At 36.3% G+C, this 72,089-nt stretch overlaps 1 pseudogene; it reads left to right on the top strand.

Moving 5' to 3' along the window:
- The first annotated feature begins 35,836 nt into the window (after positions 1 to 35,836).
- Positions 35,837 to 44,262, top strand: LOC140532285 (neo-calmodulin pseudogene; annotated as a pseudogene).
- The last annotated feature ends 27,827 nt before the right edge of the window (positions 44,263 to 72,089 follow it).

The following is a 72,089-nucleotide window of genomic DNA, read 5'->3' as shown; positions in this document are numbered from 1 at the left end:
CCTCTCTTACTTGATTTTCAAAATCTCTTTTGAGCTTTTCCATGAACTAAGACCATTGCAAAATTATTTTGGAAGTTTTGGATCAAGAAACATTGCCTTTGATGTCTTCCTCTAATGTTATTCTTTGTTATTCCTCATCTGAAAGGATGTAGGAAAATACCTGTTCACCAAAAAAGTAACCTTCAATAGTCTTATATTTTTCCCCTCTTTTGGGCATTTTCCCAGCCAGTTACTTGACTTTTGAGTCCTTTATCAAGGGAGGGTATACTCTAGGGACCTGTAAAGTCTCAGTTCTTTCAAGGTGGCACAATCATAGGAAAGAAGTTTACTCCTCTCCTTGTCTGCCCTCTGATCTGGGAGTGACCACAAGCTTTTCTGCCCAGGATCTGTGAGTAGGGTTCCCTCTCCACAACTGTCTCCAGCTCCACCATGCCAGTGCACCTCCTCACTTCAAGGCTGCCACTCAGGCCTGATATTCAGATCAGCACCTTGATTTCCCCATGGTCTTTAGGCTGAGGGCTCCAAAAATTGACATTACAGCCACCTGAGTCCAGAGATAGGGCAGGATCCTGCTCCCTTCTCACCCAGGTGAAAGAGCTTTCTTACTGACCTTTGAAACTGTCTCTGGCATTTGTAGGTTGAGGAACCTGGGAACTGCAGCTACTACTGTAGATTCCACACCCTTAAGCCTGCTCCAGTCCTTTCCCTGCCACACTGTATGGTCAAGGCTGGGCTGCTGTCTGCTCTGAGCCTAATTCAATAGACCTTTCCTATCAGCCTTCCAGGATGCCTTGGTCTGAAAATCTCTTTCACTCTGTCATTTTGTAGTTTCTGTTGCTCTATAATTTGTTTAGAGTCATTTTTACCGGGATTTTATGGTCTTTGGGGGGAGATCTATAGCAGGCCTATCCTTCTACTCAGCCATCTTGGCTCTACCACCCCTAATAGATGATTAATAAATGTTTATTTACTGTCTAAGTCATCCCTATAAGCAATCTTCTCCACTGTTTCTCTATTGTTTCCAGGATCAAATATAAAATTCTGTTTGACTTATAATGTTTTTTATAACCTGTTTTCTTTCTCCTTTCCAGTCATCTTAAAGTTTATATCTTCCCACATAATCTGAGTTTCCGTGATACTGGACTCTTTGCTTTGCCCAGAACAATTTTTCTGGCTCTTTGTTTTCACTGATTGTCCTCTATGCCTGGAACACTCTTCTTCATCTCTACTTTGTGGCTACCCTATCTCCTTTAATTCTCAGTTAAAATCTTATTGCCCAAGGAAACATTTCTTTATCTCCCTTGATGCTAGTACCTTTCACCTGTTAATTATCTCCATATTAAATTATGTCCCCCCACACATACACACACACACACACACAAAGTTGTTGGCATGTTGACTCTATCTATCCATTAAACTGTGAGGTCTTTGAGATCAGGGTCTGTTATTTAACCTTTATGAACATAGTGCACATTTCAAAGGAAAAAAAAACAGATTTTTGCAGTAATAACTGATATTAAAACTGCCTTAGTTTTTCTTTTCTTCAGTTGGAAGGATTGCAATAAATTTAACAGTTTCAATTAATGAGGCAGAATGAAGACTTCAGAATTTACTAGGACCTGTTTTGAAATGGAAATTCTTGAGACCTGAATGAGTCAGTGCTCATAAAACATTAAGGGAACTTCACAAAGGGAGTAGATCTAATGCTGACATTGTGTGAAGTCATCAGTTCCAGTTGCTGGTTCAAGCAGTTAATTTAGTCAGTCATCAAATTATCAACGAATTATTTCAATGACACTGATTAACCACATGCTAAAAAGATTAGATGTATAAAACATGCAGTTAATATTCAACTTTCCTACAACCTTTAGTCTTCCCTTTCCCCCTTGAAAAAGAAAGCATATCTCAGTATTATCAGGATTTGAATACAGTACAGATATAGTGCCAATAGTTGAGTTTTGCCTCTCATGCTTTATGTTGCTGAAGAAAATGCTTCTCATAGTATAAGAAGATTGAGGCACATTCTAATCTCTGATATGTAATACATTACTGACTTTCTGAACAATCCTGCCACTGAAATTGTGCATACATGTTTAATAACATATTGAGGAAGATATGAGACAAAAAATGTTTATTGATCTTTTGATTAAAATCTAGGGCTACCTCTTCTATCCAAGATTAGTCAGACTTATGTGACAAAACAGCTTTTTGTTGGATAAGAGGGATCAATCATATCTACATCTTTGGTTAATAGTACATAAAGTTAGTCAAGAAAAATGAAAATGAAATTCAGTGGCCTGTTTTAAGGAAAGGAAAATTTGAAGACTCCAAACTGAAATCAGAATTGCCATCAATCATTGAGCGTCTACTATTGATGACCATAATGATAATAATGGTGATGATAGCACTTATACTGAACTAAATGGGTTTCAAAGTTCTTTAAATATATTGCCATTTGATACATATAGTAAACTTGTAGGATACATGCTAATTTGAAGCCCCTTTAAAGTTGAAGAAACTATGGTTAGAGAGATTAAGAGACCTAGCATCACACAGTTATTAAATGACTGAGGAAGGATTCAAACTCAGTTATTCCTGACTCAGAGTCAATCACTGTATCCATTGTATACCTCACTGTCTTTAAGATCAGAGCTCGTAAGACCACAGATTTAGAATTTTGAGACCCTGTAGTCCAATCCACTCATTTTATATGTGAGGGAACAGATGCTCAGAGCTTTGTGACATGGAGAATTGTTCTTGTTATTTGTTATTTAAATATTTGCTGTTGTTTAGTTGTTTTAGTTTTGCCCAGTTTAACTCTTCATGACCCCATTCGGGGGTTTCTTGGCAAAGATACAGTAAGGTTTGCCATTTCCTTTTTCAGCTATTTTTACAGATGAGAAAACTAAGGCAAATAAGCTTCAGTGATTTGCCCAGATTCACACAGTTTCAGAGGATAGATTTGAATTCATGAAGATGAAGAATATACAGGTTAAAAGTTAGTGTGCACGATATTCAAATCCAGGTCTTCCTCTATCCTATTGAATATTCTTTCCACATCACAAGCTCCGCTATTATTCAACATTTATGAAACAAACTTTGTTAAGTCTTTACTATTTGAAAGGTTCTGGGCTCAGTATGGTACAAAAAAAATATTAAAGATATAGATGTGTCAGACAAACTTCTTATTCTCAAGGAGTTTCAAGTCTACTTATCTGGCAGGAGGTAGAGAAGTGAAACAAATGGAAAACCATCAAAGATACTGTTTCATAAATGCTTAAGTGTCAAATCATGTCCTTATATGTATTTACATAGCAACAATGTGATAATTTACCAAGCTTTGATTGAGGAAGAGTTGGCCTTAAATCTCCCTACAGATGCTTGTTACACAAGTGACCGTAGGCTGATCACTTGACCTCTGTTCCCTTCAGAAGGCTCCTTCAGATGGAGTTGTTATATGTAATGGGATCTACTTCAGTGGAGAAAGATACTAGGGTTGATGAAAGCAGATATCCTCTCATTAGTATTTTTGTGAATGCTTATGCATATTTTCCATGGAGAAAGTATTTTTAGCTATAAATGGACTTGAATATTGTACACTGAATAGAACCCTGACCTTCTCTTAGAAGATCTGGACTCTTGCCTCTCTCCTACTTAGTAGTCGTGAGGAAATCTCTTAAAGTCAATCACAGAATAGGGAAAAAGAATTATTTAAAGGAGATTTGCATTGTCATATAGGATAAACTTCACCAGTCCCAAATTATTTCTAGGTCTCATCTTTTGACTGGCTTGTATATGCTGTAGGAAGATAATTCCAAACTACATTTTAGAATAAAACAAGCTTCTGGTGAAAATTCCCAAATATTACACACATCCTAATTTCTCCTCAGGTCCTTTTCCTCTCTACCACACATACTCTGGCTATTGGGATCAAACCTCATCTTTAGAAAGAGTTAAATTGTTTTGGAGGTAAATAGGTTCTTTCCAAATTGTTTACTAGAAAAATCGAATTGAATGCACTCTTAGAGAACAAAATCCAAGCTTTTAATTGTAACTTAACTGACCATCTCCTATTAATTAGTTTTTTTCACAGGCTGTCTTACATGCTTGCAACACATTCTCTTCTCCCCTTCCCCCTTTAGAATGAGCAATTTCCTTCAAATCTTAGCTCAAGTGCACATTTGTTTATTTCCCTAGTTGTTATCATGCTCTCTACACTCTGAAATTACAAAGTTAAGCATTTACTTACTGTTATGCATAGTTATTCCTGCAGATGGAATATAAGTCCTTCCAGGACATGGGCTGTCAGAGGGTCTAGCCATGTGTGTTGCTCCTAATAGACCATTAATAAATGTTTATTGAATTTCAATGAATTCAATTGACTATTAGAAAATAAAATCCAGGTGTTTAGTGGAAAATAAACAAGACGCCAAGTATTTGCCTCAGGCAGTAGAAGAAATTTCTGATGTGGAGTCCCAAAACTTGAGTTTGAATCATAGCCCTCTGCTTTAAACCCCTGTAACCTTGAACTAGTCCCTTCCCTTCAGGATCCTCATGTGTAAATAAAAAGAGGAAGGGATATAGTCAGTCTTTCACAACATGACTTTTATGGAAGTGTTTTGCATAATTACTCATGTATAGCATATATTGAATTGCTTACCTTCTCAATGAGGGTGGATGGGGAAGGAAGAAAGGAGAGAATTTGGAACTCAGATCTTAAAAACAAGTGTTAAAAATCGTTTTTACGTTCAGCTGAGAAATAAGATGTATGAAAATGGGGTATTGAAAGCTATCTAGCCCTATTAGAAAGTGAGAAGGAGGGGAACAGGAGGGGGTGACAGAAGGGGAGACTAAGGGAAGGAATAATCAGAATGCAAGTCATCTTGAGATGGGGGGATGGGAGAGATGGGGAAAATTTGGACCTCAAAATCTTGGGGAAATGGATGCTGACTAAAATAAATAAATACAAATAAAAATAAATAAAAATAAAAAGCTGACCACAAAAAAAAAAAAAAAGAAAAAGAAAAGATGAAGTTTATCTAAGAGGGCCTCTGAGGTCCTTCCCACCTATTGGTTTATTATGTTATAAATATGAGCTTTGTAACCTTTAAGGCATAGGAAGAAGACTTATAATTTCACTGGTAAAAGAAACTCCCAAAATAAGGAAACTCCCCATACCAATGCAGGCCATCAATTTTTCTGTAACTTAGAGCTTCAGAGAATTGCATAAGACAATGTGAGATTAACCAACTTGCCCGAGATCTATCCATTCAGAAAGTGTCAGGTGTGGGACTTGAAGGCAGGTCTTCCTGGTTCCCATTTCATTTTTCTATCTAATTCACTGTATTATTTTTCTACTAAACCTTCTTCCTTTGATTGGCAACAGAGTAGAGAGAAGTCATAAAACTGATTAAGAAGGCAACCGGTCAACATCCAGGTCTAAACAATAGCAAAGTAATGAGACTCACATAGTATAAACCACTCCAGTCAAAAAATTAATCACTTCCTTAAAAAGCCTTATGAAACTTGGGCCTATAATTTCAAATGGAGTTCACTACAAGCAGCCAAAATGCTGCCATAAAACTGTTTAATATTCAAATTAAACTTGAAGTATTCTGTTGCTCACTGAAACAAGTGTAATTAAAAGAAAGTTGGGGGGGGGTGCGGGGAGGAGAGACCTGTACTAATAAGATTCGAATGCTGATTTATACTCTACTAAATAACTTCAAAATGTCCAGGTATTAATTTAGGCTACAAAGAAAATTACACACTTGCACATTGGTTCCCTAGAGCCCATGCAGTGAAATGCTTCTCGTCATTATTTTTAATGTACTTGGTGCAGATGTGGTTGCTGGGAACTGCAGTTTAAAGTTTTATTTAGTAAAACGACTAAACTCATCCCAGTAACACTGTTTGAAATATCAGGGAAATCAGACAGGGTTGTTTATTGATTGAGCTCATTTATAAGTCAATTATATGAACAATCTAACAGAAATTAATACTAATACAACCTTAGCTAGCAAAGAGAGTTCTTAGAAAATATTTACTCCTTCTAGTTTACTAGCAAACCAGATTCCCATTTACAATTCAGAGATAGCATGACGCATTCATTATGATTATATGGGTGCCAGCCACTTTAATAAATACCAGAATATGGCTTCTCTACTAAGACTTGAACTTTGAAAAAAGAATTCAGTCACCATTAAATATTGAAACATAGGAAGGGGGAGGCAGAGGGATACAAAGGTCATCTCGGCATGAGATCTTTCCTAGAACTTTGTAAATGGTAGTGAAATCTTTAGCAGGAAAGCAATTGTGTTAATGATTTCGCTAGTTGTTACCGGGGTCTCTACTCTCAGAACTTGCACTGTCAAGCATTTCCTTACTGGTGTGCATTGTGTTTCCCCAGGTAGAATAAGTCTTTCCAGGACAAAGGCTTTCAGAGAGCATAACATAATGGCTTGCCCCTAATAGACTAGTAATGAACGCTTATTGGATTTCAATTACCCCACACCCTCATTGGATCAAATTTATCATTCCGGAGACTTCATTTGTATTGAGAATTCTAAAAAGCAGAATAATACAGTGAACAAAGGTCACATTCAGGTCAAGAAGACTACAACATCCCAGTCTCTTCTGGGACACACATTGGCTATTTGATAAGTTATCTACAGTCTAAATACACCCTGGCCCTTTAAGGCTATAAATTGCACAAAAGTTTTAGATCTACATTATTATGGAGATTAGATTCCTAATAAAGAGAAATTCTGGGTCTGTGTAAAAAAAAAAAAGTGTACCTAGATAATACTAGAATAATTCATTTTTTTAGTCTATCTAATGAGATATTTAAAGATAAAACTGGAAGGAGGAAAACAAATACATTTAAAGTGGAAAAGATCTGCTAAGCTTTTTACAGGCCTTTTATTGTTAACGAAAAGGAAGTGTGCAATCTTAATGCTGATTTTAAGGAAATTCTTCAGCACATTGGATGGGCAGACTCTTCTGAATGTACTTATGGGAAGGCATGGACAAGCTCACACATAATGGATAGACATGCCTGGGCTGCTATCTGCATTGCTTGGTAAGACCAAGTTGTGGCAGAAGCTAGCTATCAAACCCTAAGAAATATCTGTGGTCAGAATGAAAGAAGGAATCCCTGTAAGAAGTGATAAAGCAGTTTCTTGAGAGAATAAATAGACTTTCCCTATCATTATTAGTACCTCAAGGATATAAAAGGAAAAAGGGAGTCACTTGCTCACGATAAAGAACAAAAAGTGCTGTCAAAAAATACAGCCTGTGGGGATAGCTTGGATATCAAGCAAGTCTGAGAAGAGTTTCAGAGCCACTTCAACCATAAATTGTAGTCACTCAGTCTATATGATTTGTATCCATGTTGACAGCAAACAAAGGCTCACAAAGATGACTTTCATTACTCTAATGGTGATATATGTGACTGAAAGCTTTGATAACTGTTTTTCTTGGAAAAGTCTGTGTCTGGACATAATGAGCTGAATAGAATCACATTGCATTCAGGTGTTATTGATTGGCATCAACAACTACCAGTTACATTTGCAAGTGTACATGTTGAATACTCAGTAAATATTTTTGCCAGTTTATTTATATAACTCAACTTCTACCCCAAGTCGTCTAAGGTTAAAGGTAACAATTGTTCCTTCAGTATCATTTTTATGTATTTTTAAATATTCTATGAAGATATGTCTTTTTTGATTAATTTTAGTCAATTCATGGACTTAAGTTTCCTCTTTCTTGTTCTATTCATGGAAGTTATAACGGCATCCCAATATGCCCAAAGCAAAACCATGCAAAATAAAACCCATTCAGCTATTTAAAAACATCAGATCTGCTCTCATGTGAAATCACAAATTGGCCTTCATTATGATTCAGTCCATTTTCATGTATAAAAACATATCTAGTACAAAATGAGCTGAATTTTATAAACAGGTTTAACTATAGAGAAAAATTGAAAATTTGATGCAGCCATTAAAGGATATTTAAGCAAAATGTTTGATTTTGTATTTCCATTATTTCTTTTATTTTAAAAGTACCAAAAGTTCTACTTTTTTGTATCATCAAGGTATAGGAGTGACTATCTTCTCAAATATTATATCAGAAGATTGAAGCTCCAGAAGGTTTTAGTGAGTTAGAAAGACTTTGAACAAAGTCTTTCCAGCTTGCAAAAGACTATTTTTACTCTCTGAGGACTAGCTTGACCACAAACTGAGAATTTCAACATCAGTAGTCTATTCACTATATTATTTGGCTTTTGACCATGACAACCCATTCAGTTCATAACTTTCAAAAATACCAATCACTGAGTCAGTAACACTTATTAAGCACCTATTCTATTGTGTCAGGCTCTGTGGAAAGCATGAGGATACCAAAAAAAAAAGTTAAAAAAATTTTTTTTCAAGGAATTCACAGTCCAGCAAGGGAGACAACACACAAACAAGCTATTGTGGGATAAATTGGAGATAATCAATACAGAGCAGGCACTGTAATTAAGGGAAATATTGGGGAAAACAAGATTCTATATGAGACTTGAAGGAAGCCTGATAGCCAGGATGTGGCAATGAGGAAGGAGAGAATTTTGGGAATGGGAGAGAGGCAGTAAAATTGTCCCTAGTCAGGAGATAGATGGAGTGGTTTTACCCCCTCTTTCCCCCAAAAAGACAGCAAAGAAACCAGTGTCATTGGATTGCCAGAAGCAGTACATTGTGAGGAGGGGGGAAATTTAAAATGACTGGAAGAGTGAGTAGTGATAAGTTATGCAGTGCCTTGAATGACAAAGAATTTTATATTTGAATCTGGAGGTAATAGAGAGCCAACGAAGTTTATTAAATAGGCTTGGGGTGGAGAGGTGACATGGTCAGACCAGTTCTAGGAAGATGACTTTAATAATAGAATGGAAGATTGAAAACAGTGAGGAGAGATCTAAGTCAAGAAGACTAATCAAGGAAGTATCTATTATTCATCTGTTTTTCAGTCTATCCGTCATGGGAAAACATACTATACAAATACACACACACACATATATATATACATATATACATATATATATATATATATATGTTTTGCTTGAACCTCGTTCTATGTGTCTAGAAATTGTTTGAAAACTCAAATTCACAATAAAGGTAAGGCTCATCTTGGAGATCCTTTAAGGAATCAAGCCACTTAGATCCTACTTAAGTCTTGGATTGAATGCACCCAAAGATTGTGTTTTGCCTTCCCCAAATTATAATGAATGTTTGTACTTACCTGATAATCTACATCTCAGATAAGCATATCTGGGAACTGTACTTTTCTTGAAATTGCCTAAATACCATTTGTGGGTGAGTAATCTTGTCTGAACTCTATATAAAATAAACCTCACATAGGCTTGAGAAGTGTCTTTGTCTTACTCTTTCTTCTGTCAAATAACCTAATACACACACACATATACATAAAAATGTATGTATGTATATTTCTAAAACTTATTTTCAGGTTCTGGAGTATGTTCTCAAGAGATTCTATCTATCTATCTATCTATCTATCTATCTATCTATCTATCTATCTATCTATCTATCTATCTGTATCTATGCATCTTTTTCTATCACTATCTGTTCAGAAGAAAAAAAACATACAAAATGCTTGTGGCAAGAATGCATAGCAAAGGGATACAAATTGCCACGCTGATTACGTCCAAAAAAATCATGCTACATACGTCCAAAATTTCTCTTAAGAGGTGGAGAGAATGCTTCACCAGCAGTCTTCTGGAATCATGGTTTATGGTTGTATTGATCAGAGTTCATTGATCCATCAAAGAAGTTTGTAGTTACAGTATCGTTGTTATAAATGATTCTCCTGATTGTGTTCATTTCACTCTAAATTATTTTATGTATTCCTGTATTTGAATTTACTCCTCTTTTATTTTCAAGTCTTACAAATCAGTAGCATTCCATCCCATTCCTCAAGCATAATGGTTCAGCTACTTCCCAATTTGTTCTACACTGTTGTATTTTCTAGTTCTTTGATGCCGCAAAAAATAAACAAACAAACAAAAAAAACCTGTTATAAATTGTTCTGCACTTATACCATTGCTCTCATTTTTAAATAAGGAAACTGAGACCCAGGGTGGTAATATGGTTTATCTAAGGTCATGATGAAAATTCATATGATACTGTATCATTTGATTTTAAATATCAATCTATAATATTCCCTTTTCTGTTCACATCTTCTATCCCTTAGTCTAGCTCAAAAGAGACCTCTCCTATTACAACTGAGGGATGTAGTGCACTCTTAACCCCCCAAAGCTTCTATCTGGGCAGGGACCCACACTTTTGCTTACTGTATAAAGAGAAAACAGCTGAAGCTAGCTCCCCAAGGGACATGTCCCTTTGCCCTTGCTGTTCCCTTCATCAAGATTTGGAGTGACCTGGTTTAAAAAAGGGGAGACCAAGACATTAAAAAAAAAAGTGTTTAAATGGCCTAATTTTTTTTTTTTTCTGGACAAGTTTGCCAGAAGCAAGCTGGGTTTCTTAAACCAGCTAACATCCCATTCCTTAAGTGCCAAAGAGGAGTTAGTCAGCCACATTTGAAAGACATTTTCTTTAGCTGTAGATTGATCTGCCCACCTGAGAGTTAGTCCTCTTCTTCCAAATGATGAAGAAATGTAGAGAAAGTGGTCTTGGTCCACCTCCTGTCTAGCAATCAGGATTGCCAGGGCAGGTCTGAATAATGTACTTTCAGACCAATCAGAAGAAAGACTGAGTATAAAAGACACTGTTGGCCCTAGCTTGGAGTCTTTGAAGTACATGGAGGTCTGCCATTAGACTCTTTGTTACGAAGTCACATGCCCCTGCTATTAAAGAATATCTTACTAGAACTGCCCCACTCTGTCCTTTGTTAAATTCTGGCTACTATAGTCACAAATGTTGTAACTATTAAGAGACTGAATTAGAAGCCAGATTCTCTGATGCCAAAAACAGCACTCTGTACTCTACCATATGATTTAGTAAATGGCTACTCAAAGAAGGGCATACATTAGTCAAGCATCAAGAGGGAATAATCTGATGAATGTATTATACTGTACTGCTTCCCAATCAAGGTTAAAAGTCTAGATTGAGTCCTATAAGGTGAATCCAATAAGGAGATTTGGGAAAGGACCAGGATATAAATCATATGGGGTGAGTAAGCTGTTATGGGTTACCAAATACATAATTAGAGGGAGTAACAAGTATGAATGAGGTAATAAATTAATTGAATAATTAGAATTTCAAATTGATGATTTATTTCACAAGTGGGATATGTGACTAATGAAAATTCTAATTTCAAGAATTATGTGATTTTATAAATATATCTGGCAGTGGTTTCAGGTACAATTTTAAGTGATGCTAAAAATTTACAGATTAAAAATAATCAGGAAGCTTCTATTATTGAGGTATAGGGGAGTTGGGAACCCTTGAAATTCAAGGGAAAACAGTGTGGGTATTGCTTCAAGTGAATTTGACCTGTGCCTTCTTTTGTTAAGGGACAAGGTTTATTAGAATACCAGTTGGGGTGGGTGAGGTTTTAAGAAACCACACTTTTGGCCAAACTAAGGAATCTGAGCTATTATGATACTTGCATTGACAAGAGGACCAGATTCTTAAGGAATAGGAGCACTTTAATGGAGGCAAGATGGACCTTTTATAGAAAAGACTGCAGGGAAGATTTTGGAGAGGTCAAGTAGTTTGGGAACAGAATGGAAGTGTAGGTTGGGGTCAGGTGCAGACAATTAGGGCCACAATGAAAAGGCAGTTAAAAGGATTAAACTGAGATGAACTACAAGTGAACACCAGGGCCATGTGGCAGACTATAGAGTAAGTTGGGGGCAGGAAAGGTTTTCAGAACTATACCCCCATCACTACTAGTAAACTTCCCTTTTACCAAAAAAAAAAAAAAAAAAAAAAAAATTCTTCAAATAAAAGAAAGTACAATATCAGCAGGAAGCTTTCTTTTTTATGGCAGTTTTCCTTTACTAATATGTACGATTGATCAAAGTCTTTCATAATCTGGGCAGTGTTTAATGGACTGACATCACTCTCAGATTTTTAATGCTTTGTAATTAAGTTGTTAACACTTATCTTGATTATACAAAGATAGTTTTAGTAAAATTGGCTCATTTAAAGTGGAGCTGTATTTCATTCCAATTTTTTTTTCATATATTAAAAAGGGAAGGAGGATTTAGGAGTTGCTTCTTCAGAATATCTTTTTTTGCTCCACTTGATCCAATAGTTTGCAAATGTACGGAATGGTGCCAGAAAGCTAGGTAGTTGTGTCTCCAAAGTAATTGAAAGACAGAATAAGAGAGTGTATGAATGGTAAAGGAAGAATTAGAAATGGAGTCACTTCAGACCTTGGAAACTCTATTTCCTCATTTGTTCCAATACAACAACATTTTGCAAAGTCCACTCTCCTCAGACCATCAGGTGTTGTGTCTAGGACACAAAGGAAAAAAAAAAATAATAGTCTCCATCCTGAAAGAACTTACATTCTACAATAGGGGAAGGTGGGGCAAAAAGACATGAATATGTTAGGTAAGAAGATTTACAAAATACAAAAGACATACAAAGTAACTAGATTGCAAATTAACTAACACCCAAGGGGATTAGGAAATACCTTGTTTAGGGAGTAGGTAGCTCATCAAAAACCATGAATAATGATGTCATCACTTCCAATCTCTTCAAGTATGAAGCTCACTTAATGAATGAAAAGACTTTTTATCAAGCCCTAGATAATTATTTCTGCAGTAGTGTGTTTTTGACCACTGATTGATAAGATGCATTTTCCAAAAAAAAATATATATATATATAATGTATGAATTAATAAGCTCTTTTGAATGAATTTCTATTGTATCAACCACAACTTTAATATGAATTATAAAAGCAGTAATACATAAATGTATGAGAAATCATTTATTCTCTACACAAGAAATGTGATTATTTCTTTATTATACTGACTCATTTAATGATAGAGACTACTTGCAATATAGCCATGGTCCCACAAATTCCAGAGAATAGAAGTTGGGAAATATTTATTTTCCCCCTGGTAAATAATATGATTTGGTAGTGTCTTAGAGAATCTTGATACTCAAACTGAGTAATAGTAATAATAATAATAATAGCACATATCATAAAAATATTTAGAAACATTCATCCATTGTATTCATAATTATTTCAGTCCAATAGGACCATTATTGGAATACATACCTTCCCTAGCAGTAGCTGAGTAAGAAATTATGGGTGTAGTATGTTGCATAACTTGTTAGGTATAGCTGATTTGTTATTTCTTACGGTTGCCCTTATTTTTTTAAAAAAAGAGTTGAATGTGTGACAAGAGGATGCCAATGGGAAAACAACTATCATGAAAAAAAGGAACAATATTTTTTGAAAGAATTCCAGGGCTTCTATGAAAATGAAGAAACAATAAAGTCATATTATATTACTAGCACTATGAGTCTTATAGTTTATCTAATCCAATTTTTACATTTTAAATATGAGGAAGTTGTACAAAGTGTAGAATTTCTTATGGTTATCAAAATACCAACATATGGAGCCAGAAGTTGAATTCAGATCCTCTGAGTAGAAATCCATCATCTTTACAGTTTCTTATGCTATTTCTCTTGAAGGGAATGTATAGAAGAAATAGGAACCAAATAGATGTCCACTGATTGTGAGACTCATTAAACAAATTGTGGAATATAAATATGATGGAAGGAATACTACTCTGTAATAAAAAAAATAATTTCTTCTTAGAAATTAGAAATCTTATAAGAAATTATGTGTACAGACTTCTGGCCAAGATGGTGGAGTGAGATAAGAAATCACCTAAGCTGTAAGACAAACTCCATCAGATTCTCTAAAAACAGAATCAGAACAAATTTTAGATTGGTAGAATCCAATAAGAGACAGAATGTGTCAGACTTCCAGTCCAGGACTGCCTGGGAGGTTGGCAGGAAGGATCTGTTGCACAGGGGTGGAGGAGTGCAGAGCTCACAGTGCATAAGCTGTGCCAGCACAGACCCCACAACCGTGAAGCAGAACAGGAATCACCTGGCTTTCTGAAGCAGTGTGGGTTCTCAAACACATCAATCCATGTTGGGGGTCCAATGGAACTGAGTGAAACAGAGGAGCAGAATCCCAGGTAACAGCAACAATGACTCCTGAGACTATTAGCCCTCAGATTAAATGTCTATAAGTCACCTACTTGAACTTCAGGGAGGCAAAATGGAGTGCTCTATAAATTCTATTCCCCTCTCCTTGTTGACCTTGAAAAACACAGAGAATATTTCCCAAGGAAAAATCCTGGAACCATGGGATCAGCTAAAGGGGTAAACAGTCTCTTAGCCCATGAGGCTAGGAAAATCACAAAGTGGTGTCGCTCTTGCTGTGGCTAAAGGGAACCAGTGTAGGACCAGAGCTGTCCCAGACAGCCCCACCTCAGTGAACCAGGAGGAGATCATGAGACCCAGGGGGTTGGATCTCATTAGCTCCAACAACAGGACCCTGGCATGCCTCAGGACAGCCAGGGGAATCTGGAAGACACTATCAGAGATGGGGTTCATCTACCACTGAGCCTGCCTGTGCTCTAGCACAGGAGAGGAGGCCTCCTTTGGCCAGACCAGCCCTCTCCCACATCAAACACATCAAGCTCCAGGGTAACTACAGGTAAAATCAGAAAAAAACTTCACCTGGACTCTGCTTTGGCACATAAACCAGCTCAACACCAGATAAGTTGCAGCATTTTAGCTTCTAGCTCAAAAAACCACAGATCACAATACACAAACCCTCAAGTTCCAAGCACAAGAACTGTGGGACAGAACCCCCTGTGCCCCAGAAGGAGAGATCCACCTTAAAAGCCAAGGAAAAGGCAATCATCATGAGCAGAAAGAAACCAGAAAAGACATAGAATCTTACTATGGGGACAAAGACCAAAACACGAATATCAAAGAGGTCAGCATTGAGTATGTACTCCCATTTGAAACTTCAGAAGGAAATATGAACCAGTCTCAAGCCCAAAGAGCATTCTTAGAAAAGCTCAATAAGAATTTTTTTTGACAAGTTATTGATATTTTATTTTATTTTTTTTATTATTTTTTAATGTTTAACAATCACTGCTGTACAATTGAGATTTTATCCCCCCCCACCTACCCCCCACTACCCCCCTTCCTCCCCATGACTGCATACAATTCTGTATTGGTTCTACATATACTTTCCTATTGAGTACATTTTCACTATAGTCATGCTATGTAGGCGGACTAAAATAAATGGAAGAAATCATATAACAAATGAAAACATGATACACAAAAACACACATACACACAAACATGATCTGCTACATTCTGCGAATGACTTCCATATTTCTTTCTCTGAGTGTGGAAGGCATTTTGCCTTAGAAAACCAGCATTGGGATTTTTTTTTTTTTAAAGAAGTTCTTGCGTTATTACGAAATTCCAAGTCTATCAGAAAAATCTCTCACACACTGTGGTCGTTGCTGTGCACAAAGTTCTCCTGGTTCTGCTCCTTTCACTCAGCATCAGGTCATATAAGTCCTTCTAGGACTCTCTGAAGTCTTCTTGTTCATCATTTCTTATGGCACAATAGTACTCCATTACATTTATATACCATAATTTATTCAGCCATTCTCCAATTGATGGACATCCCCTTGACTTCCAGTTTTTGGCAACTACAAAGAGTGCTGCTATAAATATTTTTGCACATGTGGGACCCTTTCCCATTTTTATGATCTCTTGGGGATACAGTCCTAGTAGCGATATTGATGGGTCAAAGGGTATGCACATTTTTGTAGCCCTTTGCGCATAGTTCCAAATTGCTCTCCAGAATGGTTGGATGAGCTCGCAGCTCCACCAACAATGAATTAGTATTCCAACTCTCCCACATCCTCTCCAGCATTTATCATTTTATTGTTCTGTCATGTTTGCCAATCTTATAGGTGTGATGTGGTACCTCAGAGTTGTTTTGATTTTCATCAAGAAGAATTTTAAAAGTCAAATTAGAGTAGTAGAAGAAAAACTGGCCAATTATGAAAAAAAGATGTCACTGAAGAAAGCAGCTCCTTAAAAAGGAAAACTGCACAAATGGAACAGAAAGTACAAAACCTAAGTGCAGAAAATGATTGCCCAAAAGGAACAAACAAACAAATGGAAAAGGTAATACAAAAGTTAACTGAAAAAACAATCTATTAAAAATTAGAATTAGGCAAGGAAAAGTTAATGACTCTATGAGACATTAAGAATAAATCAAACAGAATCTAAAAAATGAAAAAATAAAAGAAAATGTAAAATATCTAATTGGAAAAAACAACAGTCCTGGAAAATAGATTCAGGAGACAAAAATCTAAGAATTATTCATCTACCAGAAAGTCATGATGAAAAAAAAGAGCTTGGACAATATCTTCCGAGAAATCATCAAGGAATATTGCCCAAAGGTCCTAGATCGAGAAGGAAAAATAGTCGTCAAAAAAATCCACTGATCACCTCCTGAAAGATATGACAAACTGAAAAAAAACAAGGAATATCATTGCCAAATTCCAGAAGTGAAGCGGATAATACTGCAAGCAGCCAGAAAGAACCAATTCAAATATTGAGGAACTATACTCAGGATCACACATGATCTTGCAGCTTCCACATTAAAAGACTGGAGGGATTGGAATGTGATATTCCATAAGGCAAAGGAGCTGGGACTACAACCAAGGATCAATTACCCAGCAAAGTTGAACATAATATTTCAGGCAAGGAGACAGACATTGAAAGAAATAAGAGATTTCCGGACCTTCCTGATGAAAAGGCCAGAGCTCAATAAAAAAATTGGTCTTCAAACATAAATCTCAAGAGAGGCATAAAAAGTAAATAGGGGGGAAAAAAGTCACTACATTAACCTGAATGCCACCCTTGACTTCTCACTCTATCTCATTCTCCATGTTCAATCTGTTGACAAGGCCTGGCAATTTTAGCTCCTGTACCTTTTTCACATATATCTCCTTCTCTATTCTGACATTGCCACTGGCAATGCTACTGGCCCTGCTACTGGCTTTCATCATTTTGCCCAAGATTATTTCAATAGCCCACTGGTTGGTATACCTGACACAAGTCTCTGCCCTCTCCAGTACATCCTTCACCCAATTTCCAAAGCAGTCTTTGCAAAGCACACGTCTGATCATGTCACTCAAATATTTAATTATTTTTAGTGATTCCTTATTAGCTGCAGAATCAAATATGAAATCATGTTTGTTATTTAAAGCCTTTCATAACTTAGCCTTTCTTACTTTCCCACTAATCTTCACTTATTTTCCATTTGACACACACTATGATCAGTATCATTAATCCCCCTGCTGTACCTCCATCTGTCAACACTGGATGTTTTCTCTGGTTGGATCCCCATGTATGAAGCTTTACATCTTAATTGACACATAATCACTCCCCTGACTTCCTTTAATTCCCCCAAAAACCTTATCCTCTACAAGAGGTTAATTTTTAATTATACTGGTGCATAATTTTTTTGGGGGGAGGCACTAGGTGACACACTGAATAGAATGCTGGCCCTTGAGCTGGAGTACTTTTCTTCCTGAGTTCAAATCTGGCCTCAGATATTTACTAGATGGGTGACCCTAGGCAAGTCACTTACCCCAGTTTACCTGTTTCCTCATCTGTAAAATGAGCTGGACAAGGAAATGGCAAATCCCTCCAGCATCTTTGCCAAGAAAATCCCAAAAAGGGTCACAAAGAGTCAGATCTGACAGAAATGACTGAACAACAATAGTGCATAATTTTATATTAGTGCCCCTCCCTCTATCATTTCTAATTTATCACATATACATATCTTATTCATACATAGTTGTTTACATGTTTTCTCCCCCATTAGATTGTAAGACCCTTGAGAGTAAGAAATTTTACTTTTTGCTTTGTTTTGTTTCTAGTTCTTAGCATACTACCTGGAACATTGTAGGCCATTAAGAAATGAAGATTCTATCACTAGAACAATTCCCACATGATATAGTAAAAGACAATAAGCTTCAGAAAAGGAAGCGTGGCAAACAAAAAAGGAATTTTGTTTCCATAGGGTTAAAACTCTTCCCAGTTAATCGGAGTTGAGACCTAGCATGGTCAGGTAAAAAGTCAGAAACTTGTGCACAGACTTGACTAGCCATTTGAGGGAAAGCTTATCAGAGAGGAGAACATAAAGTCATATGATCAGGAGGCTTCACCTGGTGAATAGATGGAGTGTTGGGAAATTCAAATTTGGAACAGTTTAAAGGGTTTGCATTAGTCTGAACAACTTGTAGTCTTCCTGTGGCCTTCCTCGGGAGTTACCTGTTTATTTAGGGGGAATGAACTTAAAAATCAATGAAAACTTTCCTGATTTCACAAGTATTGTATAAGGTAAGCACTTCTCTCATAGTAGGGAATATGCCCTCTTCTTTTCTTTTTTAAAACATTTATTTATTTTTAGTTTTCAACGTTCATTTCCACAAAATTTTGAGTTCCAAATTTTCTCCCCATCTCTCCCCTCCTCCCACCCCATAACATCTTGCATTCTGATTACCCCTTCCCTCAATATGCTCTCCCTTCTATCACATCCCTCCCTTCCTTTATCCCCATCTTCTCTCTTTTCTTGTAGGGCAAGATTGATTTCTATACCCCATTACCTGTATTTCTTATTTCCCAAATGTATACAAAAATAATTCTCAATATTCATTCCTAAATCTTTGAGTTCCAATTTTTCTCCCTTCTTCCCTCCCCACCCATCCTCACTGAGAAGTCAAGCAATTCAATATAAGTTATGTATGTGCGGTTTTGCAAAAAACTATAATAATAGTCATGTTGCATAAGACTACTTATATTTCCCTCCATCAATATGCCTTCTTCTTGCAAGAATCATAATTAAAGATTCTTTTTTCACTCTGAACTTTCTTTTTGTTTTCAGCTTCCAGTGTGAGCCTTGCTCTAGATGGGGAGAAGCCTTAGGGAGGGGCCTTATTTATAACAATTGGTGCTTGGACTGGGAACTGAAAGACTGCCCCAGGGGCTACTCCAAGAAGAATGCTGGGAAGAGCACTCCTTCTCAGATTAAGCAGTCTTGGCCTTAGTCTCAGATTGCCCCCAGTGGCGAGTAAGGATCCTGAGCCCTCAGTGTTTGCAGAATGGAGTAATTGAACCAATCAAGGGAAGACTGTGGTGGCCAGGGAAGAAGCGAGTCTGAGATCTCAAGCAAGGTAGAAAATCAGTAACAAAAGTAGTACCTTATTGGTTGGGCTCATCTTAAGTGGACCAGTCATATAGGAGGAACTTTTGGAGGAAAATCCTAGGTGAGGGTGAGGAGGGCAGAGTTCAAAAGAAAGGGTTCCAGGAGAGGTGAAGCACCTCCAGGATTTCCTCAAAACAGTACACTGGGGAGGAAAATGTTAGCAGATTGGGGTAGTACATCTACCTGGGATAAGGATTTTAACGGCCAAAAGAACTGATTCTTGGATCTCCATTGTTCTGTCTATATATGCTGTGTTGATGTTTCTTTATGAACGAAAGTCTGCATACGTGTTTTGTCTGACATTTTGTAAAGTTGTAAATACAGCCAGCCAGGTAGCCTGGAGTGATGGGCTGAATTAGACTGTCCTTGAAATGCCACCTTACCTCCCTTCTTCAACCCTCCCAGATCAGTTTCAGAGGAGCACAGGGATAGGGAGGCAAGAGAAGGGGAGAGAAAAATTATTTTTACTATTTTGCTTATATGATTGGTAAATAGCAAGTGGAAGAGTGTGGGAGAAGTGTCAGGTCAGAAGTACAAAGAAATAAGGTATGTGCAGTTTTAAAGGGGATTTAATTTTATAACACTGGCTCCTTTTATGTTTTGTTTTGTTTTTTTTCCTAGCTATTAAACTTTAGGTGAGTTGCTTAACATTTCTGAGTCTTGATATCTTCTTTCTGGATAAAAGGGGGGCAAGTTAGTGTATCCCAGAAGATCCCTCCATCCATTTCACTGCCTCTGTCCCTTTGTCTCCCTGATCTTATGGCTGAATTCTCATCGATTGCTACACTCCCTTTTAGTCTTATTGAATAGGAATAATACGTTTTACTCTTTCCTTCATAGGACTGCTGTGAGGGTAAATTCAAATATTCTACATGAGGTATTTTGTGTTACTGGACATCAAATAACTGCAAATGCTTATTTGGGGTGGACTAATTATTCTTCATATAGGGAAAAAAAATGGAAACTTCTGAAAATGGTGCTTCTGGCTTCTTAGTTCTTTGGAATGCTAAGGGAAAGAAATCCAGTTACTTAAGTACTTTTTAAAAGCACCCATCAATTAACCTTAAGCACTGACTTTACACAACCATCAATTTCCTTTGCTTAAAGCTTCCCTCTGGAATTCTGATACCTGTCAATAAGTTCAAGCCAGTGTGGCTAATCATGGAGTAAGAATAGAAGAGAAAAAAGTAGTTGAGAGTGTTTGGTTGTGGATTAAAGAGGAAACTATTTTAGAGATCTAATGACCATTAAATCAACAACTTCCCAATATTTTGACTTCATCCATTGATTTATTTAATTAACATCTATTAAATTATTAAATATCTAGTATATTCAATTGACCATATTAGGCAGTGAAAGAAATGAACAGATACATAATAAGTCTTGTAGGACCTCAGTAAACTCTCACAGTTTGGGGACTTTTGCAGAGCTTTGATAACTTATAATCTGTACTATTTTGATTATTTAGCATAACGTATTGTTTTTGAAAAAAAAACTTAGTGTTGAGTAGTAGATAGAGCAGTTAGATGACTGTAGATAAAACCCTCTTTCTGGAGTCCAGGGGGCCTAGTTACAAATCCAACCTCAGACATTTCCTAACCATGTGACCCTGAGCAAGTCACATAACTGTTTCTTTTTTAGTGATCCAATCCGTAAAATGGGGGTAGTAGTAGCACCCACCTATCAGTGATGTTGTGAGGATCAATGGGATAATAATTATAGAACACAACACTGTACTGCCACATAGTAAGCTCTATATAAATGTAACCTATTGCTACTTTTCAGAACTACTGAACTTGGATTCAAGAAGATCAGGGTACCAATTCTACTTTTCAGACTCACTAGTGGTGTAACCCTGGGCAATCAAAAAATTTAAATGTTTCAGTTTCCTCATCCATGAAATCTTAACCCACTCCACATCATCTTCCCTACATCTATCAAATTAATCTTCAAAGGAGAAGGTCTGGCCATACTAATCCCTGTTTTCAATAAACTTCAGTTCATCATTATCACTTCTGAAATTAAATATAAAATTATCTGCCTGTCATATAAAGCTATCCACAACATTTTCCATCTTACATTTACAATCTATTTAATTCTCTACCAGGTACTCTGCCATTCAGTGGCCTTAGCTTTCTTGCTGTTCTAAAACAAGCAAACAAAACAAAGCAAACAAAATAAAATGAAACAGCATTTTGTACTGGTAAATGTTTTATCAATTGGCTCTCCAGACTATGGGCATTTTCATTGACTGTTTCCAATGCTTGGAGTACTCTCTTTACTCATCTCTGTTTCTTTGCTTCCTTGACTTCAAGTCCTACCTAAAATCCCATCTTCTAAAAGAAGCCTTTCCTGATGCCCTTTAACATTAATGCATCTCTCTATTAACTATGTTTTTATACTGCATATATCTTCATGGTATATAGTCTGGGAGGTCCTCTAGATCAGGGACTGTTTTTGTCCTTTCTTTGCATTTCCTGTGATTACTTTTTGCTATTCTGGATTTGATCATTTTCTTCAGAAACTCATCTTTCTGCCAGATTCAGTTACTTTTGAAATTCACTTTCTCATTATGCCCTACCCCTGGCACCCCTTCATTCTTCAAATTGGAGCTGGTAGAGGGGAGACTTGGAAAGCTTCTCCCAGATCTTCCATTTAAGGAACAGGGCAAGAGTGACCATTTTATCGTTTCCCACATGGACTTTAACATAGACTTTAACATGCTCCTGGGCTGGATACTCTCTCTCCTACTCCATGCCCCTCCTCCCAGCTTCTTGGTGTGTGAGTGTGCTGTGTTCACCTGTTACAGTGGGGGCTCCTTGAAGGCAGGCACTATCTTTTATCTTCTTTGTATCCATCTCCTGGGCTTACAATCGTGCTGGGATATAATAGGTAATTAATAAATGCTTATTGATGAAATATGCAATGCTATGATAAAACATTGAGTTTGTTTCTGGTTAAATGACATATATCTCTCCACTTCCTCTACATGATTACCAGAAACACCACCCTCCTTACTCCATCTTTCTTTTTCTTTTTTCCTCTTATTGAATTCTACTATACTGCATCTATATGATTATAAGCAAAATGAGAATCACAATGGGAAAAAAGATAGGCATTGAAGGCATCAGTCATTTGGGTAACCAGATAAAGGAATGTATGAACATAAAATTCTGAACACTTTTAGTTCTGGTCTGATGAGATTCTTTTGTTTTGTTTCAATTTTTCCTAAACTTGATTCAGTGTTTATTCAAAAATTATTTCACATCATTTTTTTCCTTACTATTTCCCTTGGTTGCTCCATGTTTTTTTCTTCTTGATCTGGAGTTCACTTTTTCAAGTCAAGAGATGCCATGCTTGAAAGGACCACCCTATTGTGTGAAAAGAAAGGGCCTAGAAGAGCCCAAAAGGGAAAATGGGCACCTGGAGGGAGGCTTAGCATCTGATAGATGAATTATCTTCCACCATCATATTTTTCACAAAACATTAGAAGAAGAGGGAAAGGGTTGAAAGTTAATGGTTCTTGTCTAGAGATGCCTTGCCCTTGTCATTTTGAATAATGTCTCCTTGAAGAGTTGCCATCCTTTGAAAACTGAGAGTGACATAGGAGAGTCACAGTCACATTTTGTTGCTGAGTTTTATTTTGTAATTACTAATTACTCAAGGAAACAGGAGGAGGGAAGTTTTTTTTTTTAATTTTACATGTAGGTTACAGGTTTCCTGAAATAAAGCCCTATTACTTGTAGAGAAGAAAAGGTCACTTTTTAATTTTTTTTTAACTGTGAACCCACCCAAAATAGAAGGCTCACTGAGTGAAGAAATATTAGGTACTTAGCATGTTGTGAGTTTCTTTAGAAGTCTATTTATTGCCTAAGTGGCACTTAAGAAAATGAGACATAATCTAAAAGTAAGCCTTATGCTCAATCAATCTATTCAATAATTCCCTCTATGGTTTGCCCTCTATAAGGTCACACCGATTTTCACAATGCCAGATACAAAGTCAGTGATTCAAAGTTTCAGAAAGCTGGATAAACCTATAGAAGGCTCTGGAAAGATGCTGGTGGGCATTTCTTCAATACTCTGACTTTGAAAAAATCCCATGTCAGCAGTCATGTCAATAGCATGAATAGGGATAAATCTTGTACATCTGACAACTTTTAGAAAATCTAATTTTCTTTTTTCTCCTCTGAATTTTTTAGAGGTAGTAAAACTCACAAAGCATAGGTGACAGGGAGGTCACAGTTCATGTTAAAAAATGGATAACATAAGGTTTGGTGAAACTTTGTTTTCTTAGCTTTTCTAGGAGGGTGGCTTTAGTAGCAATTTTACAAGAATGCCCTTTGCTGCTCAGCTGAATACTAAAGAGTCTCCCTTTCTCAATTATCATCATCATCGTCATCATCCTTGTTGTTATTAACCATCATTTTTATTATTAGTGATAATACATTTTTTCCTTTTATTTAGTTCCAAAAAAATTCAACAATCTTATGTTTTCCTCCCTTCCCAAGCATACTCCCTAATGACCATTTTTGAATGATATGATTCTATATGTAGCTTTGCTTTTGATTGCAGACTACTTGTGGAAGTGTTTCTGTCCATATGCTCTATTCTAAACTAGCTGTGGTAGGAACTTTAAGTGAAATCCTATAAGGGATTGTGGAAGCCCTGATCTAATGACTAAGTTAATCACTGACTGTTGAATGTTAAAGCCTTATATCTCAGAGTTAACAAGAGAAAGCAAACTAAATTTCATGCACATAAAATGAGCATGACAGGACCCATGGCTACTCAAAGGCAAGTAAATGTTGGAGGAAGAAATAAACTGGAGAATAAGGTCACGTGTAGGCCCTACTTTGTTGGAAACAATATTTCCCCTAAGAACTGTGTCATTAAACTTTTCCATATCTGCCATGTTGATTAGAGTTTTCTATCCAAAAGTCTTTTTTTCCCTTTATCGTAAGAAGAAACTAGCATGATGTGCTACCTTGTAATTCACTTTGTATCTCACTATTAGGAAAACAGACTACATATAAAAGGACTATGACATTCCTTATAGTTGGCCAATGCTGACCTTTGGATTGCCATTGTTTAAGGTAATATGAATATAGAGATTGAAGGGACTATGAAAATCATAGAGTCTAGCCCCATCATTTTACAAATAAGTAAACTGATATATAGAGTGTTTAAATGTTTTATACATAGGAAATGACTTAGGTGGCATTTAAACCCACACTCTTGACTCTATGTCCAGTTCTCAATACCGTCTCTCAAACACACCAACACACTGGATGAATTGGAAAATTCAACAAATTTCATTGGTTCTTCTCATAGATCTTCCATCAATGTGTACAATTATTTTCCAACTACTTATTGAATGCAAGGCCTGGACTTTAGAGTTATAGACCAAAAATGAACCAGTTGCTGCCCCCAAGGAGTGTACATTCTATTGAATTGAAGAGGAAATGGAATGGAAGACAGAATGATGCTTCTCAGACTGGCTAATTAGAGAAAGAAATAGTTGTAAATAATAATATGCATGTAGATAATTGAGTCATCATTTTGTATATTTGCAAAGCATTACTAATTTTTGTGTTTAAGTGTTTGCTGGTCAATATAAGCACCAAAAAACTATTCTTGGTAATTGTTTTATTCAGTACAAACTAAAATTTGAGAAAAGCTTATAGGATCATAGATCTAGCACTGACGGGAAGTATAGTGGTGAGCTAACGAATCTTCCTAGCAATACCAGTGGCTATCTAACCTTAAGGACAAAAGGATACCCCACAACAAAACACTGACCAGGGATCATCCAGCCTCCATCTGAAGACCTCTATTCATGAAGGAAGGGAAAAGAAAAATGGCCTTACCATTTATATAGTGCCTACCATGTGCCAGACACTATGCTAAGTACTTTTCCCCACTGCCTCTTGAGGCATCCTATGGCATGTTGTGACAGATCTAATTGATATTGAGCTTAAATTTGCCTCTTTCTGACTCCTATTCATTGTTCTTGCTTCTGCCCTCTTTGACCAATTAGAACAAATCAGATCCCTTTTCTATATAATAGGACTTCATATACTTGAAAGCAGCTCTCCTGTGCCTCTTGAGTCTTTCATTCTCACGGCTAAATAGCCCCAGTTCCTTTACCTATCATTTAGATAACATGTTTTCAAGGTCCTTTACCATCATAGTTAAGTGATTTTCCCAGAGTCACACAGGTTGTAAGTGGAAGAGTCTGTATTTGAGATCATCTCATTTGTCTCCATTTTCAACACTTGTTTCTATGGTGCCATGTTGTTGTTGTTGAGAATGTTCAACTCTTTGTTACTCCATTTGAGATTTTCTTGACAAAGATACTGGAGTGGCTTGCCACTTCTTTCTGCAGCTTATTTTACAGATGAAGAAACTGAGACAAACAGGGTGAAATGACTTGCTCAGGGTCACATAGCTAGTAAGTTACTGAGGCTAGATTTAAACTCAGTTCCTTCTGACTCCAATACTTGTGACCTATCCTCTTAGAACCCCTTAGCTACACTACCATACTACCTTCAAATGGAGGTGATAAGATGGAAGATAGGGCAGTTTGTTGGCACAGTGGATACAGTACCAAGACTGGATTCAGGAAGACCTGAGTTTAAATTTGGCCTCAGAAACTTATTACCTATGTGACCCTGGGCAAGTCACTTACCTATGTTTGCTTCAGTTTCCTCATCTGTAAAATGAGAAAAAGAAGAAAATGTCAAATCCATTAGTAGCTCCATCATGAAAATCCCAAATGGGGTCACAAAGGGTCAGACATGACTGAAACAACAGAACAACAGCAATTGAAGATAAAGTAAAATGATTACCAGGTGAACAAAGTAACTGATCGGTTATAGCAATTAGTACGACCAGTTTATCATAAAGAACTCAAAGAAAAGCCTAGATTTTTCAAAGTCTGATCAGATGATGTAGTATCTCCTATGTCTGAGTTTGATTAATGATTTCTCCTTTATTTTTTTATATTCATGGTTACGCTTCTGCTACATTTCTCCTCAGTCCTCATAATATGGAAATAATATTTACCTCTCAAAGCCATATGAGTAAATGTAAACACTGGTAATGTCTTCCCAAGCTGGAAATGTGTTCAGTAAGACCAAGGAACAAACTACATGTTTGCCATCAGAGGTCCAGTCGACTTAAACTTGCAAGGTCTCATCATCTGGGTGGCCACAGGATGATGGACTTTTCAAGTACAGAAATTTGCAGAGAGTATTGTCCCAGTCATGAAGTGCTTATGATCTTCATCAACAAAGGGAGTCCAATAAAAACACTGATCATTAACATCTTGAAATGTGTCTACACTTGTTAGGTCATCCTTAAAACACTGTGTTTTTGTGTCCTGTTTTGTACCCAGTCTATAACTCGCTGTCTATTTTGCCAATATAATGTATAAATTGCTAAAACGTACTTTGAAAGTGTTAATCACAAGTTATAACAAGAGCAACGATTAGCACTTATGGAATATTTTAATGTTGCAAAAGACTTTGTATTTAGAATCTCATTTTGGTAGGTGTGCTGGTAAATGATTAACAACTGATTCTCTAGGGTGGGGAGAAGTACATATAACACACTTTTAAAATTAATCTGCATTATTAACACCTTTTCTCATCACTTTTTTTAAAATCTGGGCAAGCAACAAAACCAGAAATCAAATCTTAATTCTTTAGCACTTGTCAATGTCCAAGGTATAAATACTCTTACTAAAAATTTAACAGCTGGCTCTCCAGAGCCAGTGTGAGTTGGCTTTAACACACTGCTGCAGTCATTTCAAAGATCAAAGAATCAGAGACTTACACCCTGGGATTTCACTAGTCAAGCCCTTTTATTTCATAGATGAATAAATAGAGGTCTAGAGCAGGTACAGTATTTGCTCAAAGTCATATCCATATTAAGCAGCAGAGAAGAACTATTGGAATCCAGTTTCTGTGACTTTCACTCCAGCATTCAGACCACTATCTCATAACAACTATGTATGATTGCTTCTGCAGATAATATTGTTACCACTTTACAGATGAGAAGAATTTGGCTCAGAGGAATCATGTGATGGGTCAATATCCCACAAGCAGCATATGTCAGAGGAGGGATTTGGAGCTAGGTGCACCTTTTTTTCCAGTTCGAACATGCTATGCAATAAGTATTATGGTGCACATAAAGATCAGGAGATTTTCATTAAGAAGTTTCTGAAATTAAAACTCGAACGAGCATTTTCCCTAGAGTTCAGTTAGGTGAGTTACATATGATGTGACAGATCTTGATATTCACAATAATCTGTCCTGTTTTACCTATTTCTTACACCTTTCAATGTCTATGACTGTTCCCCTTGGGCTATTACTAATAAATTAATTATCAGAACATAAATTGCCTCAAGGATTATGTTCTACTTGCTATTATCAGCAAAATGCATGGAATAGATATGTTGGTTCTCAGCTGAAATATCAATCAAATCAAATTAAATGATCAGTGTTCAAAGAAAAAAAATTGAAAGTTGAAATACACCACTTATAAGTCCATTGGGAAACAAATGACACTCATGCAAATAAAATGGAAAATTGCTCTGCCCAAGCAAGGTCAATTGTCCTAAGAAACTAGGAAAAGTTGTTTCATCATATATTTTGATTTGGAAAAGGCCTTTGGAACCAATTTCCCTTACAACCTTTATCTGTGCACTTCATCCACAAGGATGAATAACTCAAATTAATGGACCTACCTCTTATTTTTGAACCATTCACAATTACCTTGCTAATTAAGGCTACAACGTGTGTTTGATTTACATTATTGAGGCTGAAGCTTTTTTTTTTTTAATTCATGTCTGAATTATTTTTATAATGAGTGCTGAACAGAGCATTCACACACACACACTCACACACAATGGAAAAGAAGAATTATACCAAGTGTGATAATGCAATGTCCCTGAAACATTCAGATTTTAAAGGGAAGAGGCTATCATCAGTCTTACTAATGTTCTGTTATTGTCTCCATTTTACTATGACTAGACTGTTTTAATAGCTCAAATTAGAATGGTTCATGAAATATTTTTGTCAAGAGGTTTATTTCCTTCTGTATTGATATAGTGGGAAAAATTACAGAATTCAGGAAACTGGGGTTTAACTTTTGACTCGAATTAATTAGCTAAGTCATTAAAAAACTATATTAGTGGGAGGTGTATTTATGTGAGTGAGTGTGTGTGTGTGGGGATGGGGGGGTATGGATACAGAGAAGCAAGCAAAACAGTCCATGAACTCAATGATTTGATTTTGAGAAAACAATATGTGTGTGAATAGTACATAAACATTTTCAAAATGAACCAACCAATCAATACGTAGCTTTGAAGCACTTACTGTGTGCCAGTGACTACCAGGGAATAAAAATACCACAAATACTTTGAACTCTACCAAAGGAAATTATAGGGATGTGTTTGGTTAAATATAGCAAAGCCTAACTACTACAAAGTAGTGAAATACAAGGTTATATAATGTAAGTACCATATTGTCTTAGGAAAGACAAAACTGAAAGAATTAAGCCTGGCCACATATACTTGGCAGCCCTTGCATTGTGAAGTGGGAAGTTCATGTAAACTCCCTCAATTTACTTACTTACTTAACCTCCCTGAAATCCTAATCTCTTACCTGTAAGATGAGAGGAACAGATGAAGGTTCAGAATCCTTCTTACTCTATATTCTATGATTCAAGGACTCTATGACTGACTCCCAATTCATCTATATATTGACCACCATGCCTTTCTCAGATACCGATCGCTCTGTTATCTAAACAACACAGAAAGCTAAAAAACAATGATTAGGAATGAAATTGGCTACAAATAAGAACTTATTATTTATAATGTATAATTATTATAAATAATATATAACATATAAATAAATATATAATTATATAATTAAAATTTATAAATTTTACTGTTATTTTGAGATACATTTTTTACAATTCAATCACTTAAGTGCAATAATTGCAATGTTTCATTAACATTTGTACAACAATAAATGTAAGTTAGATTATATATATTTTAAATGAGTAGTGACCAACAAGGGAAGATCGATGTTAATGATGGGCCTTGAACAGTACTTTCTTCATTTTTATTTCATCATCTCTGAGAGATGGAAATGGACAGGAATTCCATGGATTTTTATTTAAGTAGCAGTTTTAAAAATTTATAGCAAAACACATCTAATTAATCAATCAATTAATTATTTTTTATCATGTAAATAGTTTTTATGTTTCTATTTATTTTTAGTTTTCAACATTCATTTCCACAAAATTTTGAGTTCCAACTTTTCTTCCCATCTCTACTCTCCCCACTCCAAAACACCATGCATTCTGATTACTCCTTTCCCCAATCTGCCCTCCCTTTTATCACACCCCTCCCTTCACTTATTCCAATCTTCTCTCTTTTCTTGTAGGGCCAGACACATTTTTATACCCCATTACCTGTATATCTTATTACTCAATTGCATGCAAAAAACAATTCTCAACATTTGTTCATAAAACTTCAACTTCAAACTTCTATCCCTTCCTCCCTCCCCACCTATCCCACTTGAGAAGGCAGGCTATTCAATATAGGCTATATATGTGTAGTTTTGCAAAAGTCTTCCATAATAGTCATGTTGTGTAAGACTAACTATATTTCCCTCCATCTTCTCCTGCCCCCCATTTATACTATTCTCTCTTTTGACCTTGTTTCTCCCCAAAAGTGTTTATTTCTAATTACTCCCTCTTCCCATTTGCCCTCCTTTCTATCATCCCTTCACCCCACTTATCCCCTTCTCCCTACTTTCCTGTAGTGTAAGATAGATTTTCATACCAAATTGAGTGAGCATGTTACTCCCTCCTTAAGCCAAATGTGATGAGAATAAACTTCACTTTTTCCCTCTCATCTTTTCCCTTTTCTCCTTCTTGAAAAAGCTTTTTCTTAAGTCTTTTATGAGAGATCATTTGCCCCATTTCATTCCTCCCTTTCTTCTCCCAATATATTCCTCTCTTACTCCTTAATTTGATCTTTTAGATATCATCTCTTCATATTCAACTCACCCTGGGACCTCTTATATATATATGAGAGTTTTGAGTATATATATATATATGTGTGTGTGTGTGTGTGTGTGTGTGTGTGTGTGTATGTGTGTAATCACTCCAACTACCTAAATACTGAGAAAAGTTTCAAGAGTTACAAATATTACCTTTTTATGTAGGAAAGTAAACAGTTCAACTTTAGTAAGTCCCTTATGATTTCTATTTCCTGTTTAACATTTCATGCTTCTCTTAATTCTTGTGTTTGAAAGTCAAATTTCCTATTCAGCTCTGGTCTTTTCATCAAGAATGCTTGAAAGTCCTCTATTTCACTGAATGATCATTTTTCCCCTTGAAATATTATACTGAGATTGCTGGGTAGATGCTTCTTGGTTATAATTCTAGTTCATCTGACTTCTGGAATATCATCAAGCCCTGCCATCCCTTAATGTAGAAGCTGCTAGATCATGTGTTATCCTGATGATATTTCCACAATACTTGAATTGTTTCTTTTTGTTGCTTGCAATATTTTCTCTTTGACTTGAGAACTCTGGAATTTGGCTACAATATTCCTAGGAGTTTTTCTTTAGGATCTCTTTCAGGAGGTGATAAGTGGATTTTTTCAATATTTATTTTAACCTCTGTTAATAGAATATCATGGCAGTTTTCCTTGATAATTTCATGAAAGATGATGTCTAGGCTTTTTTTTTTTTATTTTCACGTAGTCCCACAATGTTTAAATTGTCTCTCCTGCATCTATTTTCCAGATCAGTTGCTTCTCCAATGCGATATTTCACATTATCTTCTATTTTTTCATTCTTTTGGTTTTGATTTTTAATTTCTTGGTTTCTCATAAAGTCATTAGCTTCCATCTTCTCCATTCTAGATTTTAAAGAACTATTTTCTTCAGTGAGCTTTTGAACCTCCTTTTCCATGTGGCTAACTCTGCTTTTTAAAGCATTTTTCTCCTCATTGGCTTTTTGAACCTCTTTTGCCAATTGAATTAGCCTACTTTTAAAGGTGTTATTTCCTCCAGCAGATTTTAAGGTCTCCTTTAGCAAGCTGTTGACTTGCTTTTCATGGTTTTCTTGCATTGCTCTCATTTCTCTTCCCAATTTTTCCTCCACCTCTCTTACTTGATTTTCAAAATCTTTTGTGAGCTCTTCCATGGCCTGAGATTATTCAACATATTTTTTGGAGGTTTTGGATGCAGAAGCCTTGACTTTTAGGTCATCTGAAAGGATGAAATAAAATACCTGTTTGCTAAAAAATAACCTCAACATTCTTATATTTTTCTCATTTTTTTGGCTTTTTCCCAGGCAGTTACTTGACTTTTGAGTCCTATGTCAAGAGGAAGGTATAACCTGGGGACTTGTAGATTCTCAGTTCCTCCAAAGTGGCACAATCAAGCTAGAGGAGTATATTCCTCTCCTGGTCTGTGTTCTCGTCTGGGAGCAACCACAAGCACTCTGTTCTGCCCAGAATCTGGGAGTATGATTCCCTGCTCAGAATCTCCACCAGCTTCACCAGCCAGCATTCCTCCTTACCCCAGGACTGTCATTCAGGGGTAAGATTTAGATAATCAGCTCAATTCCCCCAGGGTATTTAGGCTTCCAAAAATGGAAGCTGCAACTGCAGTTGCTGCTGTAGGCAGAGTCAGATGATGTTCCCTTCTCTCCCAGGTGAAAGAACTTTCTCACTGATGTTTGAAGCCATCTTTGACATTTGTAGGTTGAGCAACTTGGGAACTGCAGCTGCTGCTGGGGATTCTGCGCCCTGAGGCCTGCTCTGGTCTTGTCCCTGCAACCCTGTGCAGTCAAGGCTGAGCTGCACTCTGTGTGGGCTGTACTACACTTCTGAGCTTAGTGCAATAGACCTTTCCTGTCAGCCTTCCAAGCCCTGTCTTGGGCTGGAAATCTCTTTCATTCTGTCCTTCTGTGGCTTCTGCTGCTCAAATTTTGTTTAGTCAGTTTTTGCAAGTATTTTATGGGCTATTGGGGAGACTTTCTGCAGATATGTCCTTCTCCTTAGCCATCTTGACTCTGCCTCTCCACAACATTTAATTTAGCAAAAATAAAAAGAAAATGACTCTTCTCTCCCAATTTTCAAAGTAAAGTTGGTGATCATATTAATGAAGGGTATATAGAGGAAATCTTTTTCAAACCAGTTAAGTATTTATTTATTACAATGGGATGCTATTTCCACTTTTCTTTAAATTAGAGACTACAAATAATCTAACATAATTACATTTAATTTATATTGAAAATTTCAAATAACTATAACTGTTCAAAAGTTATTTTATTTTAAAGTTGATTTTTTTTTGAAATCATCAGATTTTATTGTACTTACTAAAGAGAAGGAAGAAATTACATTGAAAAAGATGACCAATTCTATGGTATTTTATAACTTGCACATAAAAATGATTTGTTTTCATATTTATACACTTCCTTTTTAAATGCAACCATAAGCACAATGACATAGCTTATCTATATCATAAGCATATGTTGATGGAGACAGTGGAATATCATGCCAGCATTGAGATATGTCATGTGATGACTTTACTGTATTTGAATATTTGCTATTAAATAAACTCAGTGCTGCATGCACCTCTGATTGGATTGAATATGCCAGATTAGAGCCACTATGTTGCCTTTGATTTGAATTTGGTTTTCATTAAATAACGTGGCTATATTTACGTATGATTTATATTGAAGTCTTTCAATGTATCCCTATTAGGGGGATTTAAACATGGGACAAGAGTGTAACAGCCTTATATAATAATTACATTCTTTTAGAACTTTGGTACTCTGCCTCAATTTATATTTATATCTATCTCTAACTAACCCATAGATTTTTTGTGTTTAGGTCAAAATTAGGTTGAAATTTGGGTAAAGAAGTAGAATAGTACATTATTACCTATATTCAAAAAGATAAAAGAACTGGGGGAAGTAGAGAAAAGAGCAAACATTTGCCAGTCTATAAGAAGGTGGTTCCAACAGTGATATCAGCTTTTGCTGCAAGATGTGTATAAGGACAGCGGTTCTCTATTTTTTTTTTCTATTACAGCTCATTCTATTTCTTTCTTTTTGTAATTCTGATTATCTGTTGGCCACTATTCTTTCTGGGTGAGCTCTGGATCATCTATTTTTTCTTTTCAAAAAACAAAATAAAAAACTCAAAGAACTTTTCATTTTGAGTTGATTTTCTATTTTATGTATCGTGCACAGTGTTTAAGTTTTTTAAGTCTGCTTTTTTGGGGAATTTTCTTCACGAATGAGAATGGGACCTCTTGAAAGAAAAATATGATTGGAGGGGTCCAGTAACTAGTTCAAATATAGGAGATTCAATTTAAAACAATCATTTATTAGTATCATAAGGAAGACTGACATATTGGTGATTGCAGTTTCAGTTTGTTAGATGCTGATTGGGATTTAAAGTTTGATTAGAATACATAGCCTATTAGCAACATTCTGCCATACTTAATATAGATATGTAAAACACATCACTGGAAGAGGGAGGGATAGAGAAAGAGGGGAATAAACCAAGGAAGCGAAGGGAAATGTTTGGAATGCAACTGATGAGAATCACAGTAAGAAAACAATCCTTGTTCAAGGGTAGGATTCATGGGAAATTAGCCAAATACTTTCACAATTCCTAAAGGAGAACATCCAGACATTTAACTGTAGGATTGAGTTGGCCATTATGACAAGATGTCAAGTATCTCTTATCCAGGGATAATAAGTTGATGTCACTGTCTGCTTTTCATTGTCCTTGCATGATTTAACTGTTATGTTTTCAACTAAAGCATAATTAAAAAAAAAAACACCAAGAATGGAATACTCAAATATATTTATAGAATTCTCAATATTGTATTAATCAGAAAAGAGAAAAAAGAACAGGGTTATTTTTATGTTTTTGTGTTTAAATGTATTTTATGTTCAATATATTCCTAAATAAAGGTCTTCTTTAAGGGTGATTCTGAACTTGTAATTTCATCAGTAAAGGAAAGTACTTGTGTGGAAAGAAACAGAAATAGACAATGGGTATACTATTGTTCAGCATAGCACGTTCACTGAGATAAGACACCTTGGGCCCAGGCTCAGCATCTTCCATCTGTTCCAAATCACCCACTTCTCTGTGTACCAGCACAAGGTATCTTTCAATTCCTGTTGCCAGCCCAGTCAGATCCATGGAAAGGCAAAGAGGCAAGAGATTGTAATGCCAGAGTTCAAATTCAACCTAAGGCAGTTACTAGCTTTGTGACAGTAAGCAGGTCACTTATGTTTGCCATGGGAATAACAGTATCCCCTTTGCCTTAGGCCGAATTTGAACTCTGGTGCTCAAATTTGACTAGAGGCTCAATGCTCTATCTACTTCACCACGTACCTGCAAAAATGAAAACACATACAAGCTCAAAAGTCTGGATTTTAAATGCTTCTAAAATCTGACTCTCACCTTTTTAGACCTATTTTGCATTATTTTTCTTCAATTACTTTCTATTTCAGCCAAACTGTCATACTAGTTTTAAGTAGAATCTGGCATTCCAATGTCTTGCCTCTTTGTCTTCCCATGGACCACATGATCTGTGCATGGAAGGCACTTCCTTCTCTTGGTGTCTTCTATGTTCTCAAATAACTTTGTATTTATTAACTCTGTGTATATGATGTATTCATGAAAGTAAGATGCAGACTCTTAGAACACTGCCTCTATTTAGCTTTGAGGTTTCTAGACCTTAATAACACCCAATCCAAAGCTTGGCACACTTCCATTTTCCTCTCAGAAAGTCAATCTTTATTAAAAAGAATAAAGTAGGGAAGGAAATGGTCCAGAAAAGACAACTAACAAGTTGCAAAAAGATATTACAGGCAGTGTTCCACACACCATAGCCCTTCCTCTCTGCAAAATATATGGGGGTTTATGGGGATTGATATGCTGGTTTCTCACATCTCTTCTTGGGGCCAAGGTTGGCCAACGTAATTACATAGTATTCAGTTTTAATTGCTGGGTTGTTGTTGTTCAATCTACAATATTTTAATCCCTGTTTTCCAATAGCTTTTACTTCGTTGTTTTCATCAGTTCATATAGATTTTCCTATGATGCTCTTTATTATATTCATTAAAGCCAAAAATTTCCCTGATAGTGTTAACTATTCCCCAATTGAAGGATACAGTAGACTTTTTAATTTTTTAAGCAAAATCGGTAAATCAACCAGCAAGCATTTATTAAACATGCACTATATGTGAAGAACTGTGCTAAACATTGTAGATACAAAAATAGAAACGAAACAGTCCCTGCCCCCACAAAAGCTTACATTCTACCCAGAGAAACCACATAAAGGCACCAAAAAAAAGTATATTCAAAACACATACAAGGTGAATGTGAGGGATGGGAGGAAATAGATCTAACAATAATTCACACGGTTATAATACTGTGTGATCACAACACATTTACATGTCACTGAACTTAGTATTCACAAAATGCAAGTGAGGCAAATAGCAGAAACATTATTCTTTGCATTTTACCGAAGAGAATCTAATGTTCCGAAGGGTAAGTATCACAACCATGTGTCACCAAAGATTAAAATGGACTTAAACGCAGTTATCTGATATGAGCAAGTATGAGGTGTCTTTCCATCGGTCTGCTCTCTTTTTTTCTATAATGCATTCTCACTATTTATGAAGAGGAAGAAGCTCTCTTAGAGGCTAATTGTTAAAAGACATATTTTTCCCCAGAAAAATAGCCAGTGATTTTACTTTAAATCCATCTATATATAGGCATTCACAAATTCAGAGTCCCACATTATGAGCTGAGAACATGATTCTTTTCTCCAATCCATTTAAAAATATCCTCCTTTATTTGAGATGGCCCTAGAGAGATTTACTTTCTTGAATTTACAAGCTCCTAGAATCTATGAGTTTAACACTGGAAGCAGGAGAGAGCCTTAATTACATACTGTCTTTCTGGCCACTGCGGAAATAACATGAGTTCTCTGGTTAAAGGTAAAAGAGAGTGATATAATGTTCAAACTAACCTATACAACTTCATCACTGCTCTCTTTCATGATCATCTTGAAGCTAGCTGTGTTTGTAATTAGACCTTATGTTTGAAAGCCAGAAAAAGGTTCCAATGGAAAGTGTTTTATCATACTCCAGCTTTGCTTCTACAACTTTAGAAAAATTCAATTATTTCTCCCCGGCTCTGTCAGAGAAACATTTGGCAACTGATTAAAACAATTCTTAAAGCAAATTATAGCACTGTCAGAAAACAGGAAATCAGTGTCAAAACACAGGGACATTTCTATGCAAAGTGTCTTACAAGAGCCTTAACACAGAAGATTTCTGTCTGCCTATTATATTAGTTTCATTAATTTGGTCCACATCAAGAGAGGGGAAAAAAAGGAACTTTTCAATATATTTGCCATTTGAAATAAAACATTCCCCAATGAATAATGTCCCAAAGATAACCAAAGAAATGTGGAGAAATTTTATGTTTTAATTTTATCCCAGCTTACTCAACACTGTAAAAATCTATGTACAGGTTTATAGCCACAGAGATCCCCAAATAACTACATTTTCTGCAGTAAAGCTAAATCTATAAAAATGCAGTCACTACTCACATGTATATGCCATTAATACACAGATTTTATATACTGCCTGCTGGGTCTAGCCAAACATAACAACAATATATAATAGATTCTTGGAACATGAAAGGAAAAAAAATGACCTATCAGAGACAACATACCGTGCTGTGTTTCATGGAATTTGCCCTGATTTTAGTTCTACTAAGATGATACTTGTACTTTGAAGAAATCATGTGACCGATTTTCCTTCCTCCAAGTTTAGCATACTGGTACACTTCTCATGGAATGCGACAGAATTGGAATGCACCTGCTAGACATTCAGATAATATTTTCTCTAAGTGCAAGTTCAACTTGTTAACATATTTCCTATCACTTGTCAAAAAACAAACATTGGAATGGTTCCTTCAGAATCTTCAACCATGTAACTATCAGTTAACTTTCTGTGAATGAATGTATTTTCATTGAGGTTTTGTGAAATCAGGCCAGAAAAACATTTTTATTGAGCACAGAGGGTGTGCTTAGTGGCAAGCAATGTGTTTGTATAAACATATACTATATATCTGCATATATAGAACTTTAATATGTAAACATAGTTTATATAGTATGGACATATGTGTGATACAGACATATGTGCACATGTATATATACACGTACATATACATATACATATATATATGTCTCTCCCTTTTCCACTCCATTTCCATTGTCTATTATTCCCTGTATCTAGCAATGTCTTTCAATCTCTATCTTCTTTCTCTCTCATCTATCCTTGTCTGCTGCATCCCTCCCTACCTCCCAATAAAATCATTTACTTGAGGTCAAGAACTTCTTTTGTTTTACCTTTGCATCCTCAGAGCCTGGTATATTCCTTTGCAAGTAGTAGGTATTTTATGAATTAAATTGATTTCTGAAATACATGCAGAGACTTTTAGGGAGGATTTTAATTTCATTTAATGTACATGCATGGGAAAACCTTAATAGTCTTCAATGAAAAAATATGGTTAAAAGCAAAGTTATAACAAAAGTAAGGACAGTAGGGCTTTTTTCCATTTAGGGGTATTTGGAGGTCTTAATATATTCCAAGCTGAACTCCCTTCAAGTTCCTCTAAAGCCTAATCTCCCACAGCAGTAACAGAGGGCTTGGAACATTAAAACACCCTCAGGCCTGCCATCTTTCCCTAAAGGCAGTCCTTAAGCAGTAAAGAAATAATATCTTCTATATGTTTCTTCCTCATGGAACTAAACTCATGATTAACCTTGCAAACCATCATCTCTACTGGCCATTGGTTAAAAAAAATATCACGAGCCAAAACTGTTTCTTTGATTTTGATGCTTAATTGAGGCAAACATCATGGTACTCAAATGAATGGGTTTGGAGTCAGGAAGACTTGGATTCAAATCCTAGTTAAAACATATTAACTGTGATGCCCTGGATAAGTCATAACCACACTCTACCTCAATTTCTTCATCTATATAACAAGAGAGTTGGATTCCATGGCTTCTAAAATCTTCTCTACCGCTATATCTATGATCCCATGATCTCTAACCTACATGTATAACTAACCAATCATTTATCATACTTTAAAAGCACAAATGAGTATTCTAAATAGAGCATTTTTTGTTTGCCATTTGCTACCCAAGAATGATTCTTAATGATCTAACAGCCACACTGGCTTATTTACAGGTCAAAGAATACAGTTGACCCCTGAAGGCTCCCAAAATTGGCTTGACAGGAAGGAAACTCTGATTTCCATTAAGACAACTACTGATACTTTTATAATATTCTTTTGTGAGTTCTAAAATATCTTCTCGGAGAGGCAGCATGTTGTAGCACAAAAAGGGCTAGTCTTGAAGTCTGGAAGACCAGGGTTAAAATGTTGCTACGGGCACTTATTGGTAGAATGACCACAGGGAAATTTTCTTAATTACTCAGGGACCCCAAGCAATTCTGTAAGCCTCCAAGTTGGTCATCTACATCAATGAAGATGTGGGCAGTTTCCAAGACAGCAGTTTTCCACAGAGGTACAGATCTGCCCAAACCCTTAAAGAAAGCAAAAAAAAAAAAAAACAAAATACTAAACTAAAGAAACACAAACCTTCCCTAGTGTTGAGTTTCTCCCTCTATTCTATAGGTTTCTATGAAAACAAACTATGATATAGGTCTTTGCAGTGTAATTCTTAAAGTCCTAGAGTAATTACTTGGTTCATCTAATCTAGATGAAAAGGGCTTTTGGTGATTGATCTCTATAGTCCAAGGTAGCCTACAGAGCCTACTTTCAGGCATTTTGGAAGATGATCTGGGATAGACAGTTTTTTTTTCTATCCTGAGAGGGACTAGACTCAGTAAGGGTAGGGAAACTGCAGCCTCCATGCCACATGTGGCCCTCTGGGTCCCCAAGTGTGACCCTTTGACTGAATCCAAACTTCACAGAACAATCCTTCCTTTAAGGGCATTTGTTCTGTGGCATTTGGATTCAGTCAAGTTCTTAAAGTCTGGATGCAGTTAAAAGGTGAAGACCTAGAGGCCACATGTGACCTCAAGGCCACAAGTTCCCCACCCCTGGACTAAAGATATTGTGAGCTGGAGAAGAATGCTGGGGACTGACCCTATGAACTGGAGTAGTTGGTTTTGGCTGCTGCAGTGCTGATTGCAATCATTCAGTGATTCAACAAGCATTTATAAAGTGCCTACTATGTGCCAGGAAATGTGTTAATCTCTAATGATAATAATAGCTAGCATTTATATAATGTTTAGTATTTGCTAAGCATAAGCTCTACAAAGAAAAATGGAGGAAAGCATTTCCTGTTCTCAAGGGGTTCACAGTAGAGTATGGATTTTCAGCAAGCAAATCTCAACAGCAGCCATGGACTACAGGCAGGAAATCCTGGTGTTGAGGAGCCCTAGATACCACAGTACTCTCCATTTTCAGTGGCTGCAATGGGATACTGTTCACTGATTTTCCATTTAGGAGAATAGGTACCATCAAGTGAAGTATCATATTCCCTTCCCTCCCCAGCCTGCGTACTCAAGGAAGGCAAAAGCTTATTTCAAAGCATATGAGATTGCTGTCACTTTTCTAATTTTGGCCTACAGTGGTTTACTTTTGTTGGTGAAATCAGTTAGATCATTCTAAGTTATTGATGTGTGTGTGTGAGTGTGTGTGTGTGTGTATGTGTGTGTGTGTAAATGCTCTGAAGGGAGAAAGTATTTCAGTATTGCTCTTACTCCCTAGAACTGTGGACACAACTTTGAGCTTGATATCCCATGTTACAAGATATCCCATATCTGGCTGGAGGTTCAGATAAACTGAGCTACAATCTTATGATTTTGATTAATTATTATTTTTTTTAAAACAAACTTCCTAAAGGTCATAACTAACCTAGATGCAGGGTTTCCATTTTGTCTCTCAGAGTAAAACAAACCATAGAACAATTTTACTGTCATGAGATCCCTATTTTGTCTGTCCCCCTCCCATTCAGTGTGCTGAGAAAGCTTTCTGCACCTCTTTGTCCAGGGTGATGACTTCTGGAAAGACAAAGAGGATGGCAGCCCTGGTGGGCTAGGACAACATTTCATAGTAGGAGGGCAGAAGAAATAGTGAATATGGTACTTTTTTCCCTTTTAACCTCACGTCCTCCTTCAAGCCCATAACTTAACAGGCAAAGAAGCTTTACAAAAATACATAGCAAATTCTAGAAGACAAAGGGAGATGAGGTCAAATTTGATGTATAACATTGATCAAATTGATGCCCCTCCCCCCAAAAATCAGCCTTTTCCTTTTGTTCTATCATGTGTGCTTCTCAATCTCTCTTTCTTCCCTTACACCCCCCCCTACATGAATCAGAGTTTTCCTTTGGTTACATAGCATCCTAAAACTGATATTTCTTGAATTTGTTTAGTGGTGTTCTTAACTTGGTATCTGCAAAGATGTTTTGTTGTTGATATAGAGACATAGATAATTGCATTTAAATAAAATGAATTTCCTTTGTAATTTTTGAAGTTTTATTTTACGCACCTAAACCATTAATGAGAGGTGTCCCTAGGCTTCACAGACTACCCTATCAATAAAGAAAGAAAGGAAATAATTCTGATTTGTAATTTTCTTGTTCAAATACCTTTTCCCAATACTTTGTGATTAAGATAATAAAGGCAGTTTTGAGACAAAATATAGAACCAATATTACTGGAACCTTGGAGAGTCATTTCTTTTTTGCTTCACGAGATAGAGTGGGATGAATATATACTGAAGAGCAAGGTAAGGTTCTCAGACTTGTTGGGTTCACCCAGCTAGGTGTGAAAAGGCCCAAGTGCTTATGGGCATTCCAGGGGTAACAGTGATTTAAGAACCTTAGCAAACGTTAGTGGGAAACCATTTCTTTTCATCAAAGGCAAAGAAAAGAATCATAAGGGAATTATCAAGAAAATATACGTTATATCCAAATAGTGCCCCACATAAGTAAGTCAATTAAAAAAAGAAAGAATTATTATTAGGGAAAAATCATATAATCTTCAATTGGAAAGATGCATAATGGTAATCTAGTCCAACCAATCACCTGAAGTAGAAATCTCCACAGCATCTCTAATAAGTGTTAATTCAGACTGCATTGGAATACTACCAATGACAGGATGCTCATTTTCTAAAAAGGTTTTATGAACACTTATCAAATATGCTCTAGGCTACACTAAAGAAGTAACTAAATAAAGAAGTCCAAACTATTTTAAAGTTGTCAGACATGATATAAATAGATATAAATTATTTAAATTTTCATATATTTATAAAAATGTAAAAAAAAGAAATGAGAGAAATTCTGTTTACAATAATTACAGAATGTATAAAATACTCAAGTATATCTACCAAGAAGTGTATATGTGTGTTTGTGTGTATATATATATGTGTGTGTGTGTATGAACTATATAATTATAACAATAAAATGTCCTTTATGTAATAGAAACAAAAGTGAAAAAAGTGTTCATAAATAAGCCATGCCAATATAATAAAAAATGAAAATGCTATTTAATTTTTATATTCATTTTCTTTCAGGTATCAAATGCTTAGTGTATGTATGTAGAAAAATATAAAGAAATTCATCTGGAGAAAAAGATAAAAACATCTCAAGGGAACCAAATGAAGAAAACGGGGAGGATAAAGAAAGGGATCATAGTAGTATCTGATCTCAAATATTATAATAACCAATCAATAAATATTTGTTAACTACCTTCTATGTATCAGGAGACCAGTGTCACTGCATCAAAGAGTAGGTGTCAGGAGTAAGGTGTAAGAACACTGGAGAGATAGGTGGGGGCTAGGTTACAAAGAATTTTGAATCTGTAACTGAACATTTTGCATTTGGTCCTGGAGGTATTCCAGGGCTACTAGAGTTTATTTAGTTTGAGGCTGGGGAATGATGAGATCTGATCTGCATTAAAAAAAAAAAATCATTTCATTGTCTAAATAGAAGGTGCATTGGAGGAGAAATTTGAGGCAGGCGTACTCACTAGCAGCTACTATAATAATCAAGGTGGGAAGAGATGAGGGCTTGTACTAGAGTGTTTGTAGTGTCAAAGGAGAGAGAAGGGCAGGTATATGAGATGCTGCAAGGTGAAATTGACTGGGCTTGGCAACAGCTTGGATATGAGGGGTGAGATATAGTGAAGAGTCCAGGATGACTTCCAGACTTGGAGGACGGTGCTTCCCTCTACAGTAATAAGGGGGATAAAAGTGGGTGGGAGAGATGGGGGGGCTTAATGAGTTGTTCTAGATATCTTGAGTTTTAGATGTTTACAAGGGCATCTGTTTTGAAATGTCTGAAAAGCAGCTGAAGATATGAGAATGGAAGTGAGCAGAGAGATTGGGGCAGAACATGTTCATTTGAGGAAACTCAGAATAGAAATGGTAATTAAAAAAACAAAACAAAACAAAAAAACCTTGAAACTAAAAGTCTGGCCATCAAGTTAGAAAAGGCTAATCAAAGTATTGCATATAAATACTGTTGGAGACTGAAGGGAGCAGGAAAAAAATTATACTATAACAACTCTAGAATTTTATAACTTTGAAAGACAGAAGAACTCTGATCAATGTCTTGATCAACCACAAGTCCAAATGACAATGATGAAAAGGAGCACACCTGGTGAGAGTTAAAATGCTCAAAATGTGCAGAGTAAGAAAAAAATGATATGGCCAAAATAGCAATTTGTATTGTCTTAACTATGCATGTTTTCTTTTCTTTTTTTACAAGAATCATGTTTCCCTTGAGATAGTGACTTGAAATGAAGTTTGGAATGGGAAATTGGTGTGAGAGAAAATAAATACTTGTTAAGTGAAAAAATGCCTCTCTATACAAATACATCTGTACAATACACACACACAGACACTCAGACACACACACATATATCCACATGTGTGCATAGGTGTGGCTATGTGTATGTGTGCTCGTGTGAATAGATACATACATACACATAAATAAAAGGGACATTTTTAAATACTGATTGGACTAAAATAGGAGTTCTTAACCTAGTTTCTCTGAACTGTTTAATAATACTTTGATAATTATAGTTCTACATAATTGGTTTCTTTTATAATGTGGATACTATGTATTACAGACTTTAAAACATTATTTTAAGTAGACCATAGGCTCCAGCTGACTGCCAAGTCGTCCTGATTTAGAAAAAATAAGAATCTCTGAACTAGAACTCCTCCAACTCAGTTATTCTGGTGGAGGTGTTGGCTATAGAAGCAGCAGTAGGAAGAGCAGCCACAACAACCTTGCTATTCATCTCTGGTGTTTGAACTGCATCAGAATGGTGGTTACAATGCTAGTGCAGCAGCCTTCCCATGGAAGCAGAACAAACAGTCTGATTTTCTCCTTCCTTCTCTTGTCTCTCAGGCTTGGTCTCTGAGCAACCGACTAAAGATCTGATCACAGAATTTAAGGAATCCTTTGCACTATTTGACAAAGATAAAGATGGTACCATTGTGACTAAAGTTTTTGGAACTGCCCTAAGGTCATTGTGTCAAAATCCAACTAAAGGGGAATGATACGATAAAAGAGTAGATGTTGATTTTTTGTTTGTTTGTTTTTTAACCATGATGTCTAGAAAAAATGAAAGATACCCACAGTGAAGAAGGAATCCTTTAATTACTCCAGGTTTCTGACAAAGATAGCAGTGGTTACTTCAGTGCAGCAGAACGACTCTATGTATGAATGACAAGTTTAAGAGAAAAACTAACAGGAAGTAGTAGATGAAATGATCAGATAAGCAGATACTGATAGAAATGGACATATTAACTATGAACAATTCATATAAATGATTACTGCAAATTGAAGACCTCTCAGTTTTTTTATTGTTCTTGATGAATCCAGTTGAAAATTTTAACTTGCAAAAAATAAAATCAAATCATTTATTCATTCTATTTTGGTATAGCAAAACTGAATGGCAAAATACTTTCCATGCTTTTGTGAAGTACTTTTGTACTGCACACACATACACAGACACACACAGAGACACAATACACACAATCTGCATATATTGATCGGTGGTCCTGTCCCTAAAAGATGCATTTGCACATGAGTTTTACCATGTAAGTGCTTGTGTTACCTTCGATGATAAGAAAACAGTGAATTCCTTAGAGTTCCATTTGCTAAAGATTATTATAGTGTGTATACTGGTCATATTTTCATGCCTGCATGCCTGCAACTTTACAGTTCGGCACAGTCAGACATTTGGTTAAAGAAAATAAAAATGAATATGCTGATGTCAGTTATTTAGTTCATTCTGATAGCATAAATTGTCATAGTTCATTTATTTTTTTTAAGAAATACAAAAAAAGTCAAATTAGCTTTCCTCAATATGGTATGCAACAAAATACTTGAAGGATATTAAATTTCAAGATATATCTCTAATTGTGATTCTTCTGTACTAAAGTGTTCTCAAAACTCTAATGATGATCTGCAACTCTGTATGGTTTAGCTTTTGTTTCTATTGGTTGAGCATTGTCTACATCGAACTATAGAGAATTAGATGTCAGGCAATTACCATTCACAGAAAAATTTTGAAAAGAAACCTTAACTACGGGAGCATTTTGGAGTCTGTACTTTTAAAACCATCTATACTGTGGTTTGAAACTGGCAGAGTAAGCTATGGTCTTCAACACAAACATCAGCTTCACTGTTTAAGATACTGTAATTTTTTTTCCATAAAATGTTTTAAAGTTCTGTTTTTTTTTTAAAATAAAACTGACTTACAATTATTCTTGAACTAGAGAGATTCCTGAAGTCCTTTAGAATTCTGTGATTCTGTGAAGGCAACTCATTTTACTTTTCTATAGCTTGTAGAATGAATGCTAGATTTGGAACTTGGGATTTTTAGTCAAATCTCATTTCTGCCACCTGTGTGACCCTGGAAAAGTCATAGAAACCCTCATTAGTAAAATGAAGGGGTTAAGACTAAATGTCTTCTAGGATCACTTCCAGCATTTAATCTATGAACCTATGAAGTTTTTCTTTTTATTTAACTAAAATGTTTCCCTATGATTTCACTCATTAGAACTTCACAAAATAAGCCTAATATCTCTTCTAAATGACAGCATTTCCAATGTTTGGAGGCAGCCTTCTTGCCAAATTAGGCATTCTGCATAATACAGCCATAAAGTTTCTGATAAAAATCAGCTATGTCAAAGGAGGACTATAACTGCTGTGCTGACTAAGTATGAATGTACATAAAATCAATTTAATGGGCAAACTAAATAATTATAAAACTAGATTGATTGGATTAATTTTACCTATAAAAAGAGAATAGAGGAATGATTTTTAAACCACTCAGATCATATAGGAGACATTAAAAACATATATGCATACTAATCGAACTAAGAAGAATAAATAAGATGTATTTTATTTTAGATCACCCTAAAATGAGGCAGTTGCCATCATGATTTCAGATGAGTCATCAGTGATAGCAATAACAAAATGATGATATCAAGAAAAATAAAAATGAAGAATATGGTATGATTAATGGCACTACTGATGATGGAATAAACATATGTACATATATATAAATTATGAGTATGTATGCAGATATATGTGTATATTTGTATGCATGTATGTATATATACACACCTACATATATCCATAAATTCATAAAAGAAAATCTAGCAATAGAAAAAAGGGACCAATTATAAAATGGAAAGGGTAATTTAATATCGCACTTCCACACTAGATAGAAAGATCAGAAGGAAAAGAGAGATTTGAACAGATTGTTGGAATCAACAAATTTAACTGAACTTTGACAATATCTAGATGGTAATATTGAAGAGTATAGATATTGCTACGCACTCAAAATGATCATTGTCTAGTTTACAAAAAATTATAAACAAATATAAAAAGGCAAAATTAACAGACTTTTTTATGTCCACAGTACAAGAAAGTAATAATGGAATATTTGGGAACACTATAGATTCAAAAGACATGCATCAAAGAATAAACCAAATAAACAATAAGAAATCATATGAAAGATGGCTGGAGCACATTTGCAGGCATGAATGGATAGAAATAAAGTAAATAAAATCAAGACAACAGACAAGCGAGCCAACAAAATGTTGTTTATGATCATGTAAATTGAAAGAACAGGAAGCAACTGAAGGCGAAAGATGTGCAGTTATGAGGACCAAGCACTTAAGAGCAATTGAAAACTCTGAAAATGATCCTCCTTCCCTTCCTTTAAATAGTGGGGGACAGTGGATATGAACCACTGTATATGCGATTGGATTTGATTGATACGTCCATTAATTTTGCCAAACTCAATTGTTTTTATGTTTTCTTTTTTTTCATTATGATAGTTATGGGAATGGTTCCCTGGTAGTAAAAGAGAGAAGGAATATACCGTAAAATACATTGTGAGGTAAAAACAACCCTATCAGTATTTTCAAGACAATATTTCTAAACATGGGCACATTCATTTTGTACTTCAGGGGCTAAGTTATTTCATCTAAAAAAAGGAGAGGTTTTGTCAGTTGCCTCAGTTAGTGTAAATACTTCAGTTTTTTTTTTAATTAACTAGCTATCTTTTCATTTCTTTAAGTTTTAAAAATTATATTATTCTGAATATAATTAGTGGATTACCAATCTCTCATTGCACGTATAGGGAAGAATTGATGAGGGCCACTTTGCTATGGGTGAAATTGTTGTTCTTACTGGTGGTGATGATGTTTGTGATGAAGATGTGCTTTTTATGTATGAACTATGGAACTATGATTCTTTGGCTAGAGAACTTTTTTTTGAAGCTGGAGAGACTCCAGGTTCATGTCCTGGTTCTGATTAGATGACTAGCTGTGTGATAATTCACTTAAATGAGTTGCTGGATTAGAGCAGTAGATAGATTTTCCACACATATTTTTCTCTGCTTTATTTCTTTCTCCTGACTTCCCTACTTCCTAAGTCCTCCCTCTTCTCCCCCTTTTCACAAAACAGAAATATTTGGAGCAAGAAAGATTTTTTTTTCATTTACCATGGATAAATTTATTATTGTTGGAATTTACAGCTATACTTCCATTTATCCTGTATTTTGATTTAAATCATTACATGGTATAACTTATTAGGTACAGTAGGTTTCTGAGAAAATGCATGAGAAAATTGGACAATTTCTCATTATTCCCCTTTCCCTAGCTTTCACCTGGTCTCCCCTATCCACATACACACACACACACACACACACACACACACACACACGCATACATACACACACATCATGGAATCTGACATTCTTAGTTTGAAATTGTAGTTTTAGAAAAGGATTTCTTATAAAATACCAGGGTGAATTATTGCTCTCTCTCTCTCTCTCTCTCTCTCTCTCTCTCTCTCTCTCTCTCTCTCTCTCTCTCTCTCTCTCTCTCTCTCTCTCTCTCTCTCTCTCTCTCTCTCTCTCCCTCTCTCAACATATACATCTTTTGCCCAATACTGAAAACAAAGCATCTTCACTATGAAATAAGGTGAGCAAGCATCAGGTCTATCATCAAGATAATCATGAAAGTTTTACTTAATAGTTAATTGAATCTACCCAATGCTGTGTCATGGTGGCATACTCTTTATGTACTCAGATTCACTTTCACACCAGCAAAATTCTTAACGGTAGGCCCATAGCAATAAATATAATTTTGTTATTTCCCATGGGGTATATTGGATCTCATCAATCAATTGAGAAGTATGTATTAAGTGCCTACTGTGTCTGAAGGACTATGATAAAACAAGTCCAGAGAATGAAACAATCCTCATTTGAGATGACCTTCCTTATTTTCTGTTTCTGTATAATAAAGGGATTGGACTAGATATCTGTAAGGTCTTTTCTAAATTTAAATCTCTAAACGCTCAATAGAAAGCTTGTGCTGAATGAGCATAATATTCATCAGTTTTTTTCAATGAAAAGAAATTCAGTATTCCCAAGAACTTTTTAGTTTTCACACTCATTAATAGAAGAATTACAAGATGACAGACATCAATGCAATAGCATAATACCTAGATTTTTGGTTATTATTCTAACCACTGGCATTTCAACAGATTTGAGTTGACAGTGACTTATTTCAGCACCAATGTGAATAACTTATTTCCTTTACGTGTGTTATTTGCTATTAATTGTAGTTTAAAGAAAGATGTAAAGCGACTGACCAGAAGCAGCAGGCGGAGTAGCTCCAAGTCTCTCAGTTTATACAGTCAGGAAGACTGGGGAGAGCTTTGCTTCAATTGTTGAACAGCTTGCCAAGTAGTGCCTTGACTTCCCAGCTGTCACTGGTCAAAGACATACCTACTAGCTGTCAATCATAATCAGTTTTGCCTCTTAGCTGTCAAATAATTCTTCCCATCCCTGCAGTTCACATTCTGTCTGATGCTTGCTTTCTAACATAATCATAACTATCTCTGTAGCCAAAGCCCCTGCCACCAAAAGTGCCATTAGGCCTTTTTATGAGTAAAACACTGCTACACTTTCTCCTTACCTTTTTTGTTTCAGGTACATTTTCTCTTCGACTTTCCAAGTCTCATAATGGGGAGTAACCATTTGGTATTTTATTTGACCTCTCTCATAACCATTCTAGATGGCAATCAGAAGCACCCTTTGGATGGCTTGTCTAAGATACTACGATGCTCTCTTCTAGAAAGTTCCTCCATTCTGGACTATTATCTGTTTTTTTGGAAAATGGACTTTGATTTTACCTTCTAATTTGCCAAGAGGCAAGCACAGTATTCCAAAACCCAATAATACAGTTTTCCGAAGTTGAGAATAAACCTGACTACCCGGCTTTGTCTGCCGTATCAACTCACATACTGTCCTGACCTGCAAATGTTCTTGAAGCTTTGATGAGTCTTAAAGAGGCATCAACTGTTGGACAGTCCATGAGCCCTTTCTTTGCTAATGCCACTTAGAGGTGCTTATGTAATATATTTGAAAGTGTATCCCCAGCCAAAAAATGGTATCATTTCCCCTCCAGAGGAAAAGTCCTGCTTTCTGAGTCTTCACAGAATATAGGTGAATTGGAGCATTTCTGCTTCTGCAGAAAACAATGATTAGTAATGGATCTTTGGAAACAAAAGAAATAACTATAAATATCAGTCTTGCTGAGCATTCTGAATATTTATTGCTTTTCAGATGAAATGAATTGGTGTCAGCATAGGGGAAATCAGTGTGTGGCTCATTCTGCTTTGGGGGGGAATCTTGGATTTTGTTTCATTTTTAATTTTCTGACCCAGGTCTTTCTAATCAACCCAAATTTTATTCTTTGCACTTGGGCTCCAGATGGAAGGAAATGCAAACAGCTGTCCAAGTAGTGATAGATCCTTTTCTTCTGTTTCCTTGCATGTCATTACAGAAGATATTTACTTTTCCAGCAAATCCAAAAACCTAAAGTTTGCTAATCAAAGCTTTTTTTTTTTCTTTCTTTCTGTGCAGCTCTCCCACAAACAACTGCTGACTTTCAGTAATACTTCTGCAATGATGAAGATGAAGTTCTAATGTGAATTTCTGGTCATTAACATATTCACGTTCATCTGTATTGTCAGGCATTGTTTTACAATCATTAGTTGCCAGAGTCAGTTCAGTAAATCCATCAGCATCATGGTCTGGAGGGGAAAGAGCTGCTCACTTTCACAAGGAGAGTTTCATGGATCCAAGACGGGCAGACAGACAGACACACCTATACCTGGCTCATTTAGAGACAGGACAGTGTCTCTAAGTGGACAGGACAGCTAATGACAGAAAATCATTCAGTTCATCCTTACTCATGATTCCAATATAGTTATGGACATAGGAATTTCAGGTGAATTGAAAATTTTGAAACAGGTCAAAGTTGGAAAAGGTCTTTAGAGATTAGGGGACCTGGAGGACAGACATTTCAAATTTGAACAATAAGAGATAGAAACAAGGTGAGGGGAGGGATACAATGTTTCAAGAAGCAATATACAAATGAACACAGAGTAGTACAATGCCTTATCTCTATATGGGAAAACATGTTTTTGTCCATATGCTTATGCAGTATCACAGGATTTAGAATGAAAAGTTTCTGATCTATCAGCATGAACTTTGGTTAATTTACCACTTAGTGCCTCCAAAGAAAAAATCCCCTTTTGTTATATTTTAAGCTCCTCAAAAAAAGAGGATTTTGTTGTTGCTGTTAATAGTATCTGTAAAGTTGCTTACCTAGGATTTGGGCATATAAACCAGGAAAATAAAACTTTGACTTTTGGGTAATATGGTAGAAAGTAATACTATTTTCCCCCTCTTCACTGTAGAGGGCTCTCTAACTCTTTCTTAGTAAATAGAGTAATGGAGTAGGAAGACTTCTAGAAGGATGGCTGAGTGAGAGGTTATACAGAAATGAAGATTTGCATAAAAAAAGAAAACTCTCCAAAAGCAGGGGAGAGAAGAACATTTTACAGAGTAGCATACACATATATAGAATGTATACATGTATATGTATGTGCACATATATACATATGCATGAATATGTGTGTATATGTGTGCATAATGTGTTTGTATGAACATATACTACATATGTGTATGTATAGTAATAATATGCAAATATAGTATGGACATATGCGTGGATACAGACAGATACACATATATGCACATGTATATATACACTTACATATATATATATACATTCTCACATGTGTATATAAGTATAGATATAGAGACATGTAGTTGTCTTTATACATGCCCTGTGTATGCACTAGATAGATACACCAACATATACACACACATGTGTATATGTGTGTATAGTTTAGCATGCAATATAGTTAACATACCATATATGTATAACTATATATATGTATGCTAGTAGTGAGAATGACCCTCAAAACATTAAACAACTTTGGAAAAGATTATTAGTTCATTAGACCAAGGAAACCTTCTCGGATCTAAGTACTCCTTTGAACAATCTGGTTTCATCGGACCATCCACCACTGACACTTACAAGCTATAAGACCTTGAGAAAGCTACTCATCCTCTCTGAACTTCAAACAACCTTCTTGTATCCTAAGTTGTAATGGATTGTGGTCTGCTTTGGGGTTTGGGATTCTTACGCAAACAAAAACAGCTTATTGACATGCTGATGATTAAAAAGTATACTATGAGGTAAGAGAAGCCAGGATAAAACCTCATAAGAAGGTAAAAATTGTTCAATAATGAACCCAAGAAAATATCGGAAAAATAGAACCCTTGAAAAGATAGTAGAATGGCTACAGACACCAGTAGAGCACTTATAAGCTTGATTGAAGAACTGAAGGAAGAAAAAAGTGAAAATAAAATTGTAAATGAAAAAACTGAATAGAAAAACAGATGTTTAAATTCAGTAAAGTCGTAAAAAATGCACACGTGTGGGGAAGAGTGGTTGCAATAGAGGGAGTGAGCATTCAAGTATCCAGTGATATAATGAGAAATATTAGAACAGAGTCAGAAGGGAGAAAAATTGGAAGAACCATTAAGAAACCTTAGATTTCAAAAGAAAAGACTTTACAAATAAAAGGTGGAGAAAGGGAAAAAAATAAATTATGAACTTTGAAGGAAAAAAAGAAAAAAAGAATCAAAGTATACCATATTAGGAAATTATAAAAGGAAATTATATAAAATTATTGGAAACCTTTGTAATATTCAGATTTATAGATCATGTCAAAAAGGAATCCAACTTTTAAGAATATGAGAAAGATTAAGCTTCAGAGTTTTCTGGACAGAGAAAATATAAATGACCCAACAGAGATAGATTGCACACTAAGGAACACTCATGCATGGCTACTCATCATCATAGGAAAGAAATGTCATGCTTGGAATATGATCTACCAAAAACCAGAGGAAAATAACTTGTACCCAGGAATAATCTACTTTGAAAATGAACATAATTCTTTTTTAAATAGTTTATTTTCAGTTTTCAACATTCACTTTCATAAGATTTAGAGTTTTAAAATTTCTCTCCTTCACTCTCCTCCTCCCTCCCCAAGATGTCAGGAAATCTGATATAGGCTGTATGTATGCATTCATAATCAGCATACTTTCACATTGGCCATGACATAAAGAAGAATTAGAACTAATGGGAGGAACCACCAGAATGAAGAAAAAACAAAAGAAAAGGAGAGCAAATAGTATGTTTCCATCTGCATTTAGAATCCAAAGTTCTTTCTCTGGATGTGGATCATATTTTCCATTGCGAGTCTTTTGTAGGTGTTTTAGATCCTTGCATTGCTGAGAAGAGCTAAGTCTCTCAAAAGTCAGTCATCCCACATTGTGGCTGTTAACTGTGTGCAGTGTTCTTCTGGTTCTGTTTATTTCATTCTTTATCAGTTCATATAAGCCTTTCTAGGTTTTTCTGAAGTTTAGCTGATCATCATGTATCCCATTTCATTCATTCAACTTAGCCATTCCCTAAATTTCCAGTACTTTACCACCACAAAAAGAATTGCTACAAATATTGTTTTATATGTGGATCCTTTTCTCATTTTTATGGTCTCTTTGGAATACAAATGTAGAAGTGGTACTGCTATGTCAAAGCGTACGCACAATTTTTTACCCCTTGGTGCATACTTCTAAATTGTTCTCCAAAATGGTTGGATCAGTTCACAACTCAACCAAAAATGTATTGTGTTCCAATTTTCCCCACATCTTCTCAAACATTTATCATTTACCTTTTTCATCATGTTAGCCAATCTGATAAGTGTGATGTAGCACCTCAGAGTTGTTTTGATTTGCATCTCTCTAACCAATAGTGATTTAGAGCATTTTTTTCATATGACTATAGATAGCTTTAATTTCTTCCTCTGAAAACTGTCTATTTATATTCTTTGACCATTTATCAGTTGGGGAGTGATTTGTATTATAAATTTGACTCATATATACGTATACATATACGTACATACATACATATATACATACATACATATATATATACATACATACATACATATATACACACACATATATTTAGAAGTGAGACCTTTATCAGAGACAGTGACTACAAAAAGTATTTCCCAGATTTCTACTTCCCTTCTAATTTGGGTTGTATTGGCTTAGTTTGTGGAAAAAGTTTTAAAAATTGAGCATAATTCTACAGTAAATAAAGAAAAGAAATAAAAGGGACTGAACTTTAAGCAAGATTAGTGACATCTAAGATTCCTTTTGAGAAAACATGGGATGAAAAGAACTTTTGAAATGCAAAGACACTTAATAGAGGTAAATAGACATACACTTACACACATATTAGGTATCATTTATGTTGTTAGGATACAAATGACAAGATATAAAAACTGACTGATAGATTAGATAAGAGGCAGGAATTGAATATAGCAGTGAGGGAATGTTTAAAATCTCCAGTAGGCCACTGATGATATGGAAGCTCGAAGGAAGGATTGTTGATTGATTTATAGATCTCAGAGTCATCAGTGTTTTGATATAGTTAAACCAGTGAAACTGATGAGAGAGAGAGAGAGAGAGAGAGAGAGAGAGAGAGAGAGAGAGAGAGAGAGAGAGAGAGAGAGAGAGAGAGAGAGCGCATATGTAATGAAGACTGAACAGAGTAGAAAGAGTGGAAGTGAAAAGGGCCTGGAAAATGAAAAGATAATCTTGAGAAACTGAATTAGGAGGTGATATATGGATGCTGTATAAGCAAAAGTAACAAAAAACACTTACACATATGGGAGGAGAACCAGAAAAGAATCATATCACAAATATTCATTGAAAAAGATTATCCAAGCTGAGAAAGTGGACAACATCCCTAACACAATACATAATTTGACATTGATAGATTCTGGAAAAAGACCATCAGATTGTGCAATCAAAAATTATTGGTGCAAAACACGTCACCTCTGGCCTTGGGTGTTCAAATAAAAATTCTTTAGTTTAGAGAAAGTAAGAGGAGCTAAAGGGAGGAATTTACTATTTCTTATCATTGGTGTCACAGGAATGAAGAATATTTAAAGGTGGAGTTAGGTAAAAAGAAAATCTTAGGAAACTTATTTCAATCAAGGAAAGAGAAAGAAAAGAATTTTAGTAATTAAAATATAATTATCAAATGGTGGGCCTGGAACAGGACAGGTAGGAAAAGGAAGAGTGCCTAATAGTAGAGATAGAAAGATGCTGGAATGAGTAAAATTACAGTCAGTTGAAGCCCTGAGTAAATTTAAAAAAATAGTATGATAAGGAACTTTCCAGTGATGGAGACCTGGACTAGGAGGGTGTTGTTCTTCTTTCACATGCAAAAGGATGAAATGACATCATGATGTTGGATCAAAGTAAGTATTACTCTATTGCTATCAATCACTCCAATAAGAGCTCAGAAGGCAGGCACAAATAGTCCTTTTGGACATTTGGGATGGAGATGTCTCTAGATTTGCCCATCTCACATTTCTTTCATGCTGTTGTGATTGTGCTTCGCTCATCAAGCACCACAACGCCTTCTTTGATGAAAGCATACCACATTTGGTGGTCCTGGGTCAGTGTCACCCATGTCTCACAATTAATACTAAGGGTCTTCAGAGAGAACTTGAGAATGTCTTGGTACCATTTCTTCTGACGTCTATGTGAGCACTTGAATTGTGTGAGTTCTCTGTAAAATAAAATTTAGGCAAACATATGTTTGGGATTCAGCCTACTTGGCCAACGCATTAGAGTTGCATCCTTCACAATATAATTTGAATGCTTGGCAGTTGAGCTTAATAGTGTCTGGTACCTTATCTTGCAGGTGATATTCAGAATCTTTCTAAGATAATTCAAAGAGAAGCAATCAGTTTCCTGACATGGAGCTGATATACTGTCCAGGTATCATAGACATACAACAGTGAAATCAACATGATGGCTCCGTAGACTTTCATTTCAGTACACAGCCTACTACTTCTCTTTCACACTTTCTTCCAGAGCCTCCCAAATGCTGAACTAGCTCTGGGAAAGTGTGTCTCAACCTCATCACCTATGTCCCTGGAAAGTATACTGCCAAGGTAAGCATGCTTATCTACACCATTAAAAATGTCTCCATTTGTCATAAGCCATGATTCCACATACAGTGGGGTGTTGACTGGTGAAGAACCTCTATTTTTGCTGATTATTAGACCAAAATTATCACAAATGGCTGAGAGTTGATTCATGTGTTTCTCTTCAGTTCTTCCAGCTATATCCAATGCTTCTTGACCCAACCTGGGATTTTCTTGGCAGAGATACTGGAGTGGTTCACCATTTCCTTTTCCAGCTCATGTTACCAATGAACTGAGGCAAACAGAGTCAAGTGATTTGCCCAGGGTCACATAGCTACTAAGTATCTGAGGCCAGATTTGTAAACAGGAAGATGAGTTTTCCTGATTCCCAGCCCAGTTCTCTACCCACTGGGCAATGTAGCTCAATCTATACTCTGTTACATCTCAGTCTCAGAGGTTACACTGAGGGCACAATCTTCTGTGAACAAAAAGTTTCACATAAACTCTCTGCTTCAGACTTGGCTTGTAGCTTTCTTTCTTTCTTCCTTTCTTTCTTTCTTCCTTTCTTTCTTTCTTCCTTTCTTTCTTTCTTCCTTCCTTTCTTTCTTTCTTTCTTTCTTTCTTTCTTTCTTTCTTTCTTTCTTTCTTTCTTTCTTTCTTTCTTTCTTTCTTTCTTTCTTTCTTTCTTTCTTTCTTTCTTTCTTTCCTTCCTTCCTTCCTTCCTTCCTTCCTTCCTTCCTTCCTTCCTTCCTTCCTTCCCTCCCTCCCTTCCTCTCTTCCTCTCTCCTCTCCCCTCCCTCCCTCCCTCCCTCCTTCCTTCCTTCCTTCCTTCCTTCCTTCCTTCCTTCCTTCCCTCCCTCCCTTCCTCTCTCCCTCCCTTCCTCCCTCCCTCCCTCCTTCCTTCCTTCCTTCCTTCCTTCCTTCCTTCCTTCCTTCCTTCCTTCCTTCCTTCCTTCTTTCTTTCTCTTTCTTTCTTTCTCTCTTTCTTTCTCTGGCTCCCTTTCTCTCTCTCCCTCCCTCCCTCCCTTCCTCTCTCTCTCTTTTTCTTTCTTTTTGTAGCCATTAACATCTTTAGTGACACAAAACAGAGTGCCTGAGATTTATCGAGGAGCTAAACAAAGGTAGTGTTATAGGAAAAGGACTAGACTTATATAGGGTGATTTTAGGGTTTCCTCGTGGGGGGTTGGAGATCTAGGGTAAGTCTTGCAAAATAAAGAAATTTTGCAAGATAAAAGGCACCGTCTGAGGACTATGAATGACACAAGATAAAGAAATCCTATTCCCCAGGATGGGGGGTGGGGTGGGAATGACAAGGAGTTCCACGGTTCTGGATAAGGGGAAAGTTTTGTGGTAAGGGTGAGTGGGATAGGTTTAGTGAAGACTTCTCAGATTGTAATTCTTCTCCCAGGGGTGAGGTAAGGCCTAAAGGCTCAAGGTTGCAATATTTTTAGAATAGAATAGTTCCATATAAGGATATAAAACTGCATAGTGTATTAGGGTCTCAATGATTGGACAAAACTTACATAATTCCTCGATGTCCTTCATTTCAAAAGGGATTGGTTAGATTTCGTGTCTAGAATGTAAGATCATATTCTCAGCTAATGAGGATAATGGTCAGTGAGGGGAGGAGGGACTTGCGTTAGGGTCTATATAAATCACTGCCCCCTTTCTTTGTCTTCAGCTTTCCTACTCCTACAGGTTAGCCCCGCTTCTCGAGAATTGAATAAATCTCTTTTCTGTCATCACTTTGAGAGGCCTCTGAATAATTGATTTATGTAGGGACCTGAGCCATCCCACACAAGGGGAAGGGCACCAAGGGCTTCACAAAGTCAATCAATATTATTTTAATTCTTAGGGCACCGTTACTATTCACATCATTTCCCCATTCAACCACTAGGTAGGAGAATTCTTTTGGGGAAAAGGGGTCAAAAGTCATTGTCCTCAGTAGCTTTCTTCCTGCTGAACAGGGGCAAAGAGTCTGCTTCAGGGGCAGGGAATAGGTTGAGGGATGTGGTAGTTGGGGGTGTGGAATGCAGTGTCAGCTGAGTCCAAGGTGGAGAGAGAAAAAACACTCGGGGTCACCAAGGGAAAGGGTCATTGTCCTAAAAGTTGCTATGGGCGAGAAGACACAAATCAAACACAAATCAAGGACAGACCAAGTATAAGAGTGAGTAAAATGATCAATAATGGGGTCACAATGACAGGAAAAAAGGAAGAGGAAACCACGACCCCCAGGAGGGGGGGTCTCAGGCTGCAGTGGATGTCTTACATCTAAGAAGTTGCCTGTTATATCCTTTGAGTGCTCAAAGGAAAAATTCCATGCAGGATATTCATGGCATATAGGGGGAGAATTATGGGGAGCAAGTTAGTGTCCTGGGCATGAGAGTGACACCCAAAAATCATGTACTCTGCCTTGCCCCACAGAGTACTCCATTTGAATTGAGACATTAGACTTCCAGTCTGAGGAAGCAGGTTTAGGCATAGGGTGGGAAACAGGAATCAGGTGGGCTAGGAACAGAAGTAATTCAAAGTGGGGCCTAGAACACAAGTGCCCAAGGTGAAGAGCTTCAATTCATAATTTTCCCTGATGGCTTTTCTGGCTAGTTATGCCCTGCATCTTATCTCACATCTCACATCCTGCCTCTTGCTTGATTCTCACCTCAACACTGCTATCTGCTTTACAATTCACCCAAATGCTTTTGGGTGAGGAGACAATGGCACTGTCCTTGGCCTGAGTGGGGAGTGGAGAGGAGAGTCAAATGAGGCTGAAGCAGCATCCAGGGGATGAGAAGAGTACTAGAACAAGTATCCTTGTTGCATGACTATCTGCAGGTGGACAGCATAGTGTAGGAGACATAAATCCTTCCAGATAGAGCTTTGGAAGGTGTCCCAAGGTCCATGACCTCGAACTGCTGAACCCAGAGTCTCTTAGTCTTGGCTGGAGAGGAGCTGTAGTTTGTTGTCTCTTTTACCTTTGAGACTTGGCAAACTCTTATCCCAGTGGCTAGGAGATCAGCAGAATGCAATTAATAGTTGGACTCCAGGGTTTTGGCATCATAATGTTGAAGAGAGAGATGGGATAGCTGGTTCAAAATGTGAATGAATTCACTTAGACCTTCTCTGTAGTCATTGTGAGCTTTATTAACACAAAAGTAGCAGGCCTGAGATTTAGCAAAGAGCTAAACAAAGGCCAGCTTGTAGCTTTTTCAAGCTAAATAGTTTACCAGCAATGCAATAGCTGAACTTGATGCCATTTCCATCGTTATTGTATGAGAGATACCTTGACTTACCCATGAATTTGATTTAAGCAAGACAGAATTGTGCAAAGTCTTTAGCATCACTCTTTCCTAGACTTTTCATCAAAGTTCAGTGGCAAGACAAATGTCAAGATAGCCCAGGATACAGTGGAAGACCTTGGTGTCTCCTATGTCTGACCAAGGTGGAAGTGCTTCACAAAGCCTGTTTCAACCACCTTTGTTACCCTTTGGAACAAATTGTTCCAATATGCTGATTCCACCAGGGGAAGTTGTCACCTACTTGGGGTGTACATCCCCCTAGTTCATCAATGGATTTGAATTCCATTGGTTATTCTCATTCTAGCTTATTCCATTCAGGTGAGATGGTTTTACTGGAGTGTGATCACTGAACATGCTACAGTTTCATGCAGGCACAGATGAGAGTTGAAGAATAGGTAGATACCAAAGGTCAATGAGTATCCTTGAGAAAAACTCAGCAAGTCCTCACAACAGAGTTTCTAGTCCACCCTGAATACCCTATACACACCAATGGGAAGATAAAAAGAAAATAAGAAGAGACTAAGACTGGATTGCTGTAATTAATGCCAGCATCATACACCATATGTTATAGTCTTTATTTTTTAATTTTATTTTTATTTTCAGTTTGAAATTTTTACCCTCCCTTATGTCCTGAAAGGGAAAGACATATGATACTCATTACGCATATAAAGTCATGCAAAACTTATTTCCATATTAGCTATGTGCCAAAGAAAAAGGAAAAAAAATCAAAAATATATTTCATGCAGTGAAAAATAAAGCACTAGAAGGATTTGCATCAGGATCCTTTAGCTCCAGAATTATTGTTCTTTCCACTGTAACAAGGAATCATCCTTATCTTAGGGAGTTCTAACTTTGTGGACTGCATAGCACCCTTATAGAAACTAGTTATTTGGGAGGAGGGAAGGAAGCAAGGAAGGAGGGAAGGAAAGAAAGAGGGAGGGAAGGAAGAAAGAAACCAAATGAGTAAAAATTAACGTTAGTTGTTTATTACACGGTGGGAGATGTCCTCCATCTACTTTGAAAGGTGATGACTAGTTATAAATGTATGAGCCCAAACTATAAACCGATGTCTTAAAATATCAGTAAGTAGTTAGTTAAGTATGTATCACCCACAAGACACTATTCTAGGTTCAGAGGATTGTACCCAGAAAGAGAAGATGTAGCCAGGACTTTTGGGAGCTTACAATCTTGATAGAAAGAGAAAGTTTCTAAATGAGAAATAATACAAATGAAAAGCCAACAAAATAAAAGAAGCAAAGAAATGTCCTTATTTCACTATCTTACCATAGTATTCATTAAGTGACAGAGAATAATATATCTATATCTCTACACATAGAATCACATGGTGTTCCAAAAGTCTTAGTGCAGTTTTCTGCTTTAAAGATTTGTTTCATTTCAAGAACCAAAAAATTCAAAAGCCCAACCATACAAATAAATCTAAAAATAATTGTCAAATAGGTAACAAAGATAAAGTTCATTTACCTAGAAATGATATTTATAATACATAAATCCTTATTCATGTTGTTGATACTGAAATAATACACTTTTTTTCACAAAAGGCAGGAAATCATGTTATGTCAAGGGATGCTACAAGAGGAAGTTTATTTATCCAAGTAGATAATATATGACAGCATTTGAATAGACATGAATGTTTTGTAATTTTCAAAGTTCTGGAAAGACCATGGCTAAAATTTCCTTAGATTCACTTCACATAGCTAGACACTTGGTAGTGAAATTAAAATAAAAGCTAAGACAACATCAAAAAACAACTAATAAATTTTTGCTTGAAATTATTAAAATTTTAAACTGCACTAACTCTTTAGAGACACCATTATATCTTTAATAATAGCTAATTATATCTATATAAGCCTTTAAATTTTTCAAAGTACTAAGAATATTTTCATTTTAGATTACATATATCTCATTTACTCCTCCTAACAACCATCATTGGCAGGTGCTATCTCCATTCAATAGATGGGAAAACTGAGGTCGAAAAGATTTAAGTATGTTGCATGAATTCACACAACTAGTCAGTCAATGTTGGATTTAGAATCTGAAACGGCATCTTCTTAACTCCAAATAGAGCATTCTTTTCCCTATGCCTTCTTAGCAGTAATCACTCTAGATTTCCCTTGCCTTCTGTACAGCATACAAAGTGATCCAATGACTATTTAATTGCCCCTAAAGATCATCCCTGCCCATTTTCTGTCATGCCACCATCCAATAATACTTTCATTTCTCTGGGAAAAGTCTTCAGATAGTAGAATCACAGATCTAGGGAAGCAAGAAACCTTAGAGTTAATCTTACACAACCTTCTCCTTTCATATAATATGAAATTGAGGCCCAATTATTAAAGGTTGTGTCCAAGATTGCACAGAATTTAGCTGGGAAAGGCAGCATATAAAATCCAATTCCAGAGGTGGAATTTTAGCACTTCTAATTCAACTCTCTTTCCATTTCTCTATGATTTCTTGAAAGTTAATTTGAGAAGTCACCCACTTAACTGATAATCTCTTCAGTCAAGTTTGAATTAGGAACAATAACCCTTAAGAGCAGATACCTACCCTGTTCTGTAAAAACTTGTTTATTTCTAAGAAAAATAGTTTGGGGAGTTGTGTAGTTTTGGATAAAGAACGATCATAAAAAGGATTGTATCACTAAGGCAATATTCATAGCGCTGGTGGCAACTATGAATATGCCAGCATAGTTCTCAATGGCCAAATATAAAAGATTCTCTATATAAAGGCAGAAGAAAAACATTTATTTAAACACCAGAAAGCCAAATCCCAGAACCAGAAAGTAAAATCCAACATGGTGACCAAGAAGTTAAAAAATATGATCACTGCAGGGGCAAAGCCATTCTCAATCCTCCCCTGCTTCATCCAGGGCCTTTTCTCTATCAACTTGTCACACTGTGTCAGTTGGCCTGTGTCAATTGGACTATGTCAGTTGGACTGTGTTCTATCTCACTCATTCCTCCCAATTCTGCTCCACCTATCCTGTTCGGCCTCTTCAGCAAGTTTCCTTCCACTACATGTGGCCCAGGCTTCCAGGTGATTTAAGCAGATCATATAGGCCTATTAATTAATGAGAAAGATCTTTCCATTTGAATTACTATTACTTTCTTCCCCAAGATCTTTCATGTTCATTACATAGGTCAGTGGGTCAATTGGTAGTACAAGTACCCCATCATTCCCTCTCAATGATTGGGACCTGATATCATAGAGTAAGGGGTGAAGGCCTCTTCTTCCACAACTACTTCCTACTGAGATTGGACATAGAGCTGTCCCTGCCCCAAGAGGTCCCATTTGAGAGATCACTTCTTTAGCTGGCATTTGGAGTTTGGTCAACTTCAGGTTCAGAGATGACACATCATAGGAGATGACATCTGGCTTAAGCATCAGAAATCTGCAGGTAGAGGGTACTAAGCTTATATAAAACAGACCTAGAAAGCAAGTTTAACAGATGAAAAGCCAATAACAAACAAACAAAAAAAACGAACAAGGAAACAAGAAGCAGAAGCAGGGTAGATATAGGGTCAACTGTGGTTCTGGAGTCCATGAACCCAATATTACACCTCATTCATGGTAGAATGTTTAAGTTAAAGGTACAATTTGGTAATCATCCTCTGCTGCATAAACAACAGTTACAGTATCATCTTTTCCTTGGGCTATACTTTCCACAGCCTTTGGAATGTCGTCTGGCCTCTGTTTTGCCCATACTGTAGCTCCTGATTGTATTCTATCTGTAGAACCCAATCCTTCAGTTACTCTGGTAGCTATTTCAGAAGCGGGGTAAGTTTTCACAAGTGGTCTTGTTTCACAAGGAATAAAAATCACTTGAACTATTCTATCACTTTCCAAAACTGTATGAGTCCATCACCTAAATTTTGGAATGCTACAATAATTTCTCCTTGATAATTAGAATTTATCACTCCAAGCAATACATGTATTCCTCTAGCTATTAATCCTAATCTAAACTGAGGTTTGGCCAAATTCCTATTCTCCCTGAAGGTGTGACAAACTTGGATACAAGGTCAGCAGAACCTGTAGGGGCAGTTGTTACTTCTCTATTCCATCTAGTATCATGTCCCTTTTCTTGGTGCATTCTTTATAGTTCATTATTTGGAATACCATCTATGGTTCTATAATCTACCCCTAATCTCAATAGAGTAGTAAACAAATCTCTCCTTGTCATTTTTTTCTGATTTTGAATCCACTGGCTATTTACTCTCCTCTCTCTAGCAATATTATCTTTTCCCCAGTCTCCTAAGTTATCTAATTGTGAAAACTTGTCCAGCACCTCTCAAAGAAGGTACCCTATTTCCCCAATTATTGAGTCAAAATCAAGTGCTTATAAGTAGGAGGAGTGTTCTTCACTGTTATATTCCTATGGTAAACTGCAAAGGGAGTATCACAGTATGCATCTGCATTTCCAATCATTATGTCAGTCTTCATTAACTCCTCCTTTAACTTTCTTATACAGCTCCTAAGTGAATACCAGGGTCTATCTCTGCTAGGCCACATAGAGTCAGTAGGATACTGCCCACTGCAGCCTTCTGTAACCAAAACTAACAGATTAGTTGTATTGTTACCTCCTTGCATATTGGAATCTCTCAAGTTCGCTGTATGAACTGATTCTGACTAAAACCTATAAGTTTTATGTAGTCAACAGGATCTGTAGCTATTCCTCAAGCTCCATCATCACTGATTCTCACCATCCAAGATATTACCATTTCTCCCATCCTTTGGGTGAACCAACTCAAAATTTCTGTGACCTCCTGCTGAGTAAAATCCTTAATTATTTCCCTAAACACTGAGTTGCCTCCTTGGTTCTCCTGTTTCTGCCTCACTATTAGGCATACTTCTGACTGAGAAACTTCATCCTCTAAAATTATTTCACTTCCTTTGTCACTGTGACAACTAAGCTGGGTCTGAACAAAGGTAATATATGCGTTTCTTTGGTTAGCCTCCAGCTTGTTATGAGCTAAATGAATAGCCTTCCTTCCACATGAGACACGCCCCTCCCCAGACTGCTCTTTTAAAGCAGAGTCTGAAGGATGAGAATTCCCATTCAAACTAACTAACTCTTTTCATCTTAATTTTTTCATTAAGCAGTTCATCTCTGTTTCTGTACATAATATGGTAAGATGTTAATAAAATCCAGCCTCTTCTACTTATCCGTGTCAAATCCTTTCCCGGTCTTATTGACATTCCTTAAAAATACCTTTTCAGATCTCCAGTTTACCACTCCCGTAACCTCACTTCCCAGTTTTCACAGGGTCCAGTGCTTTTAGCTCATTTCTTTGCTAGAGAGGAATATCCTCACATCTTGGGATATTAATGTCTTCCTCTAAATCCTTTCTGCCTCCAAATAGAGATTTTATACCTTGCAATCCTGTTCATGATGCCAAATGTAATGGCAAGGAATTATTCATAGCACCAATGGAGACTATGACTATGTCAATGTAGTCTCAATTGCCAAGTATAAAAGACTCTCCATATAGAAGGAAGAAGGAGATTTATTTAAATACCAGAAAGCCAAATCCCAGAACCAGAAAGCAAAATCCATCATAGTGACCAAGAAGTTAATAAACATGATCACAGCAGAGGGCAAAGACATTCTCAAACCTCCCTCAGCCAAGGCCTTCTCACAATTAACTGTCACACTGTGTCAGTTGTCCTGTATCAAATGGCCTGCATTCTATCTCCTCTGACCTGACCCCACTCACTCACTTCCTACTGGTTTCACTCCACCCTTCCTATTCTGTCTCTTCAGCTCGCTCCTTCTACCCCATTTGACTTAGGCTTTCAGGTGATTTAAGCAGATCATGTGGGTCTATTAATTAATGAGAAAGATCTTTCCATTTAAATTACTATTACAAGGAGCCAAGATGATGGAGGAGAAGCAGACATTCGCCTTAGTTTTCCACCCAAATTCCTCAAAATACCTATAAAATATGACTGAACAAATTCTAGAACAGCAGAAGCCACAAAATGGCAGAAGAAAACAAATTACCAGCCCAAGACAAACTGGAAGGCTGACAGAATGGGTCTATTGCACCAGGTTGGGAGTGGAGCACAGGCCAATAGGCTACAATGACACAGATGGAACTGGAGCAGGCCTCAGGGTACTAAATCACTGCATCGCAGTTTCCAGACTTCTCAACCCACAAACCCAAAAGACAGCTTCAAAGTTCAGGGAGAAGGCACTCTCACCTGATGTGAGAAGAACATGATATAGACATATCCCCAGTTCTAGCCTCAGAGTGGCAGCAGCCACTGTTGCAGTGACTGGCTGCTTCTTGGCCTGAAGATTGTAGGGGGAGTTGAGCAACAAAGAGGAGCATTGGCTTGGCAGAGCTGGTGGAAGCAGTGGGGAGGGAATCCTACTCACAGATCAAGGTCAGAAAAGAGTGCTTGTGGTTTCTCACAGACAAGAGTATAGACCAGAAGAGGAATAAACACCTCTGCTTTGATCATACCACTTTGGAGGAGATGATAATTTATAGGTCCCTGGAGATACCTCTGAAAATAGCTGTACAAATACGCTGAAACTTGGGGCATTGCACCCTCCCTTTAAAAAAGGACCTCAGAGATCAAGTGACTGTCTGGGATATTTACCAAAAGGGGAAAATGAGACTGTAGAAGTTTCTTTTTTTGGAGAAAAGGAATTTTCTTTCAATGAGGACAGTCACAGCATACTACCAGAGAAAGATCACAGTGTACAACTGAAGAAAAACAGCAAGGTCAAGGCTCTTACACCCAAAGCCTCCAAGAAAAATGCAAAATGGTCTCAGGCCATGGAAGAACTCAAAAAGGATTTTGAAAATCAAGTAAGAGAAGTAGAGGAAAAATTGGGAAGAGAAATGAGAGTGATGGAAGAAAATCATAAAAAAGAGTTAACAGTTTGCTTAAGGAAACTCCAAAAAATTCCGAAGAAAATAGCACCTTTAAAAGTAAAATAACTCAAATGGCCAAAGAGATGCAAAAAACCAATGAGAAAAAGAATATCTTAAAAAGCAGAACTGGCCAGATGGAAAAGGAGGTCCAAAAGCTCACTGAAGAAAATAATTCCTTCAAAATTAGAATGGAGCAAATGGAAGTGAATGATTTCATGAGAAATCATGAAATTATAAAACAAAAACAAAGGAATGAAAAAATAGAAGTTAATGTGAAATATCTCATTGGAAAAACAACTGACCTAGAAAAGAGATCCAGGAGAGATAATATAAAAATTATTGGTCTACCTGAAAATTATGATTAAAAAAAGTCTATACACCATCTTTTCAAGAAATTATCAAGGAAAACTGCCCTGATATTCAGAGGGTAAAATAGAAATGGAAAGAATCCACTAATAACTTCCTAAAAGACATCCCAAAAGCAAAACTCCTAGGAATATTGTAGCCAAATTCCAGAGTACCCAGATCAAGGAGAAAATATTACAAGCAGCCAGAAAGAAACAATTCAAATATTGTGGAAACACAATCAGGACAACACAGGATTTAACAGCTTCTACACTAAGGGATCAGAGGACTTGCAATATGATATTCCAGAGCTAGAATTAAAACCAAGAATCACTTATTCAGCAAAACTGAGTATACTTCAGGGAAAAATGGAATTTCAATGAAATAGAGAATTTTCAAGCATTTTTGTTGAAAAGACCAGCGCTGAATAGAAAATTTGACTTTCAAATACAAGAATCAAGAAAAACACGAAAAGGTAAACATGAAGGAGAACTATTAAGGGGCTCATTAAGTTGAGCTGTTTGCATTCCTACATGGAAAGATGATATTTGTTTCTCATGACACCTTTCTTAGTATTAGGGTAGTTAGAGAGAATACATACATACATACAGACAGACAGACATATACATATATATATACATATATGTGAGTGTGTGTGTATGTATTTCTGTATGTGTATGTATATTATACATGTGTAAGTATATGTATATGTACAAATACTTACTTGTGTATATGTGTGTGCATGTGTATATATTTAAGTAGATAGATAGATAGATAGATAGATAGATAGATAGATAGATAGATAGATAGATAGATAGATAGATAGATAGACAGAGGGTACAGGGGCAGCTGAATGTGATGGGATGATACCCAAAAAATAAAATTGTGTTGAGAAGAATGTAATGGGAGAATATATGAAAGCATCCCACATTAAAGAGGCAAGAAAGAACTTTACAATGGAGGGGAAGACAGAAGAAGTGACACAGAATAAGTGAGACTTACTCTCATTGGATTTGTCTTAAGGAGGGAATAACACATTCAGCTGGGAATGGAAATCTACCCTACCTAACAGGAAGGCAGGGTGGAAGGGGTTAGGAGAGGAAAGATAATAGAAGGGACAACAGATTGTAGAAAGGGGTAAACATTATAAACAGGTAAAGGGAGAGAATGGAATAGATAGAAGGCAGAACCAGATGGGGGAAATGCAGTTAGTCTTTTGCAACATGACTGTTATGGAAGTATTTTGCATGGCTACGCATGTATGACCTACATCAAACCACTTGCTTTCTCAATAAGGGTGGGTGGGAAGGGAGGAAGGGAGAGAATGTGGAACTGAAAACATTAAAAATAAATATTGAAAATGTTTTTTGTATGCAGCTGGGTAATAAGTTGAGCAGGCAATGAAGTATAGAAATCTATCTTGCCCTACAGGAAAGTAGAGGGGAGAAGGATGGGAGAAGGGGGGAAGATAGAAGGGAGGGCAGACTGGGGAGAGAGGTGCTTGGGGTACATGTTATCCTGGGTTGGAGTGATGTAATGGGAGTTAAACATCTTATGTACCCATTAATAGGCCTCAAGTGGGGCTATTAAGGGAAGCTTGATCAGAGGAGGCTTCTTTTGTATGAAGGTTCATATCTTTTAATGATTACTAATGAGGTACTGGATCTCAAGAGTTTTGCTGTCTAGATCTGAAAAGAGTATATATACTCTGAGGGCAGGTTTTGTTTTGGGGTTTAGTTTTTGAAAGAAGTTTCTTGTGCCAGATGAGACTCAAGGCAGCCATTTTAAGAAGCCCACAGTCTTTGAAAACTCAGATGTTGGCACTTCTCTCTCTGGTAGTGATATATGTACTGCTTAAGGTCAGACAGTTGAAAGCCCTGTCTATTGGTCCTGCTTGTATTTTCTCTGTTAGTATATGTGTTTGATTAAAGTGATTGTTGACCCCTCAAAAATTGCTTTCCTTTTAGAAAAGCAGATCTTAGAACCTGTGCAGCAGGCCCTTCTGTATATGGTAGTGTTTACTGCTAGAGGGGAGGGGAGAAATGGGGATAAAATTTGAATTCAAAATCTTGTGGAAGTGAATGTAGAAAACTGAAAATAAATAAATTATATTTAAAAAATAAAAATAAAAACAAATGAGTATAAACATTAATAGATAGGTGAAATGATTCAAGATGGCCTGAACCTGCTGGAGATGATAAATAACACATCTGTGATTATTATTGTAAAACTGAGATGACATACAAGGTAGTAGAACTGACCCAGAGATAGAATGGGATGGCACTTGGTCAGGGGGTTACCCACAAAAATTGACTTAGAATTGGTTTCCTTTGCAGGTTGTTTTTTTTTTTTTTTTTTATACTTCCTTCTCCAATTATCTCTAGTCAGGTAACAGTGGGTTGTACTGTTAAAGACCTTGCAATTCTATTATAGATAAGCTCAGAGTATTGATTCCAAACTTTTATTTCACATGGGCTGAGATGTCATGGGAGGGACAAACACTTTCAAATCTGAAACTCTGTGACTGAAGGAGAATGGTTGGAGAAGAATGTGACTCAGGGTGAGAAAGAAGGAGGCACGAGGATGGGGGAAGGGAGAGGAAAATGGGTTAAGTTATCTCAAATAAAAGGTACTCAAAAAGAAGCAATTTTACAATAGAGGTGAAGATGAGATTGGCAGGCAATATTTAAACCTGACTCTAATAGGAATTATCTCAAAGAAAGAATAATATCTACATCCAGTTGAGTATAGAAACCTAAGTCACATTACAAGGAAATAGAAGAAGAGGAGAAAAGAATGAGAGGGGGCTAACTAAGAGAAGGTGGATTAAGAGAGGTAGTGGTCAAAGGCAAAACAAATTTTAGAGGAGGGAGGAGAGAGAATAAATAGGGAAATACATTGTTAATAATCATGACTGTGAATGTGATGGATTCATCTATAAAACAGAAATGGATAGTGGAATGGACTGAAAATCAGAATCCAACAATATATTCTTTACAAGAAACACATTTTAAATGGTGGACATCACAGAGAGTGAAAATAAGGGGAGGAGGCAGAATCTACTATTCTTCAGCTGAAAATGCCATGGATACTAGAAAGCAGTTTGTCAGAAACTTAAGTATGGATGAGGATCTCACACATATACCAAGTCAAGATCAAATTGGGTGCAAGGTTTAAACATAAAGGGTAATACTGTAAGCAGACCAGGGAATGATGAGATATTGTACCAGTCAGATTTATGGATAAGGAAAGCACTATAATAGTATTAGGAGATGTAAACTAGTAATTTTGATCATATTAAATTAAAAAAGGTTTTGCATAAACAAAAGGAATATATTCAAGATTAAAAGGGAAGCAGAAAACTAGAGAAAAATTATTACAGCAAGTTTTTTCTGATAAAACCTCATTTCTCAAATATATAGAGTACTGAGTCAACATTCTAAGAATATTAGTCATATTACATTCTATTTAAATGATTATAAACAAGAAAAATCTCTCAAATTTCACTATTGTTAATTTTTAAATACTTTAAGATTATTGTAAATTTTGAATTTCATTATCAATAAATATTTCAATATTAAAAAACACAACAAAGAAGTTTGCTTAAGAATATGGAAAGTGATATTTATTGGATACAAAGTGAATAAAACAAGAAAAGTGCCGTGGTAGAGTGGTGAATTAATCCAACCATTTTGAAGAGCAATTTGTAACTATGCCCAAAGGGCAATAAAACTTTACGTACCTTATGACCCAGACATAGTTCTACATCTATATCCCTGAGAGATTATAAAAATGGGAAAAGGACCCACATGTACAAAAATTATATTTATAGCAGCTCTTTTATAGTAGTAAAGAATTGGAAATTGTGGGGATGTCCATCAGTTGAGGAATGGTTGAACAAGTTGTGATTTATGAATATATTAGAATTCTATTATGTTATATGAAATGATGAGCAGGCAGATTTGCACAAAAAAAAAAACAAACTAGAAAGACTTATATGAATTGATGCAGAGTGAAAATGAGCAGAACAAAGAAAACATTGTACACAGTAACAGTCACATCATGTGATGCCTGAGCTTGACAGACTTAGCCCTTCTTAGCAAAGCGAGGGTCTAAGAAAACTCCCCAAGACACACCTTGGGAAATGCTATCCACATCCAGAGACAGAATTTTGGAGACCGAATGCAGATGGAAGCATACTATTTGCTTTCTGTTTCTTTCGTGGTTTTGTTTTGTTTCTTCTTTCTCGGGCTTCCTCCAATTAGTTCTAACTCTTCTTAGTTGCATCATGAATAATGCAAAAACTTGTTGAATATAAATGTATAAGTAGAACATGTATCAGATTGCTCACCATCTTGGGGAGAGGGAGGAGAAAGTGAGGGAGAAAACTCAAAACTCAAAATTTTGTGGAAGTGAATGTCAAAAACTAAAAATAAATAAATAAACAAATTTGTTTTTAATGTACCCTATGTCTCTCAAGAAATTACTTTCAGGTCTTTCTTTCTTTTCTCTGATTCCTTCTGAACTTCCTTATGTACTCTGTTTGCTTAAAATATTTTTCAGTTGCCTCTCTCTCATCATCATCATCATCATCACCATTTGTGTCCTGATCCTCCATCAAGAGTAGAAAATACAAATCTATTCCCGTATCAGGCAAACAAAGTCGAGCAAAGCAAATCCTCAAAGAGTGCATTTCCAAGTTTATGAACCTTGAGTCTATCTCTTTTCTCTCAAGAAGCAGGAAAATTATTGCATTCTACGTCTTCTGAAGATATGTTTCGTTGTTACTTTGATCAGAGTACTCAAGTGTTTTAAAATGATTTTTTCTTTATAGCATTGTTAATGTCAAATATGTTGCACAGGTTCTATTAACTTCATTTAACATGTGTTTCTACTTCTAAGAATTAGGGGTATTACTGATATTCATTTCTTTTCTTAGGACACAATAATATATTTATATACTATAGTGCGAGACAGATAAACACAGTACACTTGAGAGTGCTAGGACAGGTTCATTCTTGATCTGGTCAGACAAGAAAGACACTTAGAAGGGGTTTATAATGTTAATTTATTCCAGTCTAGTTTTCTCAGAAAAGGATTGCTGACAATGAGAGCACAAACTTGTAGCATTCCCTAATAGACCTTCTCACAGGGAACTAGTGAAAAGGGGAGACAACTACCCCTAGATCTTAATGGGGTGAAACAAGACAGGCACAACTTGTGTATCTCTCTAAATTGCCTCAAGCCTCAATGGGGGCCAGTTGAGGCAAACCCAGATTTCCCCCAAGACTTGATGGAGGCTGATCAAAGCACACACAGCATTTGAGCTTGCACATACAACTCTAAGATTCCCCATTAACTGATCAATGTCTTTCTGCTTTATAGGTCAATAGACAAAGAAAGCGTATTGCCAGCAGTAGCCTCACAAGTTTACATCATCTGATCCATGTACCACACTGCATAGCTGCAGTGGATGTTTATGTTATTCATCATTATATAATACTGCAAAAATGTGCTGGAGATGTTTTGAACCATAATTTTGGGAACTCATATCTAATACTTGGGAACAAGAGATTGTAATGGCTGTGGATCCTGGGAAACTGACCTCTAAGAAGTAATAACAAAAATTCACTTTCCACACACTAAAATTCACCTTACTTACACTAAAATTCACTTTAAATACACAGTTTGTTGACCCAATTGATGGATACCCACTTAGATTCTAGTTTTTAATATATTTTTCTCTACCCTCTTTCTCTCCCATTATAGTTCATAAATTTTGTCTTGCTTTCAGCAACATCCTCCCTAGTATTATCTTCTCCCTTAACTCATCCCCTATCCCTACTTTTTTCTGGTTTTAGTCTGACATTCTATACAAAATTGTTGGTGTGTTTTCATCCTTCCTGTTTCTGTTTCAGAGATTCATCTGGAACCTCTTCTACATCCTCCCCTAATTATGAAAAATAACAGAATTTACCCATTTGTTTTCCATATTAGTACATTACTTTTACCTTCTCTTTTACTTCCCTTCTTGAAACTCTCAGAACAAAACATATTCAGCCCCTAAGACCTTCTTTCTTTCTTAATTAATTCCCTCAATACACTTTGGAAATTTAAGTTTTTGAAGGAAAACCTATTCCTTCTCTTCATTTTAGAATGTTAGACATTAACCATCA

The sequence above is a fragment of the Notamacropus eugenii genome, chromosome 3 (assembly GCF_028372415.1).
Source record: "Notamacropus eugenii isolate mMacEug1 chromosome 3, mMacEug1.pri_v2, whole genome shotgun sequence".
NCBI classification, from domain to species: domain Eukaryota; kingdom Metazoa; phylum Chordata; class Mammalia; order Diprotodontia; family Macropodidae; genus Notamacropus; species Notamacropus eugenii.
Note: the sequence above shows the minus strand (reverse complement) of the source record. Positions and strands in the feature narration are given on the sequence as shown.